At 43.2% G+C, this 55822-nt stretch overlaps 2 long non-coding RNA genes across 2 annotated transcripts; one reads left to right on the forward strand and one right to left on the reverse strand.

Moving 5' to 3' along the window:
* Window positions 1-19639: 19639 nt before the first annotated feature.
* LOC140588850 (uncharacterized) lies at window positions 19640-52019 on the forward strand. The gene is made up of 3 exons (XR_011990055.1): window positions 19640-19764; window positions 20623-20706; window positions 50795-52019. It is a non-coding gene; the product is annotated as an uncharacterized lncRNA (long non-coding RNA).
* Window positions 38639-42307, reverse strand: LOC140588849 (uncharacterized). Its single transcript, XR_011990054.1, has 4 exons — window positions 42100-42307; window positions 40554-40637; window positions 40005-40082; window positions 38639-39319 (listed from the first exon to the last, which is right to left on the reverse strand). It is a non-coding gene; the product is annotated as an uncharacterized lncRNA (long non-coding RNA).
* Window positions 52020-55822: the final 3803 nt, after the last annotated feature.

Consider the following 55822-nt stretch of genomic DNA (forward strand, 5'->3'; position numbering starts at 1 on the left):
TCCTGTCCACAGATCCATCCATCTTCTAACTGCACGTCCTGCTCGGGGTCATCGGAGACCCAGAGTGTATCCCAGACAGCACAGGCCACAAGGCTGGGGGACACCCAGCACAGGATGCCAGTTACCCAGAAATTTGATAAACCTTTTCACTGGTATTACTCTCAGGAACATTGTGTCAGACAGAGTGTGAATTTGCATCCTGATTATGTCAATGCCACTCACAGCGAGAGAGGCAAGAGCAACGTTTCCACGGCGACCGGGGAGCACCTCACATTAGGCGTCGTGCCTGGATACTGCATGGATGTTTGTTTCCTCTCGTTTAATTATCAGGAAAATGGAATGAAGTGATGCACATTTTCTTTGCACCATGGAAAATTGGGTCTTTGGTGTTTTGGTGTGCAGGTCCGTTCTGCTATGGAGCACAACACCACACCCAGGAGATCTCCGGGCCATCTGCTCAGACCCCCTAACCCTCTTCAAAGGTCCTAACTCAGACTCACATACAACCTCGGCTTTACTTCCCCAGCCCCTTCATTCAAAAGGGGCCAACCAATAAGTTGTTGAGGTCCAACAGATTCAACCAATCCCGGTGAAGGGGCGGGTTCAAGCAGTGTCATGTTTATAATGCAGAACATGTTCCTTTGAATTTTGCTTTCCAGATTTCATGAAGAGCTGTTGTTTGCAAGAAATGTGGCAAGCTATGAAAATATATTTCATTTTTAAATTCAACTCGCAGCCTGATTAAGGCTCACAGTCTTCATTTTGGTTTAATGGACCAATCTGTTTTTACCACTATCGCTCTTTAGCTGTTTACCATAACAAATGCATTTGACGAAGTCTGATTTTGTGACTGCCAGATTCCTCATTTAATTAAAATTGATACGCAGTTTAGAAGAATAGTCTAACATAGTCTTTAGGAAGTTCTGTAGGAATGCAGAAAGGATGATGAGGTTGTAGTATAGCCACACTGTTGCATGAACTTAAAATACAGCTACTTATGTATTTCATATAATAATGTGGTATCTGTTGAGAATCACCACATAAATGTAACCACATGTATAATTCAGTTCAGGTTCATCTATCTTAAAACACACACACGCGTGTGAGGGCTCACAGGCAGATGGCCGCCATAGGGGTCTGACACAGGCTGCGGCAGGGGCGTGTGAGCTGGGTTAAAGGGAAAGATAAGCCTGTCAACCTGTGAAACTGGGGACACAAAGGCCAGCTGATACCCTCATTAACAAAGATGCATGCTGGGAGTGGTGGGGGGATGTCAAAGGTGTTTGCGGGGGAGGGGAGACCAACAATCTGTTCGTTCTCTGCAAGAGAATCACAGCATCCTGGGAGTTCCCCCCCCCCCCGTTCATTATCCGACCAATCAGCTGTCTAACAGCCTCATGAATATTAATGCTGTGTGTCACATGGCACCTTCATTAGTGCTCAGTATCCGTGTCATTACCAGGTAAACATACCACATATTTATAAAGTGTCACTAGCTGACCTGACCTTTAGCTCCCTCCATGCTTTCAAGCAGAAATTACATCCTCTAACAAAAGGGGGGGGGGGGAGGACGTTGTTACTGAAGAACAGCTAAATGTGCTGACCTATTGAGAAATGGCCATTAGTGCTGGTTCCAGTTTTGTAACAGTTATACCTATTATTGGTTAAAAATGCAGTATCCATAGCGATTATGGTTGGCTGGAGCACTAATGTGGAGGCGGAGCTTATTCTTGGACCCTCGGGTCCATCTCTTTGTTCCCACCCAGATGGTACTTCGACATAATTCATTCCTGTCTTAACAAACCATAGAATCATATCCTTTCAAAACCAACAGTACTGTAACAATAAAGTGTAATATCCTTATTTTGTGAAATAAATTAATCAATTACTGTACTCTGAATAAATTATTAAATATTATTAAAAAAAAAAAATCTCAGGCCATGCTCATACACACTTTTCTGGTTTTTGATGTTCTGTCAACTTGTGTCAATTATGTTTCCGCACCATAAACTATGTTACTGATGAGTTTCAATATAAAACAAATATATTACTGCCTCCTGAACAATAAATCTATAGTTGAAAAGTTTCAGGAATAATAACACATTAGCCAAAAAACATTCTTCAGATCTACGCGCGAATAATATATTTAACTGACAAAATGTGAAGACCATTGAATGCTATCACTGAAACAAGAGAAAGATAATCACTGTAAGTTTTATTTTCTAATTACTTCATATTTAAAATCATTCCTGTGGATAAACAGACACATCACTAATTAGAAATGTTGAGTATTTCAATAGAATAGAATAGTGATACTTTATTGATCCCCATGGGGAAATTCTTTTACTTCTTGCTCTCCATGAAAATACAGGTGGAGTCACAGCGAAGGGCAACGACCAGGCAGCATCAGGGAGCTGGGGGTTAAGGACTCTGCTCAAGGGCCCATGGACATGTGACCATCCTGCCAAAGCTGGGCTCCGACCAACAACCTCCAGAATCGAGGCACAGGGGCAGAACCAAACACTGCCGCTGTAACTTTTAACATAGGTTCAAATGTTCGAAGCCTGATTTTGCCCATAACACAGTCGACAAATATAGCATCCAGTGTCTCTGTTTTTTGAATTAGTCTCCAAAAATTCCCATCTCTTAAGATTAGCAAATAGCAAAAAAAATTTAGGGCTGCCATGTAAGAATGAATATGCATTTTGGGATAAAATAATAGCTTTTTTCATCCAATCTACAAATGCCAAACGTAGCCCTAATTATAGATTGACCATGCTGCTTTTAACAGCTCTTGGTAGAATGATGCACTGTCACTTCACTTTTTCCATCTGCTTAAGACAGGAAGCTTGTGTTATCCTCTGGAAATCGCTGGTTAGAGCCCAGCGAAGGCGGGAACTGAATGAGCTTTTATGTCAGAAGCCAGAAGGTGGAGTCAGCAGAGCTGAAGACAAACAGGAAGCTGCGCTGGAGCAGGATCTGCCTGCATTGTGCCGGATTCCATTGAAATTTAAGGCAGAATAATTACTTTTTAATAGGCAGCAGGACGGGCAGCGCTCAGCACAATCCCCAGGGTGTCTATAATCCTGCTTTAAGCATCACTGCATGCTAATGTAATTTCACTGAGATTTTAAATTTAGTGATTGTATATGGGCAGAGCAACTTCTGTTTAACAACAGAAGTGTTCTTCTTATGAACTGTTTTATAACATGTTTACGTTGCAAGGTTGATACATGGCCATTTTATATTCTCTCTATTTCACCTCGCAGTCAAATTGATCTATGATGATGGAGCCACGTAGGTTTGAAACAGAATGAATCGATTTTCATGCAAATTAAGTTGTAGAGAACTTGGGAGAGAAATATGCACGATAAATTGCTTTGTTAAAATTCAGTGTGTGTGACAAGCAGAATGTCCTTAGCCAACATTGAGGAACACAGATTCACGGGAAGAGATTGAAATTGAGATTCAACTTTATTGTCATTGCAAGTTCAAGTACAACCAAATGCTGCTTTGCATCTATCCAGAAGTGCAAATACTAGTATAAGGTGCTCATGAGGTAATATACCCAATAGATTGGTGTTAGTCTAACCAGAATACCATAAGAAATCATTTTATTCTTCTGAATGCTTCATGACTCTTAATAAAAAACAGTGACATGGAAGAAGAGAAGCTAATATGGCCGAATGAGTAGAATCAGGAGAAGATAGAGCAGACTGATATAACAGCATGAAAAAGAGTAATACAATCTGTAGATTGCTGCCATTAGTAGCAATGGCAACGTCCAACTGAGCCAAACTGCTTGAACGAATGCCCTGTCACACTGCATTCACTTAGTAACATTAATGTGAAAGTAAGCTGTTAGTCGTGAGAGCCGTTTCAATACTGATCTCACTGATCGTCTGTCAGCATTATTAATCTTTCAGACGTTCCTGTAAGAGTAAGGCTCTGAGCCTGAGCCAGGCCTTGTCACGTTTAGTCCTGCGTGAAGGACCAGCGCTGCTCCTGACTTTCCTGACGGGAGCTCAGGAATGAGCAGACAGGCGCTGAGGCCTTTTATACTGTGTGTCGACAGACATACCAAGCAGCGTAACGTGTGTGTAATTGAATAGTGTGTGCTAAATAAGTTAATGCAAATGTGAAATGATTAAAGTTCAGAGGAAGTTACAGATGTGTGCAAGCAAGCGATCCCACAAGCAGTCACTCTGCAGGAAGTCTAAGTTTAGAAGCCAGCTGATTTATTCTGACACGGAGGCAATGATGAAAGAGACTCTTTTAAAGGGAAATGAATCGTCTGATTGTTTTGTTCACTCTTTATGTATCATCTCGCTCTTATGAAATTTTGCAATGTCCTACATTTTGTATAAAACCTATGCAAAAGGTCTGATGTGAAACAATGGTGGCAATTTGTAAACTTCCTATAACAATATTATAATGAACAGTGTATTTACACTCGGTTTAGCATTTGGAGTTTTTCTGACTTGTTTGGATACATTCCTTTAGGGTGACGCAAGATGACAATATTTTAGAATTTCCGCTCTGTGTGAGTATCCTCTCAAGCCTTTACTCCTCTCAGAGTCAGTATCCTATCGAGCCTTTACTCACTCTGTGTCAGTATCCTATCGAGCCTTTAGTCCTCTCTGTGTGAGTATCCTATCGAGCCTTTACTCTCTCTGTGTCAGTATCCTATCGAGCCTTTACTCCTCTCTGTGTCAGTATCCTATCGAGCCTTTACTCCTCTCAGAGTCAGTATCCTATCAAGCCTTTACTCCTCTCTGTGTCAGTATCCTCTCAAGCCTTTACTCCTCTCAGAGTCAGTATCCTATCGAGCCTTTAGTCCTCTCTGTGTCAGTATCCTATTGAGCCTTTACTCCTCTCTGTGTCAGTATCCAATCAAGCCTTTACTCCTCTCTGTGTCAGTATCCTATCAAGCCTTTACTCCTCTCTGTGTCAGTATCCAATCGAGCCTTTAGTCCTCTCTGTGTCAGTATCCTATTGAGCCTTTACTCCTCTCTGTGTCAGTGTCCTATCGAACTTTCACTCCCATGCATGGATGTTCATTTGCCTTTTCCCTCTTACATGCCAGTTGCATCAGTCTGTTCACAGTAGCTGTCTCTCATCCATTCACCAGACGGAGAACCTAAAAGCTAATTATTTTAATAAAAGCAGAAAAAAGTGCTAGTCTTATTAAGACAGAATGCTGCTTTGAGTGGAGGAAACAACCCCTTACTCTGGACAGAGTATGCATTATAAAGATCTTGTGATTTTGCATATTAGTAGAGAGTTTAATAAAGAGAAAGGTCAGAAAGGAAGTAGTAATAGGATCTGTTATGCCAGTAAGAGCTGGGGACCAGACATGAATGAAAACCAGCAAACACACGAAGATCTCTGGAGGACAACTGATTCCTGCTGACTGCCTGTTCATCAAAACATCCCTCTCAGGCATCCCAAGAGACTGGCTCAAAGAATTCTGCCAGTTTTAGCAGCTTTTCAGCTCCTCATTGCTGCATAAAACGAAGTCGCAAATGGCCAACTTACGGAATTTCATGAATCAGGCCAAACTAGAGCTTATCATCATATCATGAGGGAGAAGAAGGACGACCAGCACCCCTTTGAGAAGCCTGGAGGATTATTCTATATATGACCACTAGGAGTCAGTATGGCTCTGGCAGCACCCACTAATAACAAGGTGGAAGGCTACTTTCAGTCTCAATCCTTTGTGTATTTTTCTCTGGTTTCTCTATGTTTTGCAGTGGGACCGTTGTTTCCTGTCACTGATGTCTCTGTTTCCTGAGTAAACGAAATTCTCAGAGAAGGGACAGAGGGATAGTGACCTCCCTGAAACGGAGGGAGGTGAAACCCCATGAAGTTGCATGTTTTACCACGCTTTAGCTGGCCATATACATCAGACGAAATCGATGGAATCGATTCTGGCACCCCACATGTGCAGGGTCCCCGAGGTGAGCTTTTCATTTGTTCTGATCCCACCCGCTGTCCACGACTGGCTGACATAAAAATGTGACGCCACGAGATTGGTCAGCATGATTTATTATGCAGTTACCCAGCATCCTTTGGACCACACAGTAGGTACCTTTAACTAGCATACATTTGGATATGTATTCATGTATTTCTGTTAATAGTAAAAGTCCTAACCGTGTGATGTTTGCCATGGAATGCATGTGCTGCAGCCAGTATTAAACCAATAGTAGCTGTTAATAAAGAGAGCAACTTCCATTTTAAAAGAGCTGTCGTCTCTGTTAAAATGACTCATGTACTCGCCGCAATATGCTTTTATGTGCGTCTGCTGCATCAAAATCATGTGCCCTCTCGGGTTGCGGCACAGAACGCACAAGTTGGTGGCATCGTTTTAAGTATACGGCGGATTGTTTTCACTGACGTGTTCGATTTTGTTTTGTCCAGATGGCATTTGAAGTATACGGCCACCTTGAATGCAGGGTCATCTGTGCGTAGGAGTCAGACCCTGTTTCTGCTCTAATCCACATTCAGGAATGCCATTTGCCAAGTTTCCCCTGATGCCAAGACAGACGCGTCATAACCTACAATTTACATCACATGGCGAGTCAGTGAACCCAAGTCGGGTATCACCCAGGACTGCGCGGGGATGCCAGCCAGTCCAATCTTCTGGGGCCCCTGGCCACCACACACATAGGGGCTGCTGGCAGTAACTGTGGCGTGTGGTCAAGCTGGCATGGTCTGTAGGGCAGGAAAGGACATTCCCCAAGACTACAGCACAACTACAGTGTGGCTGAGAGTGACGTTTGCCAGGAGTGGGTGGAGCAGGATGTGATGTAATGTTCCACATGCAGACAGGACTGCGGAATAGCAGCAGAGTTATGTTTGCTTGAATGGAGTCGAGGCGGAGAATGGGAAAGGATACTCAATGGGCGGACAGTATAGCAGACACAAAACACTCACTAATGACATATTTACAAGTGTGGCGATGCAGTACCAGATGGCTCTATTTTCTACTTGTTAAATACCAATTATCCTTTTCGCCACCCCAAGAAGAGGTACACTAACATGCCAGACTATGCCACCCTGGGAATTCCACCCAAGGACATAACTGATCCTCCTCAAACCCCGATAAGGCACCCAGGTTCGGTATACGCCCAGGCAAGAGACGCCGTATCACTTGAAAATGCTTTTATTACACCAAACCCTAAAAACGCAGCAAAGCACAAACACTTCGTCCCGATGACACCAACTGGGAACTAGGAGCCAGATACAAGAGGGAATGGCCGGGCGGCGTAGCAGCTCCATAAAACAAAAACCAAACAAAACACTCCATTAAAAGAAACCCACACAGCGAATATGCACGGACACTCCCGATAATCAGATGAACAAACAACAATTAAACAAAACACCAATAAAACTAACATCATAAATAAGATACAAAACCACTTAACACAAAACAGTCAAAAGAAACAAACAAAAAATATAAAAACAGATCCAACAGAGCAGCAGTGGTCCTACAAAGTCCCCGTCATGTTCTTGTAGCTGGTAACTCGTCCATCTAGTAGGAAGGCAGATACAGTTTATGCGCTACAGCCAAACAAGAGGGCAAAACCAATGGCTTAGTGAGGCATACATACCGTTCGGGCAACACTGTCAATCACACGCGAGAGGGGAAACAGACACACCATACCGATGTCGTGCTGAAGAAGCTGTCCTGCTATGAAGCAACAGAGTTATGGCGTCACACTGCTATCAAACGCCAAAAACAAGTAACGGCAAAACGTAACCAATCGGGAACAAAACAGCTACCTTACTCACGCTGCTTTACCAGGAGTCGGAGGGGATAGACCAACCCAGAAATGAACAGCATCAAACGTCGACAAGTCAGGGAATCCCCCCCACTATGTGCCCTCATGTGGATAAGTAATTGACAAATCACCACCCCTCCCGCGCAATCAACGCAGCTCCACCTGCTACGCAAAAATAATCTGTTTGGGGTTCATACATTTGTTTGAGTCCTAAGTTTCATTCACTGACTGATACAGTATGATATGTCTTAGCTTGCCACATTTCTTGCAATATATCGTTTTTAATAATTTAAATGCAAAACAACTCATCCATTTCCACTTTCTGATTCTGTCATTTGAAACACAAATGCATGTACTGAAATGATTTGTAGTGAGGGTAGATGTAATACAATAAACAATAAAGCAGTATAACAGCAACAGGAACATCTACATTGGTGTTTCTCAACCCAGTTCTGCTGACCGGGAGCTGGGAGAGAGAGAGCAAAAACATAGACTATCTGGGGTCCTCGAGGACTGGATTGAAAAACACTGATCTACATCATTAATCATTATTTTAAAAATAGCTTGCTCATTCAGTCCATGCACTATGTCTGCGCTCTCCTCTGGCCCTGTGGCATCCAGAAAGGTCACTTCCATCATCTCACCACTTTCAGCTTACTCATTCCATCCAAAAAGCGAGAGAGTTCAGTTCTTTGACGTGTAGATCACAACAAGCGGTTTGTTCAAGGAGCCCCCGTCCATCTGACGCGTCCATCTGCTCAGGGCGATGTGCCGGCACAGTAATGAAGCCAGGGCAGTGTGAGCTCACACACGCACAGAGTGACACATGGTATGTCCTGCAGGAATCACCGGCAGCCACCTGCCAGTATGTGTGTTCGCGTCTATGTGTGTCTGAGTGTAATAATCTTTGTTAATCATCACTGTTATCAGTTCAATTCAGTTCAAAATTTTGAGTTATTTGGATACAAAACTTGCATGTGTGTAAAGATTATAGTAAGGTCATTACACAGGGAGACAAACTAAACAAACAGCTATAGCAGTGGGGTGGACTATGAAGCAGGTTTTACACACCCAGAGATAACCTGATAGAGCTAGCTTAACTAACCCTGACTGCATGCTGACCCTGACAGATGGACACTGACCCTGACAGCATGCTTCCACAGGGCCAGTTCTGCAAACTGAGGATGCAAACTTTGATAGGTTAGTAATAATCCCTCCCCCACAGAAAATTTTATCATCAACTCAGAAGTAAGCCTCAAGAAACCTTGCAAAACCATTAAACTTGCTTCATAGTACTTCCCCCAGGTCTTCATGGGTTAACAAACAAACTAGGTAAACAATGATTTGCCTCATTATCATGTACTGGAGTGCATATACACTGCCCGGCCAAAAAAAAAAGTCGCCATTTGAATTTTTCATTGGACCGCCTTTAGCTTTGATTATGGCGCATATTTGTCATGGCATTGTTTCCACAGGCTTGTGCAACATCTCACCCTTTATTTTAATCCATATTTGCATTAATTTCTCACCGAGATCCTGTATTGACAAGTGAGTTGAACCACTCCGTAAAACCTCCTTCAGCACATCCCAAAGACCTTCAATGAGGTTAAGGTCACAACTCTGTGGTGAGCAAGTCATGCGTGAAAATGATTCCTCATGCTTTCTGAACCACTCTTTGACAATTTGAACCCAATGAATCTTGGCATTCTTGTCCTGGAATATGCTCATGCCAACAAAGAAGAAAAAATCCATTGTTGATGGATGGAGGTGTAACCTGGCCATTCAGTAGATTCAGGTACTCAGCTGACTTCACTTTATTGCTGCATAACGTAGCTGAGCTGTAATAATGATCCAGTCATTGGCTTTTAAGTATTTGCTGATATAAATTCAAATGGCAACTTTTTTTTTGGCCCGGCAGTGTATATCCAACAGAACATGGATGGAGCATTCAGGCTGATTTTGGTTTTATAACACATCACAGTTCAGAATTGCACAGGTGGCACACATAATTATAGGGTCCCCCATGGTTCAATTCTGGGACCATTCTTATTCAGAATTTATACACCTCTTCCGGTTAGTATAATAAATAAATAAACATCAGCTTCCAACAATATGTGGACACCACAGTGTGTCTCTGGCACCAGATGCTCAGAAATCTGTCAGCTGTCTGCTTGACTGCACTGATGACATGGATGCCAGGATGTCTCAGAAGTTTCTAAAGCTCAGTACAACCAAGGCAGAAAAACTCTTGAAAAGAAAAGACATTCTGGCCTATTTTGAAACCAGATGTTTGAAAGCCAAAGACCATCAACAATGTAGCCGTCACTTTTGACAGTAACGTTTGTTATTAGTTTTCAATCGTTTTCACCTTCCAGCTCCCCCTGGTTTTTTGGATATGAGCCCTCCAGAGCACTTTGGACATCCCCTCAAAATACACAGAGTCAGCTTTTAATTGCCTTGGCCCTCATCTATGGAATCCTCTCCCAAGGCATCTTAAGTACTTTTATACAGTGGATGCTAAAAAATATATATATACCTGCTGAGATATACAGTACCTGTTAACTCCTGCTTTCAATAAGATTTTATCTTTCTCAACAAAACCAGATTGTGGTGTTATTGCTGTTTTTTATTTTTCTGTTTTCTATTGGCGTCCTGATTTACAGTTTGAGCAAAAGTTCACTTTCGGGATTTACTAACGATCTGCTTTAAAAGATTTTTATTGCACCGTACATCAGGCTTCAAACCCCAGAGAAGAAGGGAAATCCATCCTGAGTTTTCCATTTACTTTCCCTTAGATCAGAGGTGGGCAATCTTACCCAGAAAGGGCCGTTAGGTCTGCGGGTTTTCACTATAACTCCTTAATTACATTACTAATTAGTGGACTGATTAGCTGAAGAGGGTTTGAACAGCTGACCTACAGGTTATCCCAAAAACCTGTGTACACACCGGCCCTTAGCAGATGGAAAAGAGAATCAGTACCACACAAAGCCTGCCTTCAGTCTGAGTTTTGTGAATTAAAAAAGCAACAATCTTTATGCTGCTAAATTCTCTAACAAGGCAGGGAATGAAAGCCATTTTAAGTGTCTTATGATATATATTTTTATTTGCATTTCGTCTTATAAGTGGACGTGGCGGCTCAGTGAGTGTCGCTGCTGTTTCGCACCTCCAAGGTTGGGGGTATGAATCCTGCCTCGTTTCTGTCTTTGCACCCTCCCTCTTTCTCGTGGGTGTCCTCCCACAGTCCAAAAAACTTGTGGGCAGTGAACAGGTGTCTCTAAATCACCTGCAGTGTTGAAGGACTGAACAAGGTTAGGCAATGGGCAAACAGGATCCGAGACACAGACGTAAACTAAAAATCAGGGATCGAGCTGGATGTCAAAACCGGGCGTGAACTAACAAATCCAGACCAAGAAATGAGAGGCCAAAATTGGGTACACACACCTAATTATGCACTGAGTTTGCAGAGAGGTGGGATTCACCATGCGGAACAACCATAATGTCACACATAGTACATCTATCCATTTTGCAGACATTTTTATCCAAACTGGCATACAACTGAGAAAGCAGGGTAGCCAGTCCCTGGAGCAGTTTGGGATTACAGGCCTTGCACAAGGGCCCTCACAGTGAGGTCACTCATCACTCTGCTGACCCTGGGATTCAAACCGACAACCTTCCAATCCCAGGTACAGCATCCTAACCTGCAGAGCTACACACCACCATGCTAATGAGATTTGCATCTGCAATAATTGAATAAATGCAACTTCCGTGTCTTTTCACCTTTGCATTATTTACTCCTAAATCTGCTTTAGCTGCTTTTATTTCTGATTATGTCTGTCCTTCACAGGAGGCTGCTGATCTGCCTTCGCTTCAGGAACTCTGAGCTGAGCATTGAGGGTGTAATTATTCCATCTTCATTCCCACACTGACACCTCCGTCTGTGTGGCTGAACAAAGCCCCCTGACTGGCATTTTCTGACAAATTCATAGATGCCTTTGGTTTCTTTAATCTGCTCTTTATGGGACTCCGGAGTGTCTGGAGTCACTAAGATAAGGATGGTTTTCAAATCTCGGCATGAGACCCATGCTGACACTGATATCTTAGAACAGCAGCACCGTGTCAAAATGAAAGCAACAATTTCTTTGTGAACATATTTGGGCCTTTAAGCAAGGCCTTTATGCGGAGCTGCTCCATGGACTTGCTGACCCTACTGTATCCTCTATGCCAGTTTCATGAGGTGGCCTCCTGGGATGCTTTACCAGCTGTCCTGAAGGAGGCCCCAGATATATGCTGAGCACTCATTGGCCACTTTTCACTCTGGTCAAACTCCTCCAAAACCATCTCTACTGTGTTTAGGTCAGATGGCCGGGTCATGTGATCATGTGATCATGTGGTCAAACTCCTCCAAAACCATCTCTACTGTGTTTAGGTCAGATGGCCGGGTCATGTGATGTGACACTATCACTCACCTCTGTTGGCGGCTTGGCGTGGCGTGTCCAAACTTTTGGCTGGTCCTGTAGTTGGAGACGTTTTGTGTTTGGTGATGCTGGCGATGCGTGGAAGCCTGACCTCAGAGCTCCACACACTTCCTGCTATTCATTAAGAAGAGCATGGTGGTCTGGCACTGGGAAGGTGCAGTGATGGAAACAGGAAAATACAAAGCAAGGAAGGAGATAAAAATGGGTGCTTTACGATGAAACATAAAGGTCAGGGTGGGAGCCTGAGACTGGGGACAAAGAGAGGAGGCCTGGAGAACAGGGAGAGGGGACACAGCATAGGGGACAGGGTGCGGAGAACACAGCTTTGGGAGCAGGGCACAGCAAACATGGTGCAGGAGGCAGGGGAGAAGACACAGGGGGCAGAGAACAGGGACATAATGCAGGGGACACAGTGCTGGTGACTCAGCCCTGGGAATAGAAGATACAGTGCAAAGGACATGTAACAGAGGATAGGAGACACAGTGCAGGGGACAGGGGATATGGCATAGATGACAGGGGACATAACACAGGGACGCAGTGCAGGGGACATGGTGCTCGGGCACTAGCAGCTCAACACACAGTTATTGTCAATCAACTGCTGAGAGAAACCCCTGAGGTTTTGCACTGCATCTGTTTTGCAGTTTTATTCTTCTGAAAATGATGGGACTTGTCATCATGGAGACATGTTGAAGGCCGTGATTATGGCCGTGATGGTTCCCTGAAAAGGGCGGCCCTCTGTGGGGCTGCGGCTGGAGATCCAGGCCGCATGCCTGTCAGCCCCGGCCACGCTCCGCAGAACACGCTCCGCAGAACACGCTCCACAAAACACATGCTCCGCAACTGCTGCCCAGACACAGGCAGGAGCGTGACTGCAGATCATGGCTGGTACTCTTTAGTACGCTCCACTGAGCAGGACCAAAAAGAGAGGAATCCTGCTCTTCCTCAGCCATCAGTAATTCCCATATTTGTGCAGATGATAAGTGCAGATGATACAGATACAGCTCAGGACGCGGCTCAAGGGGCAGCCTGCCATCCATTCGGGGGGGCAGGAGCTGAAATGGGGAAAAGTGTGCAGAATAGAGGCTAATTTGGCGCGAAGGAACCTGGATCAGACAGCAGAATAAGGGACCCAGTGAGCCTCAAGGAACAGCAGCTACAGAACCCAATAGTGAGGCAAAGAATCAGGTTAAAAAACAGACCATAATAATGCCTGTTTAAATTAAAGCGCTGTAGAGGAGGACACCTTTTTCGTGCTGGTGTTCAGTGTGAGTCTTCATCCGCTTGAGGGACGATCGATTATTGAAAGCCTCTGTGTGCATCTCCTGGTTGGACACACTGCCCCCCCCAATGTCATCCCTACCTCCCTGCTCAGAGAGGACCGTCTCTGGACCATGTTTCTGCAGCCCGGAATTTGCAGCCAGAAAGCCGGCTACCACAGCTGGAAGTCGTCCACACCCAGCGCAGACAACCAGAACACATTTGCTGTTTGTATGATTCCTTATTTCAGCCTCTGAATTGGTAGAAGGGTGCAATTTCTATCCCCGCGAGTGGAATAACCTGTCATTACTGAGGCCACATTGGTCACCCTCTCGGAGAGCATGTTACAGAAATGACATGAATGTATGACATCAGCTGGGTTGCATGGCATCAAAGGGAACTAGCACAGACAGTGAGACTGCGACAGTCACCATAAGGGACGCTGTCTCTCCAGCTCTGTCCAATGTGACCACACGCTTCAAACAACGTCCGGACAAATACATTGGTGAGAACAATCTATTGTATTCTTAAGAAGATGCTGCAACCTTGTTTGCTTTGTGTCACACCACAATCCTAGAGGGTGTGAGTCATTTTAATGAAGGAGATGATAGATCTTTTAAAATGGAAGTTGCTCAATTTATTAACAATCACTATTGGTATAATACTAGCAGCGGCAGTGTCCTGCCCCGATCGTCCGCTCCTCCCGTGAGCCACGCCCCCTCGTTAACCTCATGTGGAATCCCCGTGTGATCAGCTGTTTCTGGTTGTTGTCATTAGTCCTATGTATTTAGTCCGTGTTTCAGTTTGTTTCCACAGTCCGGTCATTGTATTGTCTGTCTGTCTTTGCTTGCCTTTCCTTCGATTAAACCCTGCATTTCCCCGATTCCTGACGTCCTGCTCCTTTGCGCTCTGCATTCCGTGCACCATGAAGCATGACACACAGACAAGGAGGCCATCACTCACAGTTACATGCTAATGAAACACACATGGCAAACATTACACGGTCACAGCATTTACTATTAACAGAAATATACATATTAATTTACAATGTTTAATGTGTGGTGCAGTGCAAAGCATGCTTGTAACTGCATAATTAGTCTTGCTGACCAATCCCGTGGCGTCACATTTATGGAGGCCAATTGAATTTTAGAATTTAGAGATCAGTGGTCATTGTTGACACACCACAGGACACAGTGCACAACAACGAAATGTGTCCTCTGCATTTAACCCATATGTGACATTGTGACATAGCGGGGGGCAGCTAATTCAGCGCCATGGGAGCAGTGCATGGGGAGGTACCTTGCTCAGGGTACCTCAGTGGTGTCTTGCTGGTCGGGGATTCAAATCAGCAATCTTTCAAATAGTGCGCTTCCCAAACCATTAAGACACCACTACCCATTGTGGACAGTGGGTGGGATCAGAAAAAATGAAAAAGATCTCCTTGGGGACCCTGCACAGGCGATGTGCCGAAACGATTAAGTTGCTTTGTATTTGGTGTGAAGGTGCCATATTCCAACATTCTAGTACCGAATCCACTGAACACCCCAACTGGGACACCCCCAGGGCTTAGACACAAAAACAGAAAGTCTTCTCATGTCCACAGAGAGCATCTGCTTTTAAAAGTATTTCTATGACTGTTGTTCTGGGACTATGACGTTTATCTGGCATGCAAACTGAAATTGTGCTGGATACAAAGACGTCGGCTTGCTAGCAGCTAAGAGGAAGGACTTTACTGTGAGTGAGAGTATCACCTGAACAAGGGCCTATCTGTCGCACTCATGTCGACCCACGGCCTTATTCAAACAGAGTGAAAATGTGACGGATGGCAGCTGGTGTAAACAGCACTCCCCCCCCCAAAAAAAAAAAACACCCACAGTGTATAAAGTGTATAAAGTTAGATACATGTAACACCTGAGCTATAATTAACACGCAGCTCTCTTTAACATCATGACTATACTATATAAAAAGCACATCAGAAGATCTGTAAAACGCTTCATCTTACTGAGTTAATTTGACAAAACAGCTTTCAAAACAGAATGAGCTTGCAGTAGCAGTAACTGTTACTGCGCTAATGGGTTGGAATGTCAAAGGCAAACGGTCTGCATTTGATACTGTATACAGTAGCAGAACAACATAAGCAGCTATGGTTATGTATAAATACTGTTTAAATGCAAGACTAACAGTAAAGTTACAAAATTCTTTTAGACATATTAAAACCAATAAGCCAATTTGCTGCGTAAATAAACTCCATAAATGTTGCAATCACTTTTTCCAGAGTAACATAATAGATCTGCATGAACGGCAACTTCATGCAATATAGCAACTTATATAAATATTTGTTACAAAATCTGAAATCCAAAAATTTGTGAGTATGGCTCATGACTGTTTCGAACAAAGACTCAGATTCAGAGAGGCGGCTGAGAAGCACCGCGGGCCATCGTGGGCTCCTCAGCTGGCCCTTATTCCAGCTTATTCCTAAGCTAGACACTACAATAATGGAAACCACTTGCCTAAACTGACCATCACGGTTCTTGGTAATGACGCATGATCTGATGAGCTGCCTCACTCTTATTCCTGGTCTTTTTAAAGCATTATCAGTTACTCTGAGTAAAAAAAAATCCTCACTAGCTGTAATCAGGGGTGGAGATTTCAGGTCCAGAGAGTACAAATCCAGACCAAAATTTTGTTTCAACCAACCAGTTGAGTACTCTGTGACTCTTTAGACTCAACTGGTTGGTTGAAACAAACTCTTGGTTAGGATTTGTACTCTCTGGACCTGAAATATCTACCTCTGGCTGTTATGTATACCCTAGCAGGATGGTCTGTTATTTGTGGGGTGATATAATGATTTTCTGACATGCACGATGCTTGTATGATGACCAAACTATTAAAATACACAAGCTGCACTGGTTTCAGCATTTCAGCTACTAACTTTCTGGATGGATTTACTGCCACAGACACACAATGTAGACAAGCTAATGACTTATAAACTTGTTTGTTTCCATTGTCCAGCTATTTCCAGAGCAACCCATAACTCATACACATGCATATAGCGATCAGAGACAGAGGTAATGGTGGCCCTGGTCACAGAACAGGGCGCTTTCTGTGGAAGATAAAGCTACTATTCGCACAACCCTTCCCTTACTTGAATTTTGGAATAAATCACCTTGAGACTTCATAAGATAAGCAAAACACACTCTTGTACTGTCCTGACCTCCAATCCTTTATTTCTGCATTCATGAGCTCATCATAATGCCCACCCTTTATTCAATTTTGTAAACCCCATAGTTCAATATTACTGCTTCACCATTATCTTAAGCATATATATCCCCTTATGCATACCAAATCTTTTGCATTAGTACTGCTTATTATATTTCAACATAAATCTCTCTTTGCAGCATTCTTGCACTTGTCCTAAGCTCGCTAGATTATTTTAAACTTGATACTTTCAAGATATATATACAAGTTCCTCTTTCCACCCGATATTTCCCTGTTCTTCAGTTTCGTGCCCTTTTCGCAACCTTGCTATTTATGCACATTCTTTGCAAGCTCTTTGCAAGCAAGTACACAACCCCTGACCACACAGGAGCAAACACTGTGTGCCTATGGCCTAAGACCTTGACAACAATCCCGCTGTGCACCTCTTCTCGGTCCCATAACACATTTCCTTCCACGATTCGACATGCTGTAATGAGTGACTGAAGCAGCCAGGCCGCTTGATGGGCATGTTTCCTCACTATGGTGAGAGCATCTAATTGAAGGGTTCAGTTTATGGAAATGTATGAACAATGTGGTGATCGCCACAAAACCGGCCGCCCTCAAAGTAGTTTCTAACTGAAATGTGGGCACAAGTGGAAGCTGTCTGAAGGCGGAGTGTTCGGTCGGTGACTTTGGGCCTGTCCAGCACAGCTCAGCTTTATAATAAAGACCTCTGCATTCATGAAATGGCCCAAATCTTATATGACTGTCATATAAAATGGCAACACAAACTGGCAATGATGACAATCTTCCAGTCATCCTTTTTACTTTAATATGATTTATCCTGGTTAGAGTCACAAGTTTTATTTTTGGTGGTATTCATCTGTTAGTTGGTATTAATACGATAGGACATTCATAACGGTTCAGTAGCAAACTGGTATCATAGGGCTGGTGATTACCATAAATGAATATAGTTATGCCCTGATGTACTGGAAGCTGTGGTTTGTAAACAGGACTGGACTGGGAATCTGGCATAGTTTTGCCATGGGGGTAACCGCCCTCTTTTCCAGCTTGTAAAAATTAAATGTGCCGGCTTATCCATCCATGTTACGGCCGTGGCTTGGCAAACCAGGGATGTAGGAGTTTTGACACATTTCCGGTACAATAACTGTTTTATTTATTTAATTCCACAAACAAAACCATTCACGAAACATAACATCCATGAGGTATGCAAATGAAAAAATATGTATATGTAAGAACATTGATGGTATTTGGCAGACAGCCTTATCCAGAGCGACTTACATAAGTGCATAGAAGTCTCATCAGTGACTACATTCTGATACTGGTGTGGAAAGAAAATTTGACATTGGTAGGCCTGGGTGGGGAGGCATATTGGGTCTGTTATATCTTAGGCCTTAGGCAAGAAGAGATCGTTTTGAATACTGTGTGTCCTCGCCTCAAGATAGCTGCCTGCGGTTGGTTCCACAGACGCTGAAGAGAGATCAGACCTTGGAGAGACGGACTGCGGAGAAAGGGGGGAGAAACCACCTGCAGGAAGGGATTTGAAGCTGCCCCAACTGGTGCACAAAGAGTTATAGTTATAAAGTAGTCGCAGTAGGCCATATGCAATAAGTCACGTTAATCATATTAATCATATGTTAAGCATGTATTTACAGTGATTCAATGTCAATATCATCAATATCTATATCCACATCTCAAGTAGGAGCCTAGCAGTTGAGACATGCCATCCATCCATTTTCTCCCGCTTATCCGAGGTCGGGTCGCGGGGGCAGCAGTCTCAGCAGGGAATCCCAGACTTCCCTCTCCCTGGCCACTTCATCCAGCTCCTCTGGGGGAATCCCGAGGCGTTCCCAGGCCAGCCGAGAGACATAGTCCCTCCAGCGTGTCCTGGGTCTTCCCCGGGGCCTCCTCCCAGTGGGACATGCCCGGAATACCTCACCAGGGAGGCGTCCAGGAGGCATCCTAATCAGATGCCCGAGCCACCTCATGTGACTCCTCTCAATGCGGAGGAGCAGCGGCTCTACTCTGAGTCCCTCCTGAATGACCGAGCTCCTCACCCTATCTCTAAGGGAGAGCCCAGCCACCCTGCGGAGGAAACTCATTTCGGCCGCTTGCACTCGCGATCTCGTTCTTTCGGTCACTACCCACAGCTCGTGACCATAGGTGAGGGTAGGAACGTAGATCGACTGATAAATCGAGAGCCTTGCCTTTTGGCTCAGCTCCTTCTTCACCATGACAGACCGATGCAGCGCCCGCATCACTGCGGACGCCGCACCGATCCGCCTGTCGACCTCCCGCTCCATCGTCCCCCCACTCGTGAACAAGACCCCGAGATACTTAAACTCCTCCACTTGCGGAAGGATCCCATCCCCGACCCGGAGAGAGCATTCTACCCTTTTCCGGCTGAGGACCATGGTCTCGGATTTGGAGGTGCTGATTCTCATCCCAGCCGCTTCACACTCGGCTGCGAACTGTCCCAGCGAGAGCCGAAGGTCACGGTCTGATGAAGCCAACAGGACCACATCATCTGCAAAAAGCAGAGACCTAATCCTGAGGTCACCAAACCAGACACCCTCAACGCCCTGGCTGCGCCTAGAAATTCTGTCCATAAAAGTTGAGACATGTTTTGAGCAAAATGGGTGGATTTTACCTTACTACCAAAGTGAACCAATAGAGCAGGAGAATTGTGTTTGTTATATGTTTGAGCTCGGTTTGTTGGTGTTTTGTGACCAATCAGGATTTAGAAGTCCTTATTTGGAATTGAGAGTTATGGTTTATCGACTGGTTGCTCTTTCAAAAGAACCTGCCTAAGAATACTGTCACTCTAAAAACTATGTTGGCAAGTAATACAATTTCTTTTTTTTTAAGTGTTAAGCAACAGAGCTTCTCTAATGTCTTCTGGCAGCGTGTTCTACAGTTTTGGAGCATAAGAGCTAAAAGCTGCCTCACCACTGTATTTATGTTTCACCTTCGGAATACACAGCAGTCTAGAATTGGTAGATTGCAGAGTTCTAGTGGGAGTGTAAAAGGTAAGAAGGTCAGTAATGTATAAAGATGCTAGTCCATTTAATGCTCTATAAGTAAATAAAAGGATCTTAAAATCTATTCTAAAAGATGCAGGTAGCCATTGGAGGTTATAGGATTGATGTGATATCTATTTTCTTAGTTCTTGTTAATATTCTAGCAGCAGCATTCTGAATTACTTGGAACTTATAAGTAGTCATTTTTGGCAAATCTGTAAAAAGGGAATTACAACTGTAAAGACGACTAGTGATAAAAAAACATGTAAATTTTCAGCATTATGTGATTAAAAAAAAGATCAATCTTTGCTATTTACAGTGTTTGCTAGGATAGGTGAGCAAAAGATGTCAGATCTCCCCACGGACGGAATAACTGTAGACCTCCCTTCTTTTACACTTGTAGAGATTGATTATTTTGTTCCAATTGAAGTGAAGAAAGGTAGGAGCACCATAAAAAGATATGCAGTTCACTTAGAAATGGCAAGTGCACTAAACATGGATTCTTGCATAAATGCTATCCGAAGATTTGCTTCTTTGTAGACTTCCTTTGGGTCCACACGAAGACAGCTTCTTACTAGATCTCTAGGTCGCTCAGTCGTAAATTGCTACCAATAACACAGCCTTTACATATTGTCAGTTTTACCTTCAATGCTTTATTCAAAAGCTTTGATAAAGGACCTCAGTTGCAATGGGTTCATATGTTTGTTTTGACAACATATTGTCATATAAAGTAATTGCATATACTGGTTTACTGTGATGAACACATACGGCATACAGTTAATATTGAAAAAAATGTCATCAATGACAGCATCACTGTATTCTTTGGTTCCCAGCAGCTTTCACAGTTATTCCCCTCGTGTTTCATAGCTGGGGGGCTTGTGCCCTGTGCAGGATTCAGAAGCTTCGTAACTCTCAGCGAACTGCTGCACATATCCCAGGACTGAAAACGTGGTAAGTGAATTACAGTCAAATTAGCACTACCAGAGATCATTCATATAACTGATTTTGTTTTCAATCTGATACAAATTAAATGTTAAAGAACTAAAAGAACTGGAAGAACTAAAAGAAAACAAGGCCTGGATTCTGAATCGAGGACCAGAGGTCCGTCGGGGAAATGCAGGCATGAAATAATGTCGCCCATTCGATAGATACACAAACCTGTGATAATCAGTATAATGTTTTATATAAAAACCTATGTAAAATTTAAATGTGTACCTTATCAAATCATATGCAAAACGTATCACCCCAAGAATTGAATACGTAGCAGCCTCTAGATGGCGCCGTTAATCATAACATGTACCATAGTTCATATAGGCCTACAGTTGCATTCGGAAACACTCAACCGCCGAAACATTGTAAGTTTTACAATTGAAAGGTTTTTAAAAGCTAGATTTTGCTCTGGATTACTTCTTTATCAGTTGAGTGATACAAAAATAAACAAAGAGCATGTATGATGCAGCATTCTTGAGTAAGAGGATATTTTCTTAATATAGATGTAACCCTCCTGCCACGTTGCATCTGTCTGCTTGCCTTCGGTCCGCGCCTCAGTGCTCCGCGTTGTGTTTGGTATGGGTGGATCAAGGGGCATTGGGCAGGAGCAGAACAACACCAGCCACGCGGGTTCAGGATTGTGGTTGAGACTGACACGCTTTATTTAAATCAGGACACAGCTTCGCGCGCTATCTCTCTCTCTCGGCTGCCGCCGCTCCGTGCTTTCTAGGTAGTGGGAGCAAACTTTCGGGGTCACGAGAGCAAACTAAAGAAAAAAATGCTGTCCACTTGAAACCTACGGTGTCCTGGAGCAAACATATAGGGGGCAGCGGTGGTTAATGGTAGCACCCTTGTAATTGAAAGATTGCAGGTTCAAATCCCCAACCAGCAAGGCACCAGTGAGGTATCCTGAGCAAGATACCGCCCCCAAGCACTGCTCCCCTGGCGCTGAATTAGCTGCCCCCTGCTATATCACAATGTCACAAATAGGTTAAATGCAGAGAAAATGACCACTGATCTATAATATAGATGGACAATAGCCAAAATAAGTAGTACCATGACACCACAGCTACTGCCCTACGTCAACATGTCACAATTATTGAACCCCTATACAATATTGCTTTTGCAAAAACCTTCTGCTAGTTTTTATGGCTTAAAACTTAAAGGTCGGCTTTGTCCCATTTGTCACACTAACTCCACACACTACCACACTTGGTGGGCACGTTCGTGTGCTTAGCACAAATATTCAAGGGTGTTCCGCCTCTCAAATGACGTGCGCTTCCTCTGCTTTGGCAAACACCATAGGGAAGCAGTTTTTGGCTACATATATAGACCACAATGCACCGCAGTGACGACTAATGGTGCGTTCAAGTTACATTTATAACTATTAATACATTTAACAAAATAAACATTTGTAAAGATTTATAAAATAGAATTACTGTTGAGTGTGTAAGCCACCATGTTGAAATTACGTCACAATGGCAACTCGGACTACAAAATCTTGTCCAACATCAACGTCATTAAAGAGGCGTGTTTCCGACGGGAAGTGACTTTTTTGTGACGTTTCGTGACGTTTTCATCCGAGTTCCGACTTGGAGAGAAATAATCGAAAGCACCATTACACACTCAACAATTCTATTTTATAAATCTTTAAAAATGTTTATTTTGTTAAATATATTAATAGTTATAAATGTAACTGCACGTGTTCGATTTAGAGAATACCATATCATGAACGTAAACAGTATCCTATCATGCAATATCAGATTTTTACCAGACTTGTTAGTGTCTTTGTTTGTTTGTAGTTTGTTTGCCTCTCGAAAAAAGAATATTGCTTTGAATGTGCTAAAATTTCATATAAAGCTTTTAATGTGGTTTGAATAGTTAGTGTTTCTTGTTTGTTTGTTTGACTCTCGGAAAAAATAATCTCACTCCAAATCTGCTAAAATATAAAGCAACAACACACAGCAGCGTGTTCATGGAGGCAGCCATGTTTGTTCCAAGAGCAGGATTAATTAAGTCTGGCTTATTTCAATAAGTCTGTCTCATTTAAGTGAGAGTTCCGTTCCATCAACGTGTCTTAAATGAATCCCCGCTGAAATACCATGGTAATTTATACCTGTGAACAAGCCTGGTCTGTATTCTACTTTCATGGAATGCCCCCCAGGATTTCTCAGTTAGCTGGGTTCACTTAAGCTAGAAGCAATGATCATCCAATAAGAATTTAGGTAAGGATCATTCTTATTGGACAATCATGCCTTCTAGCTTAAGTTAACCCAGTTATCTGAGAAATCCTTCTTTGTGGAATGCCCTTCCGATTTCAAATGCAATAGTAGTGGAAAGCGTACATGGCAGCAAGACAAGATGAAATACAAAAACATCGTCAAGTGGTAGGGCTATATGTATTTATACAGTGGTACCGCAGAACTCGAAATTAATCAGTTCAGAACTCCAGACCGAATCCTAAAAAGTTCAAGTTCTGATCGAATTTTCCCCATAAGAAATAATGGAAAACCAATTAATTGGTTCCCAAAAAAATACATCAAAATATATATATTTTTTTTAGCATTTAATCGCAAAATGAACCGGACAAAACAAGAAAAGCATATACTGTACTAAACACATCTAAGCACATTTATCAAAACAGTAATTTGTAAAGTAAGAAAATAAATGGATCCAAGCAATGTGTAAGGTAAAAAAAAAAACAATGTGTCCTGCCCCGATCGTCCGGTTCTTCCGTGTGCCACGCCCCCTCGTTAACCCCATGTGGAATCCCCATGTGATCAGCTCGTTCTGGTTGTTGTCAGTAGTCCTCTGTATTTCGTCCGTGTTTCAGTTTGTTTCCCCAGTCCGGTCATTGTATTGTCCGTCTGCGTTTTGCCTGCCTTACCTGTAATTAAACCCATATTCCCCGATACCCTGACGTCTGCGCCTTTGTCTCCGTTCCGTCCCCGCTGGGCACGATAATATTATAATTTAATATATTAATGGCTTATTATTAATATTAAAATAATTAATAAGAAATCTTTATTTTTAAATGTATTTTATTATATAATAATAATTACTGTTACAGTCTATCATTGTCTAAATGTATTTTTACTGTCTAAATATATGTATTCGGCTAGTGTAAACATGCACGATGCTATCACAGCTAATGCGAGGCTGAGACTGAAGCCTTACCCTTTGTTTCCGCTGAGAGACGGGCTGCGTGACTCATTTCCCTGTGCATACAAGTTATCTCAGGTCGGCGTTCATGGTTTGACTTCTGAGATTCAGATCGAGTTGTAAGTAAAAAAAAAAACTGGTTGGTTCGACTTTTAAGAAATTCGAGTTCTAATGAGTTTGAGAACTGAGGTACCACTGTATTTCTACTCATTATGAAAGATTTGTTGTGTCTAGCCTCCACTTAATAGAAGTGTGTTTATGTTTTACAGCTAATAAGAAAAAGGAGTCTGTTCATATTACACTTAATAGAAGGTGAACCATTGTTTAACAAACAAATGATTTACAACAGGACAAAACAGAAGCATATGTGTAGTGAGAAAACGACTAGGAACCTGTCACCGCAGTTAAGTTAGCCTCATATTCGATATTCAGTTTACTATGGAAGTAAATTAATGACAAAAGTCTTTGATGAAAAAAAACACGTTGAATTACACTTATCGAATAAAAACGCATTGCATTAATGACGCTTTGAATTTTTGGGGACTGTAATTTAATATCTGCATACATTTAAACATTGAACATTTCAACTGAAAACATTTCAATCATAATTTCATTGCTTAAATACGCAGTACAAAAATATTCGGCTTCCAAAATTCAGTTCCAAAAGATATGTATTTTAAAGTGCATGTTTATAATTCAACCACATGAATTCAGTTAATTTAATTTCGCCTCAAAATAAATTTCAAAAGAACAAATTCAGTTGAAAATATTCCATGTGTTTTATTCGCATCTTTATTATTCAAGCAGTAACATTCAGTCCTCTTATTTCTGCTTTACAATATTCAGTCCCGTTATTTTCGCTGTTTCAAATACGCTGCCACAATTTCAGTGGTTTAAAATACGATCCGAAATTCAACACTCTACATCCAGGACTAGCAGGATGAGCCATAGATTGCCGATAGAGTTCTCTTCGGGAACCGTGACCAAAATGGAGCAAGCGATCAGTACAAGTACTGATTGACTTGGCAGCAGATTTTTGTTGATTGTGTTATTTATGTTTCTTGTCGTTTACTGGTCAAAACGAAAACTTATTGGGATGGGATAGTAGTGGACTTGGGGACTGACAGGTGCGCGATGTCAGCGATGACACCAGAAGGGTCCTTAATAGCACTTTGCTAGTATAACGCTGGTTTTGGAACCACGGCGTTAGCTATATTTCAGGACGTGGGTACAGAGACGACACGGAGACAACGTACCGGCTAAAACATGGAAGACGGACCTCCTCTTTATTTATTTTTTTTTGTTTTCCCGCCGCTCCACACAAGTAGTGCCGGTTCCTAACAACCATAACTCTATCGCTCCAGTCCCAAAGCATCATATAGTTCCCTTATCTTTATGTAATGTATATACAAGAATCAATAACAAAATAAACATGAAATTATAAAGTACTTAATCTTAATGAAAATAAATCTCCTCTTACATTCATCCCCCTCTTCAAAATGAAATGTCCGCATTTCAAAATTAAAATAAATAAATAAAACATATACCCAAAGTCAAACAGAAAAAAAAAATAATAATAATTACCGCTCTGTTAGTGGGCAATGAAGAAACAGTAACAAGCAGCATATGGACCAAACAAAAAATAAAAAATAGCGTATATGTGCTAAAGCGACCCCAAATAACAGCATGACCTGACATGAACAGAACAGGTGCCACTACTATCAACACAAAATGAAAGAAAGATGTTGTCTTTGAACAACTACAGTTGTCATCAAACAGGATGCACATTATACTGTCACAATAAATGTGTACCCTGATATATATCAAACTTGGGGGTTTCACAGCAAAAATCGCTGTGGTCTGTTCACGAACAACCGGTCCCGAACAAGTCATAGACAAGCCTTGTGTCCCAGACTGCTCATTATGTTGTGGCAGAGCTTGGGAGATCGATCCTGAAGGTCTCCTTACGATGGGGATGTCGGGTCGACCAGTCTCAGAAGCCTGCCTGGTCCCAGTTTGTCTTTGGTAGAAGGGGAGTGAACCAGATAATGCTGTATAAGCAGGGCGAGTGTCCATATGCTGTGGAACCACTGATTGGCTTACTGTTGTTAAAGGTTCATCCCAGGTGGAGCGATACGGCTTCAGACGATCATAGTGAACAACTTTCAGTCCAGTTTGAGGACGCCTTAAATCCAAAAGCTTATAGAGCAGTCCCGTGTCATCTGAAGAGACAATTTTATAAGGTCCAGTCCAGTTTGGCTCAAGTTTCTTCCTCTGAGCAGTGGGATCATCAATCCACACTAGCTTTCCACATTGATACGGTTCAAACCGCATATGTTTATTAAAGTAGTACTCACGTTTAAGTCTCTGCTCCTCACGATGGGAGTGAACAGCTTGAAAAACCACGTGAAGCCGCTTTACCAGGTCTGTGGCATAGTTCTGTGGTGTTAGTGACTCCCCTGGAACAGAAAGAGATACAGCAGCCGGCAGGCGAGGCTCCCTGCCATGAGCAAGAAAATAGGGTGAGTATCCAGTGCCAGAGTGTGGCGTGGAGTTAAAGGAGAGAAATAGTGGCAAATAGTGATCCCGTTCACCGCCATGTTGATGAACAAGTTTTGCCAACTGCTCCTTCAAAGTCCTATTAAATCTCTCAACCATCCCGTTCCCACGAGGGTGGTAAGGTGAGGTCCTTTTCTTTTTGATGTTAAGTCGCTGACACATTGTCTGGATGATCTCCGATTCATACTGTCTTCCCTGATCCGAAAACAGTTCCTCCGGAACTCCGTGTTTAGGGATGTACAGTTCACACAACAGTCGCGCCATAGTAGAAGCTTTTTGATCAGACATAGGAAACGCCTTGACATACTTCGTAAAGTGGTCTTGTACTACCAGCACATATCGATATCCTTGCGATGTCAAAGGTAGCTCAGTAATATCCGTACATACAAACTGAAATGGTCTATCTGCCAGTAGGGATCGTAAGGGAGCTCTATGTCGTGGTACTGGTTTCCTATAAGCCTCACATATCTCACACAAATCACAAAACTTGTCAATATCAGACCTCATGTTTGGCCAGTAGCACATAGATAAAGCCTTTTTAAATGTCCTATCAGAGCTGTAATGACCAGAGCATGGATTACCATGTAGAGTGCTCATGACCTCATTGATGAGTGATTTGGGAATTAGCACTTGAAAGACTGCTGGCTTCCCTGGTGCAACGTGGGCTTTACGACAAAGCAAGCCATTACAAAGTATCAGCTTCGGGAACTGCCACCATAGTTTTCTTTTCATCGCCCCTTTAACGTGTCGAAGACAAGGTCGTTTGCGTTTCTGTACCCATGTGTACACTTCTGAAAGCACAGGGTCGGAAAGGTGCTCAGCCAGCATATCCTATCCCTGACTAGAAAAGGTGTGTTCCCATAAGCCCAAAGCAGTATTAGATGTCTGACCAACAGAACTGTCTGTATCTGCTACACAAACCTGAGCTGTAGTACTAGCCATGGAAGGAGGCTGGACGGGTAAAGTCCAAAGCACAGGAACTGTAGAAGTGCTCAATTCAAAAGAAGATGGTTGGCTGTCCTGTACGGAACATGGTGTGCCCTCTGGGTCCTGTTGTGGGAGGGGAATCCTGGACATAGCATCTGCGTTGGCATGCTTCTTCCCATCCCTGTGTATTATTGTCCACTGATAAGGATCTAGTTCTAAAGCCCAACGACTTCGGCGTCCTGTGGGGTCAAGTGTGACATCCAGTTTTCTTAAACTGAGGAGTGGGCGGTGAACGGTTATGATCGTGAATGGATTACCACTCAAGTAGTGCCTGAAATGCCTGACTGACCAAACAATGGCCCAAAATTCTCTGTCAAATGTGGACCATTTTTTCTCTGTGTGGGTCAAAACATGACTGGCATACGCTATAACTCTTTCTCGTCCATTTTGAACCTGAGAGAGCACAGCACCAACTGCAAAGTTTGATGCATCAGTACTTATAATAAATGGCTGATGAAAGTTGGGGAAAGCCATTACAGGAGGAGAGGTGAGCGCATTCTTTAAAGTCTGAAAAGCATCTGAGCACTCTTTTGTCCAGTCGAATGACACATGTTTTTGTGTGAGTCTATGAAGAGGATGAGCAATAAAGGCATAGTTGTGCACAAAACGTCTGTAATAAGAACACAAACCCAAGAATGCTCGTACCTCCGAGGCTGATCTCGGAACAGGCCACTCACAAATGCGCTGGCTATTTACTGGATCCAATGCCAATCCATCACGTGAAACAATGTGTCCCATGTACTTGACTGCAGACTTGCAAAACTCACATTTCTTTGGGTTGAGCTTTAAACCTGCTTGTCGGAATCGTGTAAGAATGTCGGTTAGATTCTGAAGATGTTCATCAAAGTCTCGTCCCATACAAATTATGTCGTCAAGATAAATGACACGCGTTGTCCAGTGAAGGCCTCTCAGAACCAATTCCATTAGTCTCTGAAAGGTTGGTGGTGAGTTTTTGAGACCCATTGGCATGACTTTGAATTGGTAGAGACCATCACTTGTTGTAAAAGCTGTTTTAGGCCTGTCTACAGGATCTACTTCAACTTGCCAGTATCCACTAGACATGTCCATAGTGGAGAAAAACTGGGAGCCAGACAGTGCATCTAAACTATCTGTACGTACCGTCCTTCTTTTTTACCATAACCACTGGGCTGGCCCAGGGGCTCATGCTGTCCTCAATCAGATCATTAGCTTTTAGGTCTTCCACCTGCCGATGGATTTCTACTTTCATGGAAGGTGAGGTACGATAGGCTCTTTGTGAGATGGGAATGTCACAGTTAGTTGTAATTTTGTGTGTAACCAGGTTTGTCCGTCCAAAGTCGTGTGGGTGCTGACTGAATACATCTGAGAATGAATTTAGTGCATCTTTCAGTTGTGTAAGTTGTCTGTTAGTCAAGTCAGTGTCAGAAAAATCCTGTAAGTCATATACATTAGGTACCACAGGCATTGGAATGTTTACATGGCAAATGGAACTGTCCATTACAGTGTACTCATCTCCTGTACAGCTAGAGGTTGCATAAAATGTCCCTATCTGCATACCATCATGCAACATAACTACTTCTGTGTTGGGGTTAGCCACTTTGACGTTAGTAAAACCCTGTTCAGCTTTTGCTACAGTCCATGCAAAACCAGTAGATCAGGGCTAGACATAAGGATTTAGGAGGGCACAGTGTTGTGACCAGGTGAGCGACTGGAGAGCGAGCGAGCGAGCGAGCCGGGAAGCAGGCAAAGCAAGCCGAAAATGCAGGCAAACGGGGTTTATTCCAGAAGACAGGACCGGGGAAAGCACATCAACAAACATCAATGACAGATCTGGGGAAGACTGACTCAGACGCGGACTAAATGCAGAAGACAAGCCGACATAACAAGGAACAGCTGGGCACGATCGGGAAAGCACACGTGGATAATGAGGGGGCGTGGCACACATCAGGAGCGGACGGAGCAGGGCGTGACAGAACCCCCCCCCAAAGGCGCGCACTCCGGGCGCGCCAGAGAGGAGGCGACGGACGAGACGAGACCGGGGAACAGGACCTGAAAGACAAAACCAAAAACCATCAACGAAGAACAGGGAACAAGACCGAAACACAGAACAAGAACAAGGAAGAAACGAAAGACAGGACCTGACAAAGAACAGGAAATGCGGACAGGCAGACAGAGACAGGAGACACAGAGGGGACAGAAAACGGAGGAACAACAGGGCGAGGAGTGAACACAGGAGACACCGAGGGACGAGGAGCAAAGACAGGCGGGACAAAGGGACCAGAAGGGAACGGAGGAGACACAGAGGGACGAGGAGCAGAAACAGGCGGGACGGAAGGAAAGGGAGGAGGAAGCAGGGGAGCCCAAGGGAACCCAGGCGGGCGAGGGAAGGCAGCCGCAGGGGCCGCAGGCGGAAGGGAGGCCGGAGCAGGAGGGGACCACACAGGGGACAAGGAGACAGACGGAGGGACCGACAAAGGAAACGAGGAGGGAGCAGGAGGGAACCCCGGCGCAGGCAGGCAGAAGGGGGAAGCCGCAACAGGCGGAGGCGCAGCCGGAGCCAGGGAAGGCGCCGTCCGACGCCCAGCCGAAGCGGGGGGGCCCGGAGGCAGCCGACGAGGCGCCGACGGAGGGACCGCAGGCGGGCGACGAGGCACCGGAGGGGGACCCGGAGGCGACAGCCGAGCCGGAGCCGTAGGACCCGCAGGCAGCCACCGAGCCACGGCCAGGGGGCGCAAGGGCGAGCCAGGGGGCAGGGAGGGCGGGACCCGGACCCGACGTTTGTGTCCCCTCCCTTTGCTGGACACAGACAGGCGGGCCTGCCGGGCTTCTCCTCTCAGGGGCACCAGTGTAGGAGACCGGTGCCCGCCTGGGTCGGGGGAACCCAGCAATCGGATCCCCGAGGGGTCCCACTCAAGGTCCCCCATGGGGACAGGAGTCAGAGTCTCAGGCGGGACCCCGGGCGTGGCCGTTGCAGCCGGCGGAGCCGCAGGCGAGCAGGACTGGACAGGCAAGCAGGGCTGGACAGGCAAGCAGGGCTGGACCGGCGAGCTGCCAACAGGGGCTGCCGTGGGCAGAGCAGCGGCAGCAGCCGGCGATGCAGCCGGAGGCAAGACAGGCGAGACGGGCAGGTCAGGTGCCGGCAGGACAGGCGAGCCAGGCAGGTCGAGAGCCGGCAGGACAGGCAGTTCAGGTGCCGGCAGGACAGGCAAGACGGGCAGGACCGGCGAGCAGGGCTGGCCGGACAGGACAGGCGAGACGGGCAGGACCGGCGAGCAGGGCTGGCCGGACAGGACAGGCGAGACGGGCAGGATCGGCGAGCAGGGCTGGCCGGACAGGACAGGCGAGACGGGCAGGACCGGCGAGCAGGGCTGGCCGGACTGGACGGGCAGGACGGAAGAGCCGGGCTGGACGGGCAGAGCGGCCTCTTCTGGTGAGTGGCCCTCAGCAGCAGGGGGCGCTGCGGCCGTAGCGGTGTCCTCGAGCGGACGGCTAGCAGCCGCAGGGGGCGCTTCAGCAGACACCTGGGGCGTGAGTCCAGCAGAGGGCGCCCCGGCAGGCACCTTGGGCTGAGCGGCAACTAGAGCTGCAGGCGTGGCCCCAGACAGAGCAGCCAGAGCCGCGGGCGTGGCCGCAGGCGAGGCCGCCAGAGCCGCAGGCGTGGCCGCAGGCGGGGCCGCCAGCACTGCGGGCATGTGACCAGCAGGGGGCGCCTCGGCGGGCGCTGCAGTCACTTGGCCAGCAGGGGGCGCCGCCATCACGCGGCCAGCAGGGGGCACCACGTCAGGCGCTGCAGTCTCTAGGCCAGCAGGGGGCGCCGCAGCAGGCGCCGCCAGCACGCGGCCAGCAGGGGCCACCGCGGCGGGCGCCGCCGCCAGAGTGGTGGCAGCTGCAGCAGGCGGGTCAGGCAGGACAGGCAGGACAGTCTGGACAGGCTGGACAGGCTGGACAGGCGGTACTGCAGGCAGATCGGCGGCGGCAGCAGACAGCGCAGCCGCGGGCAGATCGGCGGCGGCAGCAGGCAGCGCAGCCGCGGGCAGATCGGCGGCGGCAGCAGCAGCGGGCGTTGCCGCGGGCAGATCGGCAGCGGGCGTTGCCGCAGGCAGATCGGCGGCGGCAGCAGCAGCGGACGTTGCCGCGGGCAGAGCGGCGGCGGCAGCAGGCAGGTCCGGATCGGACTGGTCCGGAGCAGGTAGGAGGGGTGCTGAGCGCGTATGCGGCGTCCCTTTAAGGGATCTAGGGACCCGAAGGATAGCGTCCCTAACAGCGCGTATGCCGCCGTGCCCCAGACGCTCCGGCCGGTAAAAATACGCCTCCAGCGGAGGTGGCTTCTCCGCGGGGAAGCTGGCAAGGCGGGCAGAGGCGGTGTCATCCCAGGCGGGCGGTGAGCTGTCATGCTCCCTGGGTAGCTCCCAGGCGGGGAGTAAGGAGCAAGCCCCCAATAAGAGCGTCGGGGCGGCTGCTTCTCCTTTCCCCTTCCGCTTCTTTTTCTTCTTGCGGCTGGGGCATGACGATGGAGGCGGGGTAACCTCGGAGAGGGCGAGCGTTGCCGCGGGCGGATCGGCGGCAGCTTCAGCAGGTGGGGCCGCGGGCCTTGCGGCGTCAGCAACCGCGGTTGTTGCAGGGAGCGTGAGCGGCTGGAGCCGCTTCTCTGTTACCCCCTCGACGAGCCGCCGGAGGTTCTCCCGAACCTCCGCCATGACAGGCGCTGCTGTGAGCGGCGTGACCTCCTGGAGGAGGGTCCCGCTCGTGCTGGCTAACACCAGCAGTCCGGAGTCCTCCCGGACCTCCGGCTGGTGGAGCCAGTAGAGCACCTCGTGGAGCAGGTCGACGCGTTGATCGTCGACCTGCGGAGGTGCGTTGTGGAGATCTGTCATTCTGTTGTGACCAGGTGAGCGACTGGAGAGCGAGCGAGCGAGCGAGCCGGGAAGCAGGCAAAGCAAGCCGAAAATGCAGGCAAACGGGGTTTATTCCAGAAGACAGGACCGGGGAAAGCACATCAACAAACATCAATGACAGATCTGGGGAAGACTGACTCAGACGCGGACTAAATGCAGAAGACAAGCCGACATAACAAGGAACAGCTGGGCACGATCGGGAAAGCACACGTGGATAATGAGGGGGCGTGGCACACATCAGGAGCGGACGGAGCAGGGCGTGACAACAGCCACTTTGGCCTTGGCTATTCATATTTTTTCTAGGGCACAAGGCCATTAAGCCTGGGCACAAGGCCAAAATCTGGAGTAAAAATGTTTTTTTCATTTATTTAAATTTCATAGGACACCTCGGGCCTTGTGGAGGAATTTTATTTCCATAAAGGATGCATTTTTTATTTTCAAAAAAGCAGAAACTTTCCAAAAAGGCATTGGGCCAATACTGAGTCACTAATTACCAATTACTGTAATTACCAAGTTTAGACAACCTACGCAATACGACCTTCGATTTGAGACAGAATATATACAGTATATATATATATATATATATATATATATATATATATATATATATATATATATATATAGATATAGATATAGATATATATATATATTTATAGATATATATAGCTTTATTTCAAAAAACAAAATCCAACAATAAAGGAGCCGTCAATATTTTTGTATTTGTTTGCTCAGAACACCCGTATTCTTTTAGTGTACATGACAATTCACTTGACGTTCGTTTTTTGCACACTGCACGCTACCAGTCCTATATCCTCCCAGCAGAGCTTGGTACTTCTCTGAGTCAAATCTGCTCTGCCTCGGCAAATGTTTTTTTACAACACCATCTGACACTTACCTGAACAAAGTAGATAATTTGCAACATTTTGCGGCAGTAGCCGCGAGTTCAGCTTGCTTTCTTTTACGTTCTCGATCTTTGCGAGGCATGGTGACAGCATAAGCAGCAGACGACAACTACACGATGATTACCAAAGAGGACACCTATCTGTTATTCGGAAACCGTCGGATGGCTTTTCCAATCAAAAACGTAACCCCCGATGATGCACCATTGTCATTGCTGTGGCTCCATAGTAGGCTGGACGATACATACCGTACCAGCCAATCATGCGACGAACACATGATCGTATTAGTCCAGAATTCATTGCGGTTCATTCAGTAGTTGGGAATTACGAGATGTGCGGGTCGACCTCGTTTCTCGTATCGAAGGTTGGGTTCGGGTTCAGTACAGATGCATCGATTGTTGACGAGGTAAAGTGGACCGTGTCGTGCGCAAGTCTTTTGTGTAATGAACGTTACTTTCGGTAAAAAGGGGGCATACGGCCAGACAAACATTAAAGGCAGGCCAATCTTGGCCGTAAGGTACTTCAATTTTGAGGAGGCGTGCGGCCAATTTTGAAAGGCACGACGGCCATTGGCCGCGGCTTATGTCTAGCCCTGGTAGATGCCTGAGTACTGTAGTAAGGCTCAAAGACACCTACATAGCCAGTGGGTACCAGCCCTTTAAGAGATGAATCTAATTTAGCAGTAATAACCATCTCTGACATAGGGGGGATAGTAACTGTAGAAGACACAGTCACCTCAGTCAGTTTAGGAACATACTGTTTTGGGCTAACCAATGGAACCACCTTTTCACCTATTAAGAGAGACATGTCACGAGGGTTTACAATGACACCCTTAGAAACCAAAAAATCCCAGCCCAAAATTAGTGGCTTGGTACAGTTTCTAACAACTTGAAGGGTATGTGTCATAGGAATGTGGGCAATATTCAGATTAACAGTGACCGAACCCACAGAATCAAGAGAGTCACCTGTGACACCAGTAAGAGGAATAAACTGCTTTAGAATCGGCTTTCTGCGAAGGGTCGGCGTAGACATCCTGAACCCTTCACTAATAACAGAAACATCTGCACCAGTGTCAACAAAAGCATGTACAACAGTGTCCTCAATTACAATCAAGATATATCTACTTAACACATCAACCTCAGATAAACTGTCTTTGGGGAAGTCGGTATGTGAAATATCACCCTTGTGGGCCTGGTGAAAGTCCACAGCTGGCAATTGGCCCTCGTTGCCAACTACTTGTAGTTTACCTTATTAGAGCTGGTGTATGATGGGGAATGAAACCGTACACGTCCAGGATTTGGAGTGTGTTGAGATTGCCGTCCATCCTCCCAGCGGTCAGGAGATTGACCACGCCGTGTGTAGTCTCTGGATGATGGACTGGGGCCACCTGCATGGCGATTAGGCGAACCAGAGTGAACGCGGCCATCCCATCTGTCATACCGGTCCCCGCCATATCTGAATGCTCTGCAGGAACCATTACAAGCTGGGTGACGGTCATGAGAACAGTCTCCATAAGTTGCCCTATCAGAAGTGCAACAATGGTGGCGGACTCGTCCATTGTCAGGAGTGAGGCTCCGCTGGCGAGACCTGTAGTCAGATGAACTGCATTGTGTGTCTCTTCGCTGGCTTTGCACATCTAAGTGCAACTTTTCAACCTTTTCAGACAGAGTCTCCAGTGTACTCTGCATTTTTCGAAGATCATCAAAAGTGGCAGAGCGAACTCCCATTGATGTGGCAGATTCAGGTAGCTGAGTTGGTGTTAAAGGCGATACAGCAGGCGAGGCCTGCACCTGGGGGAAACACTGCAGTGTGTTTGTAGTGGGAAACACCCGGCTGGCATGATGAGCATTCTCAATCTGCATTGCAAACTGAAGAGCAGAATCCAAAGTTGTCAGCCCTTGTTCATGACAGCGGACCTGGAGATATGGCGCTATTCCTGCAATAAAACGTCTAAATTTTTCTCCATCCTTAGCATTTCGTCCGTAAGTGGGGAACGCTTCCTCCACCAGCCTGCTAATTTCAGCAGCAAAGACTGGAAGTGCCTCACTAGGCAAACGGATACGCGCATTAACATAACTTTGAAATGTTGCAAGATAAGCATATTGTCCAAAAATCTCTTTAAGTTTATCTTTCACTGCAGTATAATTTGATTTTGTTGTATCTGGTAGGCTATCCCAGTAACTAAAAGCAGCACCGCCTAGGCGTGTTGGCAGCAGCTTAGCTAAACTGTCCTCCTCAAAATTTGGAGTAGCCTCCACAGCAACTTCAAATCGTCTGCACCATTTTGTGAAGTCCTCTTTTCCATCTCCCATGAAAATATGCGGAAAATCTCCTTTGCAGCATTGCCACATACTAGTATGCGTCGAGGCAGAATGAAAAGGCAGTTTGTTCCAAAAATTATTACTATTAGCCATAGTACATTTTCATACAGAGACGTATGAAACACCCCACTAAACATTAGACGTCGGATAGACGTGCAGATCATGTCTATATTAGGTCCGTCAGTCCATGACCAATTCTGGACATCTATTGTTCGAGTACGCCGCTCTACCGGGTCCGGATGAGAAGGGAACACACAGGGAGACTCTCAGTGTAACACAAAATGATACTTTTATTCGATAATGCCTTCTATTGTTAATGCCTGTTATCTACTTTATGCGAACCGGTTCGGGAACAGACTGTCCACACAACTCAGTGTGCCCGTACAGCATGTTCTATGTGGTAAAGCTTTGCATCGTCTTATATACCTGTGTTATTCTTTGTTACTTCCTTGTTATGTTGCTGCACACAAGTAAAAGCAGAAAAGCCGAGCAGGTATATTTCCATTACGCAGTCTGTCATATCTACTGAGTTCTTGGAATCTTTGTTGTTCACAGGTGCAGACGTACTTCTCGGAACCAGATTCCATATATGGTGCAAGCAGAACATTCGTGGTTATAAGTGTGAAATTGTTCTATGCTTCTTGCAGCCGCTTAATGTTTTGCAGATATATTTTCCTGTCGCGCACTCTGTCAGTTCTCCTGCCCCCACCCCCACACTATACAACGTCCAAACTAGGTCCACAATTTGAACGTCCATCCATGACCCAACTTGTACGCCAATATGACATTCAACATTTGAACGTAATTTTTTGACATTATTTGGATGACTATGACAGGTGCAGGAAATATAGTTTTATTTACAAATATCAACATTGTTGTTATCAACATAATAAATGTGAATACAGATTATTTCGAAACAAACATGATTTATTATGCAAATGCGTACGTATTTTATGTGCATTTGCGCTGATATGACAATAAATTATATCGTGCATTGTTTTTTATGTTCGTTCTGAAAACCATGTGAAAACTGAGTAGTGCAGAGCAGCTGTAACAGTTTTATCCACGTCCCTCGCGGACACACTTGTGCACGTGCAGAAGGCGGGATTTCAAAATCTGGCAGCAGCTTGATGCCCGGTTGAACAAATTAACATCCATCTTGCTAAACCAGGTTAATGCTAAATTATGTTTTTTACTTTTCATGATACTTTAGCTTTGTACTGTTCTGTTGTATACACTGTAGCACCGGCGGGGCTCATGTCCCAGCATGCCCCGCGTGCAGTTTTAAATAGCCATTGTTGTGTTGTTGCTGTTATTGTTAATAGGTAATTCCTTATTGTTGCGCATGTGTTTACATGTGTCTTGTGTGTACCCGGTCTGATCCTCGTGTGTAATTAGCTTACATAAATGTCCCACCGTGTATGCGTCTTACAGTTCGTTGTCTGACAACTTTGTGTTTCTTGCATATAATTATGCTTGGTGGTCTTATGGGTGCCTGATGTAATCCTTGTACGGATTATTAATTGAGTGGGTGTTCCCCGACAGGGTAGTCTCCGTGTTTCTCTGCACGCGATACCTCCATCTGCCCGTCGCAGCAATACGTTATTTAAATTTAAGTTTTAATTGAAAGCATGGTTAAACTGTTCATTTATATATGAATTTATAGTCGAGACACAACATACACAATGTCTAAAGTTAGTCTGCTTTTGATAATATAAGACGTTGAAAAGACGTCCACAACGACCACATTTGGACTATAAATAGGCCATACATGGAGGTCCCACGGCCGTCAATACTAGACGTTCATTAGACGTCAAAAAAAGACGTCGCCTGGCGTTACAAAACAACCCCTTCAGTGGACCAAAATTGGACGTCCAAAAATGACATATTAAAAACGTCATTCCGACGTCACTTTGCGCAGTGGGACGTATGATGCTTAATTAACTGTGTCAAAGCGGTAAAATGCAGAGTAACAGCGTAATAACTTTACCAGGCGACCGTCGCGGGCAGATCCACTTGTTGCGTGAAGCAGGCTGAAAATCCACGTAAAGGCAATATCCACAATGTCAATATCTGTTACTCGTGAGCATGAACGACAAAGACCGACTATCTTCTTTAATCCACAACCGACTGACTTCTCCGCTTAGCTTTAGCTTGTAGCCAGCAGGAGCAAGTCACGGCGAGAGAGCAAGAAGGAGAAAAAAACTCAGAGACAGTTTGTTAATCTCCGGCCAGACTTAAACACAAGTTTGTAATCCACAAACCCGCTGCCACCAGTGTAACGCTGGTTTTGGAACCTCGGCGTTAGCTATATTTCAGGACGTGGGTACAGAGACGACACGGAGACAACGTACCGGCTAAAACATGGAAGACGGAACTCCTCTTTATTTATTTTTTTTTGTTTTCCCGCCGCTCCACACAAGTAGTGCCGGTTCCTAACAACCATAACTCTATCGCTCCAGTCCCAAAGCATCATATAGTTCCCTTATCTTTATGTAATGTATATACAAGAATCAATAACAAAATAAACATGAAATTATAAAGTAATTAATCTTAATGAAAATAAATCTCCTCTTACACTAGCTTGCAAGGGGAACAGGGGGATAGTCGTCGACTTGGGGACTGACAGGTCCATGACGTCGGCGATGACACCAGAAGGGACCTTAATAGCACTTTGAAAGTATGATATGCCTAATTAATAAAGGAAAAGACGATGACAATAAAACGGCATCGGACAGGGCTGGGCCGTGAAATATCGCGTCGTGTTTATGAACATTCATATTGTCATCAGTGTATAATATCGTGCTAAACATTTGTTTTCTTACATAATAGTTAAAATGCACTATTTATACAAATTCCATCAAGGTATAAGTCAGTTGCTGGCACCCTTGACATTATACCTGTTGCCAGCAGCTTTCATAACTGACTGTCAATATCATAAATTTATCACGCTGATTTAAACTCTTGGGTGTGTAAACCTTGTAGTTGCCCGCAGGCATCTTACGTTAGCAAGATAAGTTTGGTGATAATTAATGCAGCTAGCGAATTACTTACATAAAAACCTACCCAGCAAACATTTGGACGTTTCATGACCGTTGAAATAACGTCCCTCCGACACGTCCCGTCATGGTTGAAAAATAGTTCCAAAATGAAAGTTGAACGGACGTCTTTGACGTCAACTTGCCGTGTATTCGACGTCTTTTCTGGACGTCTAATGCGTCGTCGTCTGGATGTTTTTAAGATGTGTTTCTGCGTTATGTCAGTGTACTAATTAGCCTGAATATAAACGTCCTTATTGTGAAATGCACATCAGAATATAAATGGTTCAAAAAACGTCCAAAATCAGTCCAGTCAGACCTCAACGTCTATACAACGTTTAATCGACGTTTACATTACAAAACATTTCTTATTTGTATTAAATAAGAAAAAAATATATATTTATATAACATATACATACATATATACAGATAAATATATATAATATATTTAAATATTTGTGTGCATTATATATAAACACATACATACACACATACAAATATAAAAGTATACAACATTTTTAAACAAAGGTTAAATATATAGTAGAACTGTAAATAGTAACAATTAAACATTAGTTAAACCAGAACGAAAAGAACAAGAACAAGCACATGAACTATTTCTGTCAACGGGCTCATTTCCTATATCCCCAACTCTTCCTGGAGCATGTTTTAGGTGTTCAGCCATTGCTGCCTCAATCTCGGAGTCTGTTGCATTTTGCTCCATCTTTTTACTGCATCTGAGGGTTGAATATACAAAAAAATAATAATTACAAAAGGGCAAAATTGTCTTTATGATCCTACAACAACATTAAAAATACATCTTGGAACAACATTATCAGTTTCATTAACGAAGCATTTGAAAAAAGTAATCAACATGCATTACACGACATTTTTCTGTTGAATAATCTTTGGTTAATAAAAGATGTTCTGCAGTTTGGGGAAGATGGTGGCACAGGAGGTAGTGCTATCGTTCGGCAACTGGAAGGTTGCAGGTTCGAGCCCTGGTTCTTCCTGACCCCATCAAAGTGTCCTTGAGCAAGACACTGAACCCCAAATTGCTCCCAGTGTGCAGGTTGGCGCCTTGCATGGCAGCCTCTGCCACCGGCGTATGAATGTGAGCGTGGATGGGTGAATGTGAGGCATAAATTGTAAAGCGCTTTGAGTACTTGGAGTAGAAAAGCGCTATATAAATGCAGTCCATTTACCATTTACCATTAAATGTGTGCTAGGTGAATGAAAAAATAGCATGTCCCCTTCCCCTTCAAAACCACTGTGGTTGAGCAAGTTCCATAAGTAGGTGTGTAACTGTGTGAAAGTAAACAGGACATTTCTGTGGTCTTTAAGACAATATTCCTTGAATAGATAAAAGGTACCAATAAATAAATAAAAGTACAAAATTTCACGTCATAAGGCCAAAATTACCTTGAATTATATTGAATATGATTGTATCTCTAAATGGCTTCTTTTGCAGTTGTTGAATTTTGCCATTAAGGCATGATTCTGTGAAAGAAATTACTCAGGATTACTTCACCATCAGGAAAATTTACATGTAAGGTCAATATTACAATTATTGTAGTTGTAATATTATCAGCATGTTACTTGCATGCAATGTTAAATCATACACTTTAACAACCACTCATCTGTCAGGTAACAAGTTCCCTGAACTATGTTCTTATCCATATCCACATTTTTTGAGACAACTAATTAGTCATTAATGGCTTACACTGAAATTATGTTTTGATTTTTTGGTTTTCAGTCTGGCAGACTAAGTCAGTAGACATCTAAAACCTTCTGAACTAGAAAATAGGCATGTATGTGAGGAGATATAATGTGTGAAAGATTAAATCTGTAATAATAATAAAAAATAATACCCAAAGCTGGGTTTCTTATTTTGGCCAGAATATACATTTACATATACATTTTATTTCTGAATTATGCAGCAATACAAACAATGCAAGGTAAAATACATACCTGTTCATGACTTTATTGACACAGTCCCTGAGAGAAGATCCCCCAACTCTGGACAGTTGCTGAACATAAATGTGACATCACAATCTGTAATACGATATTAAAGCACAGTTCAACTTTCCCTGGCAGTGTCTCTTTTGAAAAGTGTTCAAGAACATAACGCTCAATACCATAATAAATATACTGTCCATTGCATTTATTTTGAACTGGCACTCCTTGTGGAGTTTCAAGAAGAGTTCTAGCGTCTTTGGGAAGTCTATTGCCATGACGTCTGAGCACATCCAGAAGCTCATTTAATGCCTTGTGGGTCTGGTTTGTAGCAGTAGCCCAACTAGCCAAGTCCTTGTGAATAGATGGTGTTTCAACAATTGAACGTGAAGCCTCATCCAACTGCTCAGACTCAGTTTCAGTAGAATCAGTATCATAATTGTATTCTTCTTCATGTCTAATTGACACCACTGCTGTGCTAACAGAAGAACTACAGGCCACCATAAGATGTAATTCGTCGTGTGTTGATCCCTCCGTGAGGGGACTGCCCTCTCCCGCCAAGGCTGGCTCCACTGACCCCTCAGAATCAGAGCTGCTATCATATTCCACTAAGGAATCAACCTTTGCCCTTCGTCGTCTCCACTTCCTCTGGTACTCAGAGGACATGTTTAGCAAATCTAAAATTACGAAATTATTTTAAAGTAGTTACTGAAAACATCCATGTTAAAATTCATTTACAGACGCCAGCCCATGTTATTCTTGAGTGCTTCCTACATTTTGCTCAACATTTCACAGTCTCTTTCAGGTAATTTACTTTTTGAAAAATCTCAAAAGGCTACATTGAACAGTAAAACTTACTGGATCATTAAAACATACTGGTATGCTATTATTGACTGAATTTCATAGCTACTACAATATTTACCATTTGCTTGGGTTTTAACAAATTATTATTTTTTTACTTTATTTAAAAGATCTTTCACTAAACATCTCGCTTTAAAGTCAATTTAAGCAGTTACAACAGCACTTCTTGCCCTACCAAACGCACTACTGATTTGCCCTCCCCCACTCCAATCTTATCTGAAATGATATCTTCCAGCTTCTGATTGACTGAACACACCTGATCCAGGTAACCAGCAGTGGGTAGGGCAGGGATAATTAGAAAACAATTAGGCCAGGTGTCCTTGAGGACCAGGGTTGGGAACCCCATATCCATTACACAATGTTCCTGCAGTAGCATGAAACTGCTCTGCTCATTTGTAATTATTTTTTAAGGCAGTGAAGCAAAATCCAGCAAACTTAACATTTTGGGGACTTGGTCATTTTGCTATCAGTTTTCCACCAAGAAGTTTGCTCAACTGCATAAAATAGCTCAACTTAAGTGTAGAGACCGCATGGGGCTTTATACCTGCGAACTCATGCTAACAGAGTTTGTTTTTAGGAGCAGCCTAACGTTAACACTACTAACTTTTAGCCTGCTAGTTAATTTTAGCCAAACTCAAACTACATTTTAGTTCCTTCGTGTCAAACGTAAAATTTATAAAACAATACAAAATGGACTTACCCAACAGTAGTTTTTTTATATAGATATATTAACTTTCACCCTCCTCTCTTCTTGAAAGTAAATAAGACTCGTGAAAATGCGTTAACTTTTCCTCTCCCTCTCTCAAGATAATCTGGAATATCGCGGTATATCGCGAGACTGCCAACTGTTTCCAAATTCAAATTAAAAAACTTTATGTATCCACATGGGGAAATAAAACGCACGCACAGTAAAGCGAGTAAACTTTTTTTTATTTGACAATCCACAACCAATTCGGACTTTAAATGGTAACCAGGTATGTACCTGTTCATATGTAAATGCATAAAAATAATAAAATAATTTTTTAATATTCGAAAACACGGGGCGCATAATGCCAAATGCAGTGGCTTCACAATCACAGAGTACTTTGTGAATAATTTGTCATAAAACAATATGTAAATAAACATTATTGTGCATTTCATTTAAAAAATATATCCTTTTCCCCCCACAATGAGTCTTGCTTGAATAGACGTGTAAAGGACGTCAGTGGCCGTCTTTTCACAACCTCTTAAAAACTACTCGGGGCACTTACTTTTTATTGCAGTATTGACCAAGGTGTAAGCACAGTCGCATTTGCATGTTTCGTGCTCAATTTCACAGTGGATTTAATAAAGGATCATGATGGACTGTAAATGCACGTGTAAAGGACGTCACATAGTGGACCTTCGCTCACACATGCACTCACTATTAAAATGCACTTAGCTAAAACTCAAAGTGACAGCTATACATGCAACCCCAGACAACTGTAGACATGTACAAATGTATCTGAATGCATTTTTAGGCAATGTTCTGTGTCACATATTTTTACCGATTTATGCCGTCCTACCCCGACCATTTTTGGCCAGGGACACGACGTTGCCGTCGGACCAATGTTAGCTGGGAAGTTATCGTATTGACCAGTAAACGACAAGAAACATAAATAACACAATCAACAAAAATCTGCTGCCAAGTCAATCAGTACTTGTACTGATCGCTTGCTCCATTTTGATCGCGGTTCCCGAAGAGAACTCTATCGGCAATCTATGGCTCATCCTGCTAATCCCGGATGTAGAGGGTTGAATTTCGGATCGTATTTTAAACCACTGAAATTGTGGCAGCGTATTTGAAACAGCGAAAATAACGGGACTGAATATTGTAAAGCAGAAATAAGAGGACTGAATGTTACTGCTTGAATAATAAAGATGCGAATAAAACACATGGAATATTTTCAACTGAATTTGTTCTTTTGAAATTTATTTTGAGGCGAAATTAAATTAACTGAATTCATGTGGTTGAATTATAAACATGCACTTTAAAATACGTATCTTTTGGAACTGAATTTTGGAAGCCGAATATTTTTGTACTGAATATTTAAGCAATGAAACTACGATTGAAATGGTTTCAGTTGAAATGTTCAGTGTATGCAGATATTAAATTACAGTCCCCAAAAATTCAAAGCGTCATTAATGCAATGCGTTTATATTCGATAAATGTAATTCAACGTGTTTTTTTTCATCAACGACTTTTGTCATTCATTTACTTCCATAGTTTTCTGGCTTTAATAACTTTAAACGGAAGGTGGGGTGTTTTTAATGACAGAATTGTGATGTTCAGTACACAGACAACGATGCACACCGATTATTTTTGCGTCAAACCATTTCGTGATTTGTGCATGTTAATAGCTAATATAATAGGTCCTTTCAGCTGTAATGACATTTTGGACTCATGGCGACCGTTGCACACCCCGTTGTTTCCCAGATTGCTTTACGTACGAATTTTAATTAATTTTTGAATGTTCAAATGTATCCGTATAATGTGCAATGGGACAATACATGAATTGGTTAATAAATTTTAAACTAGAAAAGACAGGCACATCTAGTGAATAAGTGTGCTTTGATCAGTGGACAACAGGGAACAATGCACACCCATCGGGTTTTCAGAATAACTTTCTTTCTAACAGTTATTAATTAATACATTGTATGCATATTATACACTCACCTAAAGGATTACTAGGAACACCATACTAATACGGTGTTTGACCCCATTTCGCCTTCAGAACTGCCTTAATTCTACGTGGCATTGATTCAACGAGGTACTGAAAGCATTCTTTACAAATGTTGGCCCATATTAATAGAATAGCATCTTGCAGTTGATGGAGATTTGTGGGATGCACATCCAGGGCACGAAGCTCCTGTTCCACCACATCCCAAAGATGCTCTATTGGGTTGAGATCTGGTGACTGTGGGGGCCATTTTAGTACAGTGAACTCATTGTCATGTTCAAGAAACCAATTTGAAATGATTCGAGCTTTGTGACATGGTGCATTATCCTGCTGGAAGTAGCCATCAGAGGATGGGTACATGGTGGTCATAAAGGGATGGACATGGTCAGAAACAATGCTCAGGTAGGCCGTGGCATTTAAACGATGCCCAGTTGGCACTAAGGGGCCTAAAGTGTGCCAAGAAAACATCCCCCACACCATTACACCATCACCACCAGCCTGCACAGTGGTAACAAGGCATGATGGATCCATGTTCTCATTCTGTTTACGCCAAATTCTGACTCTACCATTTGAATGTCTCAACATAAATCAAGACTCATCAGACCAGGCAACATTTTTCCAGTCTTCAACTGTCCAATTTTGGTGAGCTCGTGCAAATTGTAGCCTCTTTTTCCTATTTGTAGTGGAGATGAGTGGTACCCGGTGGGGTCTTCTGCTGTTGTAGCCCATCCGCCTCAAGGTTGTGCGTGTTGTGGCTTCACAAATGCTTTGCTGCATACCTCGGTTGTAACGAGTGGTTATTTCAGTCAAAGTTGCTCTTCTATCAGCTTGAATCAGTCGGTTCTCCTCTGGCCTCTAGCATCAACAAGGCATTTTCTCCCACAGGACTGCTGCATACTGGATGTTTTTCCCTTTGCACACCATTCTTTGTAAACCCTAGAAATGGTTGTGCGTGAAAATCCCAGTAACTGAGCAGATTGTGAAATACTCAGACCGGCCCGTCTGGCACCAACAACCATGCCACGCTCAAAATTGCTTAAATCACCTTTCTTTCCCATCCTGACATTCAGTTTGGGGTTCAGGAGATTGTCTTGACCAGGACCACACAATGCATTGAAGCAACTGCCATGTGATTGGTTGATCAGATAATTGCATTAATGAGAAATTGAACAGGTGTTCCTAATAATCCTTTAGGTGAGTGTATGTCATTCCATACATATTGACAGAGAGAGCCCCTCACGATTCGCGTGCCAGTGTCGTATGGATCATCCAGGTACGTCGGTGTTCTGTCGATATATGCTGCCTTGTCTAAAAATGCTACCATAGTGCTAATCGATAGCCCTAACCCTAAATCTTACCCTAACCCTAACCCCCTAAGACCCTTACCTTAACCCTAACCCCTAAAACCTAACCCTAACCCCTAAAACCTAACCCTAATCCCAAAACGGTGGAACTGCACATGTGCAGAAAGGCTCGATAGCACGTCTCAATAGGTAGGATTTTATGACAGAACACCGGCATTGTATTCGAAGAAATTGTAGTTGGAGGGGCGGTGCTCACATAGGACTGGCTTATGCAGAAACCTCAACTTAACCAAGAATAAAAACTGCTCGGAGCAGGTTTGAGACTTAGCGTAAATTGCCATAGCAGCATACCTCGAGTAAAACCTACCCACCTTTCGTAGTACGAGTTAATCATGAAGTTACACCACACATCATTAAGTTACTCGCAAAGTTACCCCGATAAGCCAGTAACCCCACTTCGTAGTACAGGCCACAGATTTCTGAAACTTGTTGACAACTGACCTTTCTATCAACAGGAAGTATTGGTTGGATAACCAGACCTCTTAAAAGTTCATTTAGAGAACACAAAATGCAGTGACAGAGTATTGTGTTTTGAATGAAATTTAATGTAAAAGTATATTCTTATGTATAGTCGGTATTAGGGGTGTAGCGATATTACAACATGACGAGATTTCTCGTCGGAGCGAAAAACGGTCTCGCGAAGGCGCTGCAAATCAGCTGCTGTAAGCATGTCAGCGTCTGAAGAAATTACCATAGTACATGCCCCAGACACTTTTAAACCTTTCGTGTGGCAGCATTTTGGGTACCCGGCGGAAACTGACTGACAAAACACGAACCATCTGTAAGCATTGTAGGAAAATAATGCCGTAGACAGCGGCTAACGCTACTATACTATGCAAAGCCATTTGCAGCACCATCATCGCTCTTTACTTAAATCCACTGCACCGGTGAAGAAAACATAAAAAAAAGTTTTATGCTTGTTATTTATATTGTTTTATTTATATTCTATTTTATGTTCAATTGAGAAGTCAAATAGGAGAGAAGCCTGTCATTTGAATTTGTGGTGCTAGATATTTGTTCTGTTCTTTACTGCATATGATGATGGTGATTATTTAAAACATTCACCATGCATCTGCATTATTTAGCATTTTTTGTCTTTCAAATTAATCAAATAAAAGGTTGCTTTCCAGTAATATATTTCCTCTCTGAAGTTTTCCTTAAAATATTGTTAAAATATCGTCTTGTCTCGTTCTCGTGAACCCAGTATCGTGTCTCGTCTCGTGGGTTGAGTATATCGTTACAGCCCTAGTCGGTATAGGTATCATGTGATTAACCTGTTGAGGTAAGGACATTAAATCACTGTTTTTGCCCACTGTCACGTCCAGCTCCGTCCGATCCTCGTGTGTGCCACGCCCACCTCGTTACCTCCTGTTTCTGCCTGATTGTTCTCAACTGTTGCTCGTTACCCTCAGTTTGTCTTGTGTATTTAGTCCACGTCTCGGTTAGTTTCCCCAGTTCTGTCATTGATGTTGTTTTACGTAGTGCCTGTTCCTGTCCTTGTGTGCCCGTCTGAGACCAATAAACCCTGGTTATTGGACTCCCTGGCTCCTGTTCCTGTTCGCCTGCTAGCCGTTACATAACACCCACCTTTATCATTGTTGAATTTCTTTTTATCATTGTTTTTTTTTATTTGGCCCAGAGATTTTGCATTTATGTTTGAAGTTGTTTGTAATCTCCACTGAAAGTTAAAAAACTGCCTGGGTTAAATTGGTAGTGCTGACAGAAGTGTAACTAGTTTTCATAGGTAATCATGTTCTTCTTTTGTATATCCAAACTAAAGGTTATTCTCCATTAAAGTGCCTGTTTTGTAAATAAACCTATGATATAAATTGAGGCATCTCTATGTTTCTATGTTCATATAAATAAGAACAATATTGCTCCTACAAAATAAAAGTTGTATGACATGGAGGCAGCAGTTCTGTTAAATGACTAGTGAAATTAACATGATGGGTACATAAAATTATTTAAAATATAATTTGTTTTTATGTTTAGATTGTAAGATTCATTCTCTTATCGAAGTGGATCTGTCTTCATTTGAGAAATTTCAGGTTTGCACTGGGCCATACTCCTCACTGAAGTGGTGTGGGCTAAAATGTAAAGGTCAGTATCCATTGGTCTATTTGAAGTGCTGTAGCAGCTTGAAACATACCATTGTGCTTATTATACACGCAATATTAGCTATTAACACGATTTTGCACAAATCACGAAATGGTTTGAAGCGCAAAAATAATCGGTGTGCATCGTTGTATGTGTACTGGACAACACGATTCTGTCATTAAAAACGCCCCACCTTACTTCCGTGAAAAGTTATTAAAGCTAGAAACTTGTTTCGAGATACTAAGTCGCAATTGCGAGATATAAAGTCAGAATTCTGACTTACTAAGTCGCAGTTGCGAGATTCCGTGGCTAATATTTTTTTTACTACCTGGCGGAAACGGGCTTCCATAGGTTTCCATAGTATACTGGTAACACGATTCTGTCATTAAAAACGCACCACCTTACTTCCGTGAAAAGTTATTAAAACTAGAAACTTGTTTCGAGATACTAAGTCGAAATTTCGAGATAGTTATCTCGTTATTTCGAGATAAGAAGTCGAAATTTCGAGATAGTTATCTCATTATTTCGACATACTAAGTCGAAATTTCGAGATAGTATCTCGAAATAACGAGATAACTAAGTCGAAATTTCGACTTAAATTTTATATAATTTTTTTCTCCGGTGGCGGAAACGGGCTTCCATACTATCCACTCTGTATGTGATGTGTGTATTTTAATCTGTTATATCCAGTGAATTTAGAAAGCATTCAGACCCATTGATGCCCATGTTATTGCTTTGTAGATTCAATTTGAAATAGGTAAAATTGACATTTTTGTTTGTTAATCTAACCCATAATGACAAAATGAAAACATCTCACAGTAACATGTACAGGAAGTGAAGAGGTTTGAATGACTGTATTTTTAACATTAACGTTATTATCTGTCTGTCTTAGTGCCTACCAGTCAGAAATTTTGCATCTGGTCTGATGCAGAGACCAGGGCTGTTAGGAGACACTTCAAGAACCACATCATGAAAGCACATTTAGCTTCTAAAATGGAACGTGAGGCCTACATAATAGCAGAACTTCCAATTTTAAAAAACTGGACAGTCCAGAACATTCGGGACAAAGGTGTAGCTTTTAGACACCAGGCAGCTGAATAATTTATATGAGTTTGAGAGCCCTGAACTGCCTGTAGGTATTACTTCAAAATATTTAGTTTAATTCTATTATGATATTTCAAAAATCTTGTTAATGTGTTTTAGTGAGCTTATGTCCAGCGTCCTTTTGGCTTTTTTGAGCTGTCGGGTGCTCTGCCACAGCACACGACAAGAATGTTGTTTTCTGTCACAGTCTCAACCACTTATTTCACAACTTACTCGTCACTGACAATGTAACTTAACATGAAAATGTAGTTCAGATTGCTTGCGCTGAGTTGGGGAATGAAAACGGGATAAGTGAGTTTTAGAGTTAAGAAGTTCCTGAACGTACACAAACACTCTTGATATGAACAAGGGAATGGTTCACATTTAGCGTAGCTGCCATACTTCAATCTGTAATGACCTCTTTTGTTACAACTGAATGCACAATACTTGCATCTCCAAATCATGTTTGCTTTTCTTTGGTCCTTACGTTTACCAGTGAGTTAAAATTAAATTTGGGATTACATAGTGTCTGGAAAGTGCCCTCTTTCCAAGCCAGCCGTGGTGAGGTCCAATGCTGCTCCTTCGTGTTTATATTTGTTTTAATGGCCTAACTGGCTTTTAATGTATTGAGTGTGGTAATTATTTTATTTTCTATGTGCAAGTGGGTGTGTGGTCTCTGGTGTAATGAATTTATGTGATGGCATTTGCTCACGCTGCCCCTACAGGTATTAGTCAATCATGTTCTAGAGTTATTTTTGGCCGTGTATATTTGCTTCATAGTACATATACCCGAGAGGCAGCAGTTTGTTAAGGTCAGTTCATCTAAACAGCAGGGAAGAAGCATTTCTGCAGGTCTCATAACTAAGAGGCTTATCTCCTGTATATTGGGTAAGACGTACATCCATATCTTTTGCATTCTTGTGTAATATATATATGTATATAAAAACATTTTCCTGTTATTTTGATTTGAATGGGATACAATTAGGGACACCCACTAAATATAGCATTCAAAATATACTGTATTCAGAAAGTTTTAAAGGATATTATATTGTGAGAGAAACTGACTAGAGGGATATTTTGTAATCAGCTTTAAAATGATATCTTTGTGCAACTGATGCAAGAGTACCTGGGTTTTAGGCAGCTAACACTCAAAAATGTAAGCTTAGGAAAATTAAAGATTAATCTTGGTGTAGCAATATGTGCTTGAACCTTGTGCTCATAAGACTGAGCAGAAATGTAGGTTTGAGAGCAGAAATGTAAGTTTAGAGTGTGCTTGATAGACAGAACAGAAAAACCACAAAAGGCTACAGTCAAGTGGGGGCTGCTTGCAGGGGGCCAGACCCATAAGATGAAGGCTAAACAAAGTGTATGTGTCCACCCCAGCCAGTTTAATCTGGTTCTGGGAGGAGATGCAAGCTATCTGTGTACCACTATTAAAAGGATGTTAACTTAAATTTCGGTGAGCATTCCGCAGTAACGTTCACCAGAATGGTAGTTCCTCCCTGAGCGCAGTACTAAAGCATCGTCACAACCCAAAATACCATGTGGGGCTGAATCTATAGCTATATGTACATACTTCATATGTGAAGTATTAGAATTAAAACACCTTTGGGCTATTCTTGATTGAGGTAGGGATCATTTCAGGTCCTTTTTTTTTTTTTTTGTTTCCCTTTGAGTTTATTTTTAGTTTTGTGTGTTTTTGATTTGTATTTCAATTTGTATTTTTACAAATATTCATAATGTAAAATTTTTAAGAAGAAAGAAGCCATCAAATGAAAACACAGAGCACACAATTATTATGCGTAATAGCAAAACGTTAATAAGACCTTCTCTGACCTCTTTATAAACATATCTATGGTGGCAAGTCAGGCATTCGTTTAAATTCGATCAGCTCATCCCTTTAGACTGCGAACCGGTCCTAGCCACGCAGGCCGTTTTTAAATTAATTGAAATTTTCATATACTGTATATACTGTATATATATATAAAAGATATGAATAAAGTTATAATTTATTTATATTGTTTATATTATATAATTTCATTAATTATAATTTTGTTTCATATTTGTTAAACTAGTGAGATGAAACACCCTGTGTACTGTTGTTTGCTTTGCATTGTTTACTTGGGCTCCATGTTGTCTCATCTTATTTCAGTCTCTACAGCATTTAAATCCCTCACCCCATCATGGCAAATGTGATGTTGCTGTGTTTCCTTCTCCTGGCGGTCGGCCTCGTGTCTGTGACCTCCCTGCCCTCAGACACCATCAACAATATCGATGATCTATTTCAGATCTTTGGACAAGAAACATATGGTTTAGTCCTCCTCTCCTGGTTTTCCCAGAATGCTATTTTATTAGACAATAATGGCATGAGGGAACAAAATCAGGGTACTCTTACTACGGAAAACTCTTACGGGTTTCATTACTTTAGAAATTGGGAATATCTCCTGGATTCTCTACAAAACCAGGAGGGCTGTACTTATTATACAGGAGGCAACCTGCGGTTCCATAGAACTCAAGAAAGTCTTCGTAATTATGTCAACAATAATCATTTGAGTGACGTAAACTGGAATTTATGGAATCAGATTAACAGTCATCGGATCATCGTGAGGATTAACCCATTCAACTACATTGACGAAGTGTACATCACGCAGCACCACAATTACGAAACAAACTTGAGCAGCTATAACCCCAGCTGCACCTATCGTATTGGCATCCAGCTCATCAGAGAGATAAGCAATATGTGCCCCTTAGATTTACTAAGCAGACATAGGAATTATTATTCAGAATAAAGACAATTAAATCATTAGGACACTTAAGAAGCTGATGTGAACTGTGTAGAGACTGACCTTGTAATCTTTAGAGAATGTAGACCAATTACTGCTGTGCACATTGTGACAAAAAAGTAAGAATGAGCACCTTGTGTTGGCTTAGAAGTTTCTGTATCTATTAGCTATTTTGTTAGCCTTTGATGTATGAATGTGTACTTTATTAGTGCTGCAGCTTATCACTATGGTGAAGGACATATAGCTGCTAAGGTTTCCTACTGAAGGAAGAGATTCGCCTGAGTTCACCAAAAGTTCACGGCTGGGTATTCAAAAAAAACTGAGTAGAGATGGTCACGCCACCGTTATGTTCAGCCGAGGCACCAAACAGCAAAAGAGATGATTGACAAACATCATATAGGGGTGTGGATTAAGGGAGAAAACAATGATGGTGAATGGCTGAGGAAATGATGATGCTTAAGTGACGAGGTATTGTTACACAATAAGAAAATGTATAAAAATTGGTGTAAAACAGTGTCGGACACACTTGTAAGTGTCCGGCCTTGGTTGTAACTTCATTGTTGCAATAAAGGCTGAATCTGAATATCTACACAAGTGGCTCCTGACTCCTGATTGGCAGGGAAGAAAAAAACCACAACAATAGCATCATGTTATTGTTTCAACGTTGAATTATAGTTAAATGCGTTGAATTATGGTCAGTGTTAAATTATCAACGTTGAAACTGAATTGATTTTTGGTCAGATTTTCAATATGGAGAAATTGATGGTGGCAAAACCTTGATTCAATGTTGATATAAAGTGAAAGATTGAAGATCAACATTGTTTCAACCCTTTTGCCTGATATGGAATCAATGTCATTTCAACATATGTGTGCTATCTGGGTAACTATTTGACTATATGGAGCTGAAGCAACATCATAATGACCTTTCTTGTGTTTTAGCAGTTTTGTTGGCATGAAAGGATCAGCTTTTAATCAATCAGTGTTACTGGGGTAACTAAGGTGATTAGTTTCTAAACTCAGGATTAATCCATAACTCCAATTTTCCCCCACAGTCAAAACACATGCTGAGGCTAATTGGAGTTACTAAATTGCCCATATGTGTGCATGTGTGAGTGACTGGTGTGTGAGTGGTCCCCCATCCTGGGTTGTTCCCTGCCTCGTGTCAAAACTTCCAGGATAGGCTCCGGACCCCCTGCGACCCAGAAGGATAAGCGGTTGGAAAATGGATGGATGGATGAATGGATTAATCCATATACAGTATAACCTCTGGTCACTAACATTTCCGAACACATACAAATCGGGTTATGATCAAAATGTTTCCCAAAATTTCGGATCTGTTCATGACCACACACTCTGATAGCAAACAAAAACACGTACTGATGGCCAGTTTCCCTTCCAATTCGTACGCGCCAATGATTTTCATTTCTACTGGCAACCTTACTAAAATTTGGATTTAGCGAGAACTTTGTAACCTGGATTAAAATTTTATACAGTTCAACTTAAGCCTGCGTAAAAACGAATGACCAAATCTCCCCAAGCTTCATTCTCAGAAGGGGCACTAGGCAAGGTAATCCACTTTCTCCATCACTATTTGCTATATATATTGAACCATTGGCAGCAGCAATTCGGAAAAATAATAATATCAAAGGTATTCAAACAGCAAATATAACACATAAAATTAGTCTTTATGCAGATGATGTGTTACTTTTTCTTCAGTTCTCTCATGGAGACGATAAGACTCATAGATAAGTTCTCCTCCATATCAGATTACTCTATTAATTGGAACAAGTCAACTATTCTTCCAATATCTAGTGACTTCCAGTCCAATCCAACTATCCCACTTCAATCTGGGAACATTAGATCAAGATCAAGATTCTTTATTCGTCACATGTAGTTATAGCTGGTACAACATAGAGTGAAATGTGTATCCCTGGCTGAAAAAAGTACTCTCCGACTGTGCTAGACATATCAGAAAATGAGAGGTAAGAAATAAGTACTCAACAGAGGATAAGTATAAAATAAGAGAAAAAATTATCTGGGTATTAACATTTCTGCCAAGCTGTCAGATCTGACGCGATTAAATCACAGTCCTCTGCTTAAAAAGATAGAAGATGACTTTGCACTGTGGAATAATCTGCCCACTTCACTTTTGGGAAGAGTAGCAACAATCAAAATGATGACCTTGGTAAAAATTAACAACATGTTCTCAATCTCCCTCCGCTGACTTGGTTCAAATCACTGGACTCCTTAATTTCAAAATATCTATGGAAATCCAAACCACCACAAATAAGTTTAAAAACTACAGAAACCCAAAAACTGTGGGGGTTTGGAGCTTCCTAATTTGTACAACTACTTTCTTACCAATAGATTGATATATGTCCTAAAATGGACTACGCAAAATAACTTAGACCATAACTGGCTGGATATTGAGCAAACTTTCTGCAATGATATTTGAATCCAGGACCTGCCATTTATCAGTCTTATACTTAAACGGCATTGCTGTTTTAAGAGCATTAATATCAGCACATTGCTGACAGCCTTAAAATGAACCAAACTTAACTGGTCCCATGTAAACTGACACCCATCTGGAACAACCCTGACATCCTGTTAAATAAAGAAAGGATAAACTTCCTTGCATGGCATAATAAAGGAATCAAGCGCCTCGAACATATAATACAAGACAATCGTATATCATTTGACATTATAGCCAAAACCTATGGCATTGAGAAAAACAAATACTTAGAATATCTTCAAATTAAATCAATAATGCATAATAGATGGTGCTGTAAGCAATTAGATCTGGAGCTTTCACCTAAAATAGCAAACTTCTTCAACTAAAAAACTACTGTCTAGGATTTACGTGCATCTAGCAGAATCTGATACAACACTCTCACTCCCTACCCACAAATGGGAAAGGGATTTACTCATCAACCCAGACACTAACTTCTGGGGGAAATTTGCTTGAATACCTTTCGAATGACTCAGAACTCCAACCTGCAGCTATTAAAGTACAAAATTTTACACAGAACACACTACACAGGGCAAAGGATGTTCCAGATGGGTATCAGAAATACTGACACATGCGTAACTTGAAAGAAGGACTCACCAGATAATTACCTGCATGCTTTCTGGTACTGCACACCGGTCAATGAATTCTGGCAAAGGATTTGTGAAGACTTATCAACACACCTAGGGCATCCCATCCCACCCTCCCCCTCACTCTGCCTGCTTGGGGACCTCACTAACATTAATATAGACATGGGTTCCACCTGTGCCGCTGCGCTGGGGTCGGTGGGTTTGGGGGCGTGGGCTCTGTCGATTGGGGCCGCTGCTCCGGCTCCCAGGCGACTCGTCACCCGCATGCGGGGGGGGCCAGGTCTGCCCGGGCCCGTCGCCTGGTGGGGGCGGGTCAGTGTCTGCCGTTGGCGTTCCTGGCATTGGGCCCTCGGGCACTGTGGGGTGGTTGGGGTGGCGGTGGTTGGAGGAGTCTCTGCCTCGCTTGGGAGGGGGGTCTGGGGAGGTGCGCCGAGACACTGCCCCTCAATTTTTACTTGCTTATTAAACAACACATGACACTAGGGCTGAGGAGGTGGGTTGAGGCAGGTGGTGCTCTGCCGTCTGCCAGCGGTGGGGGGTGCCCGTGCCTCAACTGCTCGCCCACTTTTTGCACTTTAGTCATATACACAGTCCATACTACATTAGGGCCTTGGGGGTGCGGGGAGGGGGATGGGGGACTCTGCCATCTGCCAGTGTTGGGGCCCTCATACCCGAACTGCACCCACTAATTTTAATGCTTTATAGACATAAACACACAACTCTCTTACACATATACATGCACACTTCACACCAACATGGGACGGGACGGGGGCTGAGGGCCCCCCCCTAACACTCTGTCTCTGGCCCTGCGTGGGTAGGGTGGCCCGCCGGGTGGAAGATCTATCATGGGGGGGATGCAGGTGGCCCTGGCGGGTGTGAGCGGCCTCCTCTCATGGGCCGCGGGCTGGGTGGTGCTTGGCTCTGCTGCGCCGTGGTGGGGCCCTGGTGGGCAGTCCGGGGAATCTTTTTATTTGTTTACCTTTTTTTTTCTTCTTCTTCTCCCCATGGTGATAAATGTCTGTTATTGTTACGATTGTTTTTTCTGTGTCCCCCCTCCCCACCCCCTTTTTTTCTTTTTTAATGGTGGTACTAGTATTTGGAGCGGCCACACTCTTTACACTGTACCTTTAATTTAATGTAAAATAAAGTTGTCCTCCAAAGAGGGGGGGGGCAATAAAGAAGAAAAAAAAGGTTTTCCATTCTCTGTTTCATATTTTCTTTTGTTTGCGTATAGTATGGAATATTCGATAATATATGAATGCAATATTCGCATAAGATTGCATGTAAATACGATCTATCCG

The sequence above is a fragment of the Paramormyrops kingsleyae genome, chromosome 4 (assembly GCF_048594095.1).
Source record: "Paramormyrops kingsleyae isolate MSU_618 chromosome 4, PKINGS_0.4, whole genome shotgun sequence".
Lineage (NCBI taxonomy): Eukaryota > Metazoa > Chordata > Actinopteri > Osteoglossiformes > Mormyridae > Paramormyrops > Paramormyrops kingsleyae.